The sequence below is a fragment of the Dipodomys merriami genome, unplaced genomic scaffold (genome assembly GCF_024711535.1).
Source record: "Dipodomys merriami isolate MVZ:Mamm:240054 unplaced genomic scaffold, mDipMer1.0.p SCAF_1, whole genome shotgun sequence".
NCBI lineage: Eukaryota > Metazoa > Chordata > Mammalia > Rodentia > Heteromyidae > Dipodomys > Dipodomys merriami.
The window spans coordinates 79,671,990-79,744,078 of record NW_027202270.1 but is presented as its reverse complement, the minus strand read 5'-3'; the positions used below and the strand labels follow the sequence as shown (position 1 = coordinate 79,744,078).

The 72,089-nt window shown below is 37.8% G+C and overlaps 1 protein-coding gene across 1 annotated transcript; it reads left to right on the top strand.

The window, feature by feature from the left end:
- Window positions 1–34,870: 34,870 nt before the first annotated feature.
- Window positions 34,871–64,344, top strand: Slc35f5 (solute carrier family 35 member F5). The gene is made up of 16 exons (XM_070024377.1): window positions 34,871–35,137; window positions 36,013–36,052; window positions 36,166–36,307; window positions 39,555–39,698; window positions 41,854–41,916; window positions 44,558–44,639; window positions 45,669–45,859; window positions 48,935–49,016; window positions 50,228–50,315; window positions 53,144–53,208; window positions 54,128–54,232; window positions 56,446–56,605; window positions 58,194–58,284; window positions 61,181–61,335; window positions 62,347–62,440; window positions 63,580–64,344. The coding sequence occupies exons 1-15, from the start codon at window positions 35,098–35,100 to the stop codon at window positions 62,420–62,422; spliced, it is 1,524 nt and encodes a 507-aa protein (XP_069880478.1). The 5' UTR covers window positions 34,871–35,097; the 3' UTR covers window positions 62,423–62,440; window positions 63,580–64,344.
- Window positions 64,345–72,089: the final 7,745 nt, after the last annotated feature.

The following is a 72,089-nucleotide window of genomic DNA, read 5'->3' as shown; positions in this document are numbered from 1 at the left end:
GACAGGTTTGTTTTGTTTGGCTCTGGAGCTTAAACTCAGGTCTAGGCACTGTCCCTGAGCTCCTTTTTGCTCAAAGCTAGTATTCTACCACTTTTAGGCACAGCTTCATTTCTGGTTTTCTGGTGGTTAATTGGAGATAAGAGTCACACAGACTTTATACCCAGACTGACTTTGAACCACCATTCTCAAATCTAAGCTTTCTGAGTAGCTGGCTTGTAATGAGGTTGGTTTTGGTCATTGTTGTTTGGTTTTTTGTTGTTTTTTTTTAACTCAGCAAGGCAAAGTTGACTTCTGTAGAATGGTTCGCTATTGGACAAAAACCTGGCAAGCAAGCACAAAAAGCTATCTGCTCCCTTTTTATCTCTAACCCAGCAGGGCTTTCCCCTGTGCTCAGATTGGCTGAGCTCAGGTTCACAATCTGCAAAAGTATGTGGCTTAATTAACAGGATGTGATTAAAAGCCAAGGAACTTCTAACAGTGCAACAGGAAAAAAATTTATTAACATGTAATTTAAAAGGGCCAAGCTGCGTGGCCAAAGCAGGAACCCTTAACAAAATTCTCTCAAGATTAATGGAAAGAAGCAAACTGCTTTGATAGAAAAGACACTTTACTCACAGTAGAGACCACCAATTAAAATAGGCTATCACTCCAAGATTCAAAGATACCATCCTATTTAACTATTTCCACGTGCCAGCTTAAATTAAGTGTGCAGTAATATGAATATTTGATAATTTTCCCTTTTTCTAACCTTCATATTAGGTTATACTGGTTACTTGTGAACCTTTGAATAATTTCACTCACTCATTTCTTTGGTACCCCCTACTATGGCCAGTTTAGACTGAAGTGGAGGGTAAGAACAGAAACATGATGTCTGCAAGCAAATCAGCCCTAAAGCCAACCCACAATGGCACTTTTGCCAGGTGCATTGTTTTTCCTTCTTGCTGTCACCCATATGTTTTTACCATGATGATCTTTTAGTTAGATGTTTTTGTTTTGGGATTTTTGTTGGGGGGTGGGGGGGTTGGACCTGGGGCTTGAGTTGCTCGCAATAATCTTGAGCTTCTTTTCTTCAAGACTAGTTCTCTAGCACTCGAGCTGGCTTTTTTTGGGTAGTTTATTGGAGATAAACGCTTCATGGAATTTCCTGCCTGGGCTGGCTGCAAACTATGATCCTCAGATCTCAGCCTCCGGAGTGGATAGGAATGCAAGCATGAGCCACCTGCTCCTGGCTTCTAAATAGTTTTGAACATTAAAAAACTAGTAGCCATTTATATTTTAATGTGAATAAACCCTTCCAGTTTCTCCACATTTGACAAACAGTTATGAGCACTTTGGTAAAAGTTCTGCATCAGCATACGCAGCCTAGCATAGAAACACACAGCTCCTGGTATAAGAGTGAGGAGAAATTGTGTTGATTTCTTTTTCTACTCTTATTTATTATTTTGGTGTTTGCTCAAAATCTCTGAATAATATGTTATAACCTTAGACTTAGAAACAAGACCATACTAGTAATAATAATGGGGAAAAGATATATAGTTTTTAATATGAGAACATTGTCATCATGAACAAAATTTTGGTTGCTTGAACTGCAAGGAGAAAATGCATCATAATGAGAGGTTGACCTCTATGTCCTTATCATTCAAAATATGATTTTCCTACTTTCAGCTGGGCAAGAGTGGCTCAAGCCTGTAATCTTAGCTTCTCAGGAGGCTGAGACCCAAAGGGTCATGTTTAGATGTCAGTCTAAAACAAAAGAGTCCACAAGACTCCATCTCCAATTAGTTAGCAAAATAAATTAGATGAGCAAATAAACAAATAAACAAATCTTTCCAACAAAGATGGTTGGAAGCATAGCCAAGTGAGACTCAAGAATTTGAGTGCTAGCCACGAGCAAGAGCAAAAGGCCCTGAGTCCAATCCTGGTATTGGGGGAAAAAATCTTACTTTAAAAAGTGAGAGCATCTGTTCATCTAAAGAAAAATGGTGGAAAATACTAGAAATTGAGAAGATTTTTTGTTTTGGTGCTAGGGATGGAACCTAGGGCGTCAAGCATACTAGATATATCTCCTCTACCACTGAGGTACACCCTTGGCCCTATACTTTTTTAATATATATATTTATAATAATATTTCTAATAACATAACCTTATAGAGGGATGCAAGGTATTTAAAGTTATTTTTAGGACATTATATAAGGTAGTGGTTATAGCGATCCTGTGTAATAGGAGGGTTAAATAATCTTTATTATATTGAGGATGGATGTATCAACACAGAAATAAGTACCTTCTTCAAAGTCACATAACTGTGAGTCCAATCCACTGTCGAATTTTCCTACTTGAAGACCAGGTAGAAGCACTATATGAAAGACAAAATTCCATGCAGGGCCTGGGTAGGGCTGGGATGGGGAGGAGACATCAAAACCATGTGCCTTTTCCCTAAGTTTGTCAAACAGGGCTGAAATCCCCCACCTACTATGTGGGATCCTCAGCCATTGCCATGGAGCGGTGCTTGTTTGCATTGGATGACTTTAAACAGGTACTGTGTAGACTCAGGTCACATGTAAGTGCCATGGTCCAAAGTTTCAATCAAGCCTGCCTTCTAGTCTTCCTCTCAAAGGGAACATATATGTAAGTAAAACTATTTAGAACTTTCTAGACCTGCCCTCTGCCAAGTGAATACCACTAAGTGACTTCCATTAGTGCAGCATGTTGCAGAATTTCCCAGCTGAGATCTGCTCCAAATCCTGGGCCTCAATTATGAGATTTAACTGAAGGGATCCTGTGTTATGAGGAGCTTAAAACTGCTATTTTGCAATAGAAACATTGAACAACTGCAAAATGCAAAACTACTATTATTCCTAAAACAGTTGGCAATAATTCTCTAAAATATCAAATATCTAATATTCAAGTAGCACACAATCTTCACTGTCTTGTTTTATTCTAAACATCTTCTTCTGATATCTCAGTACATTTCATGGATGGTAAGTAATTTTTACTGGGTTCCTTTTTTCTCACGTCTACCTTTCAAACAATTGAAGAAATTGGATTATTTGCTCTCAGAGTTTTCCATCATCTATAGTCTAGAATTATTTCATATATTTTTCTATCATCTGTGTTTATTGTAAATTATCAATTAGATCTAGATGCTTGATCTATGTCAACTTGATGTTATTTCCTTTTGGCAAGCCTCTTTTGTAGGTGCTGTTGCATAACTCTAGCAGTAGGCACATCATGTCGAGCTGTCTCTTCTTCTGTAATTTTGTCAGCCATTAATAATTATTGTCTAGGCCCCACACTTAATTTAAAATTGCAAAATGAAGATTGTATCAGTTAAACTGCTGCCGTATAAGAAAGGATCAAAGAATCTCAGCCAGCAGACAGTAGTAAACACGTACTTCATTTATTGTCAGTTTCACTTAATCTCATTAGCCAACAAAAGTCCAGTGGCCAAATCCAACACCAAGAAGTGACAAATTAATCCTGACATCAATGAGAAATGAGCAGTCAGCCTCAGGCCCAAATCCTCAGATTTTAAAGAACTGACACAGGCAATGGCAAAGCTTTACCTGATAGTTCTCATGGAGGTAGGCTGCCAGACCATTGCAATCTCTGCAGGGAAGTGTATTACATGACTCACAATATACAAGTCCACCATGTTCTTATGTCTAAGTCTAGGCATTTTTCTGCACTTGGATTCAACACGTTTGTATTCTAAGCCTTTCCTTCTTTCCTTCCTCCATAACTGGGACTGTAACAAAGGCAAGAGCCTTTCATTGAAGGATCCCTAGCAGTGAGATGTTTGTCCACCCACCAGGTGCCTCCACCTGGCTCTCACCTAGAGATTTTTCTTGGTAGAACTAGAACATGGGGAGCTGGTGCCTTATCTTTTGCTCCTCCTTGGCATCATCACATGCATAAGGCTTAGTTGATGCTTTCAGTTTAGCTTGAGTAGTAACTGACCCTCTTAATTTCTAGTGGCTCTGACAGGATGGAGCAGTGAAGTGCCTTAGAAAAGGAAGTGGATACCAGAAGGGGTAAAAAGGTTAGTCAAAACCACAGTCTTTCAAAGAGAGACTCCATTATTCCTCTTCTTTCATTAATTAGCTGGACTATTTCCATGAAAAGAAAATAACTAGTTTTTCTAAATAGCTGATATTTACAATCATAGAAAGATGACAAATGAGTTTCAAAGGATTTTAAAAGCCTAATTTGTGGAATTGAAATTGATTCAGTATATATTTGGATCTATTTTAATTTCTATGTTGATTGTTACTTAAGCTGTCCCAACCCACCTTTTTCAGTATCAGCTTATGAAGTTGCTCTTGAGTCATTTTTTAACATCACCCCAGTTATGTGTTTTTGCATCAGGGTAGAGGCATCCATTATAGGGATTAACCTCAGGCAGGCTCTGTTGAGACACAACCCTAGGCACATTCAGGCAGAGTCTAGTGATTTTTCTTTTCCCAGGGACTTTCCTGGACTGAAATCCTTCTATCTATTACCTGTAGTATAGCTAGATGAAACCACCATACCTGGCTTATCAGTTGGCTTATCAACTGATAGAGCTTGATAAGATTTTGCTCAGGATAGCCTGGAACTTCAGTATGATGTGAACCACCACAGCCAGCTATTGGTTCAAAAACTATCTTCCCATGTGTGCCCAGACTGGCCTCAAATTGTGATCTTCCTTATCTTAGCCACTCAACTGGCTAGGACTACAGACATGAGCCACTAGCACTTGGCTTCTCTTCAATCTTGATGTCAATCAGTGTGACATCCTGTGGTCAATAACAAAGATGAGAATTCACCATGGCTTTAGCAAAACTTTGTAATAATAACATCTTTCATGTAGTCAAATGCACTTAATTTATTATTCAACTTAATTCAACAAGATGAGCTCTGATGCTGAGTAAAAGCAATCAACTATGTAGGAAGTACAGAAGAAATAGATAAGAAAAATAAAATGTACTCCTTGCTTGTGGGAAGAAGTTAAATTCAGAAACAATTAGACAAGGACACAGGACAATTTATTTATTTGAACAAATGTTACTAATATCTTATTGGTGTAAGATTTTCAGAGGAGAAAGTGAAATGGATTAGTTGAGTATAGAGAGATGTTGACTTATTGGGGAATTCTTCCTTGCTCCAACTCCTAAAGAATATAAATTCCTGAATGAGGAACACATGACCCAACTTCAAAAGATATGGGTAAAGATGGCATGAGGACAGCAGTGAGGGCAGCCACAATGGAATGGATGGTTCTGGCTGAGAACACAGGGGCTGGAATCAGTTTCTTGGCAAGTTTAAACGTTAGGCTGGAGAGATTAGTTTTCAGAAAAGCACCTGTGCCCTTCATCTCAGCTGCCAAGGTCTTTGCTGTTAACTAGTAGTTAGAGTATTTCTTTCTGGAAACAATCCAGAGGTATGATTAGTGTTGGAAAAGAGCTATCCAGAGTTTGGAGTGCAAAAGGCAAAGCACGCAGAACAGGAATTTCAATGAACAGCAATGCAAAGGAAGTAGTAAACTTAGGGAGGGGAATCTATTCATTTTGTGAGCAAATATTGATTAGATACTCTGTTCAAAGCATGTACCAGGTACTAGGGGTAGTGAACAACCAACCCTATTTCCTAAGAGCCTGTTAATAATTTGAATAATTGAAGAAGAATCTATATCGATGGAGATGGGTTAATAATTTAATACTTAAGAGTAGAATTTCTGGTGAAGGAAAAGTCCAGGACAGAAGGTAGTTTGTGTGACAGTTGTCTTTTCAGCCATCTCCCCTGTCTCAGACACCTTAGCTACCAAGCTAATGCCAACGCTGAAATGTAAGTGGATCTCCTCCAAACTGCTAATCTCTCTCTCCTTGCTTCTCTCACATTCCTGGCCTTTAAAAGTTTCCAGGAGGACAAGGGAAAAGTAACAGCTTAGTTATTTCAGAACAGGAACTTTCTCTATGAAAAATTATTAGAGAGCTAGGTCCTATTCCACTCACAAATAAGTGGTATTGAGGTTCCTTCTATGTTGTGGTCACTGATTTAGATGTTGAAAAGGCAGAGAGAAGAGCTTTCTGTACCCATGAAGCTGATCCTCTGGTGGAAAAACAGACACACTGTGTTTTATGTGTCTGACCAATTTTATGGAAAAGGTACACAACAAGGTAGAAGAATGCAGAGTAATAGTATAGGTGTGTGCAGAAGGGGCAGTGATTTCAGATTATCTGGATTGAGAAGATATTTCTGAAGAAATCAAAACTTAAGCGCTTCAGAAATCATGGAGGAAAAATAGAATGGCAACTGCAAAGGCTCTCGGGCAGGAAGAACAAGGAATGGCAAGATGAGAAAGAAGCTGGGAAGGATGGCTGGAACACAGGAAAGCTCCAGCCCAACAAATGTGGGGCCTTAGAAAAATATGGCCACACTCTGACTCCTAGTTTTAGATCTTTCTAGATGCAGTTTAGAAAATAATAAGGAAGCAGTTTGGTAGTCAGTTGAGAGGTGATGAGAGAGATAAGTGTGGGAGGAGAGGTAGTGAAGGAAGCTGAACTCTGAAGATTGTGCAAGGTAGCTGGCTGAACGAAGGAGGAATGTTAAAGTTGGAGTGGTAGAACTTGTGGATGTGTTTGAGTGTGAAGAAAGGTGAATGAAGAGTGACCCTCCGTGACCACAGGGTGAATCACAGGCCCATTTACTGAGATAAGGCTGGCAGGGGAGACAGTTTAGTGCTCACTAAATATTTATTGACTAAGTGAAGTAATCGAATACATAAGAATATTAGAAATCAAATGATGGGGCGGATAGATGGTTTGCTACTTTACTATTATGAGACCCAAAGGAGTGTGTAAGTCTGAACTCATTTAAAATCATGCTAGAGTTCCTGAGGTTGGGAACATAGAAATGGTTGGAAAAATACATAGTCTACAGGACTGCTATAGCAGAAAAAAAGAAAATTAAACTAGTATTCAGCCCCAGACCTAAAGACAGGGGAAGGAAAAACGAATTAGGAATTTTTTCTCCAAAACACCTATTGCCTAGACCATATTCTTCCATTGACCTACTTTAGAAGTTCAAGGGAATTTACAGTTTAGGAATTACCAACTGGATAGTATCCCTCCAGCTGGGCCAGTGAACTGCTGTTATCCTAATTAATGTCACTCTGAAATATGTTGTCTGATAAGAAAATCACAGCTTTCTTCAATTGCCTTAATTCCATTTTACCCATGAGTCATGCTGTAGCCATATAAGGAAATTATGTTTATACTAGGAGGCAAAGTAGCAATTTCCATTCCAGGAAACTTCTACTCTTTGCTATAAAAGTTGAAATCTAGCAACTGCCAACTCTAAGTTAATTTTTCTCATAGTATTTTGAGTGCATTTGTAGTTTAAAATTTTTTTATCTTGAGCCGGGCGCTGGTGGCTCATGCTTGTAATCCTAGTTACTAAGGAGGCTGAGATCTTTGGATCACGGTTCAAAGTCAGCCCAGGGAAGGAAATCGGTGAGATTCATCTATAATAAACCACTTGAGAACTGGAAGTGGCTCAAGTGGTAGGGCACTAGCCTTGAGCTGAAGAGCTGAGGGACAGTGCCCAGGCCCAGAGTGCAAGCCCTACAATCCACCAAAAAAAAAATCTTTATATTATAAAATTTAAACTGACAGAATTATTTGCAAGACTAGTACAATAAACTTATTTACCTTTCCTCTAGATTATTTAATTGTTAGGATTCTTCCATATTTGCTTTATCACCATATCTTTATATCTGTTATTATACTTATATCTTATTATTTCTAGTATTAGTATTGTTGAATTATGGTGGAAGAATCCACTCTTTCCTGATGTCTCTCTATGAATAAGGATATTCTCTTATGGAATCCCAGAAATGAACAAATTCAGTAAAGTGAACTTGGTATAATATCAACATCCAATATACAGGCCTTAATAAAATTCTATTGTTTGTGTGATATTCTTTTTTTGTGTGTGTGAAAATACTGTACAAAGGAGTTACAATTATATGGGCAAGATAACGAGTACAATTCTTATCAAGCATTGTTGCTTCCTCCTTTGTTTCCCCTTCCCATCCCTTCCTATACGCCTCCTCCACCCCCCAACCGATCCTCCCCCCCCCCCTGCCCCAGCCAAAGTTGTAAAGTTCGTTTTTCGACATAACAACGAGTACATCTCATTGTTACAATGGGTCCACCTGTATTCCTATTTAAGCGATTTGTTTTTTCCCTTGCCCTCCACAAATTATATCAACATCAAATACAGTGAAAGCAGGGTTATACCGAGAGGGAGGGACATACAAAGCAACAAAGAAATTATCTTATAAATATGTTAGAAACAATCGCATGAAAGAAAAAAATTGAATACTTATCTTGGGGTTCATTTCCCTAACATCAACTTATCTGACCTTTTCTGCTAGTCTCAGACATATACTAGTTATTGCAAATAAGGGAAACCATGGGACCTATGTTTTGGGGGCTTGGCTTGCTTCACTTAATATAATTGTTTTCCAAGTCTTTCCATTTCCTAACAAATGGGGCAATGTCATTCTTTCTGATGGAGATATAGAATTCCATTGTGTATATATACCACATTTTCTTGATCCATTCACCTACTGAGGGGCATCTGGGTTGGTTCCATATCTTAGCTATGGTAAATAATGCTGCAATAAACATAGTTGTGTGGGTAGCTTTAGTGTGGTCTTGTTTGTGATCATTCTGATAAATGCCCAAAAGTGGGATTGCTGGGTCATAGGGGAGCTCTATGTGGAGTCTTTTGAGGAACCTCCATACTGCTTTCCAACGTGATTGAACAAGTTTACACTCGCACCGACAATGTAGTAGGGTTCCCTTCTGGCCACATCCCCTCCAGCATCTGTTGTTATTAGAGTTCTTGATTATTGACATTCTAACTGGGGTGAGGTGGTATCTCAATGTTGTTTTGATTTGCATTTCTTTTATGGCTAGAGAGGTTGAGGATTTCTTCATGTGTCTATTGGCCATCCTTCTTTCCTCTTCAGAGACGTTTCTCTTTAAATCTTTAGCCCATTTATTTATTGGACAGTTTCTTTGAAGATTTGTTGTTGGGGGGTTTAATTTTTTGAGTTCCAGGTATATTTTAGATTTAAGACCCTTGTCTGTTGTATGGCTAGTGAAGATCTTCTCCCAATCTGTGGGCTTTCTATTGATCTTGTTAACTATGTCCTTTGCCATGTCCTTTGTTTTGTGTAATATTTTTTTTTTTTGCCAGTGCTGGGACTTGAACTCAGGGTCTGCCTCTGAGCTTCTTTTTTTTAATTATTTATTTTTTTATTGTGAAAATACCGTACAGATGGGTTACAATTACATGGGCAAGGTAATGAGTACATTTCTTATCAATCATTGTTGCCTCCTCCTTTGTTTCCCCTTCCCATCCCTTCCCATCCCCCCCTCAATTTGTGTGCTATTCTTTAAAATATTTTATTTTGACAAAATATCTGCATTTATCATGTACATATCATCTTAAAATATATAAATATTATGGAGAGCACTTGAACTATGTCACATAACATTACTGCATACATATATTGTATGTGATAAGAAACTTCAAATCTACTCAGAATAAAAAGACATTGGGAATCATTTGTACAACAGATTTTTTAATTTATTCATCTTGCATAACTGAAATTTTGTACCTTTAACCAATATCTCCATAATCAGTCCCTACCTCCACCCACCCCTAGATAACTACCATCCACTGTCTATGAATTAAACTTTTTTAGATGCTACATTTAAGTGGAATCATGTGGCATTTGTCTATGGTTGTCTTATATCATTGAAAAAATGTTTCCCAATCAAGGATGTACACTCTCTCCACTTCTCTTCAATTTAGTATTAGAATGCCTAGCTACAGCAATAAGAAAAGATAAAGGGGATCCAAATACGGGAAGATAAAGTAAAACTCTCCCTATTTGCAAATGACATAATTTTGTATTTAAAGAATCCCATGGACTCCACTCCCAAATTACTCGAGCTGAATAGAAACTTGGGCAAAGTAGCAGGGTATAAAATTAACCATCCCCCCAAAAAAAATCAGTGGCTTTTCTGTATGCCAATAACCAGAAGAGTGCAGCTGAAATCAGGATAGCAACTTCTTTTGTAAGAGCCCCACAAAAAATAAAATACCTAGGAGTTAACTAAAGAAGTAAATGACCTCTACAATGAAACTTTAGAAACCTAAAAAAGGAAATTAAAGCAGAACATAGGAAGTTGAAAAACCTTCCTCCTGGATTGGGAGGATTAGAATCATGAAAATGGCAATACTTCCAAAGGCTATCTATAAATTCAATGCAATACCTATCAACATTACAGCTTCCTTCTTCAATGAAATAGAAGAAGCAACCCCAAAATTCATATGGACCAATAAAAAATCCCAAATAGCAAAAACAATCCTTAACAGAAAGAACAGTGCTGGAGGAATACCAATACCAAATTTCAAACTCTATCACAAAGCCACAGTAATCAAAACAGCTTGGTACTGACACAAGAACAGACCTGAGGACCAATGGAATAGAACTGAAGACCCAGAAATGAGCCCACACACCTATAGCCGTCTAATCTTTGATGAGGAAACTTTAAAAAAAAGAATGGGAGAAAAACAGCCTCTTCAGTAAACGGTACTGGCAAAATTAGTTAATCACCTGTAGAAAAATAAGTTAGATCCTTATATATCACCCTGTAGCAGAATCAAATCCAAATGGATCAAAGACCTTGAAGTCAAAGTAGACACCCTGAAAACATTACAGGAAGGAATAGGAGAAACTCTAGGGCTCTTTGGCACAGACTCAAATTTTCTTAAGTAAGACCCAGAAACACAACAAATCAAAGAAAAGTTAGACAAATGGTACTGCATGAAATTGCAGAGCTTCTGCATGGCAAAGGACACAGTTAGCAAGATCAATAGAAAGCCCAAGGATTGGGAGAAGATCTTCACTAGCCATACAATGGACAAGGGCCTCATATCTAAAATATACTTAGAACTCAAAAAATTAAATCCCCCAACAACAAATCCTCAAAGAAACAACCGCCCCATTACTAAGTGGACTAAAGACTTAAAAAGAAACTGCTCTGAAGAGGAAATAAGGATGGCCAATAGACACGTGAAGAAATGCTCAACCTCTCTAGCCATAAAAGAAATGCAAATCAAAACAACATTGAGATACCACCTCAGCCCAGTTAGAATGGCAATAATCAAGAACTCTAATAACAACAGATGCTGGAGGGGAGATGGACAGAAGGGAACCCTACTGCAATTTTGGTGGGAGTGTAAACTTGTTCAACCACTCTGGAAAGCACAAAGTTCCTCAAAAGACTCCACATAGCACTCCCCTATGACTCAGCAATCTCACTGTTGGGCATTTATCCAAATGATCACAAACAAGACCACACTAAAGCTACCCACACAACTATTTTTATTGCAGCATTATTTACCATAGCTAAGATATGGAACCAACCCAGATGCCCCTTAATAGCTGAATGGATCAAGAAAATGTGGTATATACACAAAATGGAATTCTATGCCTCCATCAGAAAGAATGACATTGCCCCATTTGTTAGGAAATGGAAAGACTTGGAAAAATTATATTTAGTGAAGTAAGCCAGGCCCAAAGAAACATAGGTCCCATGGTTTCCCTTTTTTGTAATAACTAGTATATGTCTAAGACAAGCAGAAAAGGTCAGATAAGTTAATGTTAGGTGAAATGAACCCAAGATAAGTACTCAAATGTTTTTTTCTTTCATGCGATTGTTTCTAACATATTTATAAGATAATTTCTTTGTTGCTTTGTATGTCTCTCCCCCACGGTATTACCCCTGCTTTCACTGTATTTGATGTTGATATATTTGTGAAGGGGAAGGGAAAAAACAAATCGTTTAAATAGGGATACAGGTGAACCCATTACAACAATGAGATATACAAGACGTTATGTCGAAAAACGAACTTTACATCTTTGGCCGAGGGGAGGAGGGGAGATGTGAAGGGATAGGAAGGGGAAACAAAGGAGGAGGCAACAATGCTTGATAACAAATGTACTCATTATCTTGCCCATGTAATTGTAACCCCTCTGTATGGTATTTTCACAATAAAAAAAAAGACTCCACATAGCGCTCCCCTATGACCCAGCAATCCCACTTTTGGGCATTTACCCAAATGTTCACAGACAAAACCACACTAAAGCTACCAGCACAACTATGTTTATTGCAGCATTATTTACCATAGCTAAGATATGGAACCAACCTAGATGCCCTTCAGTAGATGAATGGATCAAGAAAATGTGGTATGTATACACAATGGAATTCTATGCCTCTATTAGAAAGAATGACACTGACCCATTTGTTAGGAAATGGAAAGACTTGGAAAACAATTACATTAAGTGAAGTAAGCCAGGCCCAAAGACATGTAGGTCCTATGGTTTTCCTTATTTGCAATAACTAGTATAAGTTTAGGACAGGCAGAAAAGGGCAAAGCTATGTACATATGACCATATAAGATGATGTTAAGTAAAATGAAACCAAAGATAGGGACACAAGTTTTTTTCTTTCTTGACATTGTTGTTAATGTATTTAAAATGTACTATGTGATTTTTTTTTGCTTCTTTTGTATGTTCTTCCCCCATGGTATAACCCCTGTTTTCACTGTATTTTATTCCAGTGCTCAGCACCTTGTTTATACATTTTCATAATTTGGAGAGGGGAAGGGAAATAACAAAATGCTTAAATAGGGATACAGGTTGACCCATTGTAACAATGAAATGTTCAAGACACTATGTTGAAAATGAACTTTAAAACTTGGGGGGGGGGGTGCAAGGGAGGAGTTTGGGAGGTAGGGTGGGAAGGGATGATATAGGAAAAACAAAGGAGGGATGTAACAATGCTCAATAGGAAATGTACTCATTACCTTATGCATGTAACTGTTACTACTCTGTACAATATTTTTACAATTAAAAACACATAAAAATGTCTCTCATTCATTCAAGTTATCCCAAATGCCAAAACTGCTACCTTTCAAAGAATAATATTCTTGTTTCTTACTTTATCCAATTATCTATTGATAAACTTAGTTTGATTATATATCTTGGCTATTGTGAATAGTGCAGTGAACATGGGCAGATACACAGGTTTAATTAATTTCCTTTGGATACATTCCAAGTAGTGGGATTTATGGATCATAATATATTTCTATTTTCGTTGTGGAACTATTTAATACTGTTTTCTATAGTAGCAGCGACAACTTATATTACCTGCGAACAAGGGCTCTCTTTTTTTCTACATAATTTTCAATACTTATGTGTTTGTGGTAGCCTTCTGTAGCTGTGGCCACAATGTCTGAGAGCATGCCTTAAAAGAAGGAATTATTTGTCTCATATTGTCGGAGGTTTCAGTCAGTCATGGCCAGTGCTGTTGTTCCTGGGCCCATAGTGAGGCAGAGCATGATAGTGGGGTGGGTGGAGCAAAATTTGTCCCTTATAACAGCCCGGGTTGGGGGGGGGGGGCGGGAAAGGGTAGGGAGAGAAAGAGAGACAGACAGACAGACAGACAGAGTGAGAGAGACAGAGAGACACAGAGACAGAGAGACACAGAGAGACACAGAGAGGCAGAGAGAGAGACAGTGACAGAGACAAAGACAGAGACAAAGAGACCAAGGGGGACAAAGGGAGGGAAGGGAAGGAGAGAGCAAGGAGAGAGAAAGAGAGAAACTAGAGACCATGTATAACCTTCAAAATCAGTTCCCCCACCCCTAGTAATCAAGTTCTTGAAACTAGGCCCTTCTAAAGTTTCTACCACGTTTTAAAACAGCACCATCTGCTGGGGACCACATATTCACACAGGAGCCCGTGGGGACAGTTCACATGCAATCCATAATACCATTTGACATATGTGAAGACATATTTCATTGTGCTTTTAATTTTCATTTCCATAATGATATTGAATGTTTTTCTCATATTTTGTTGGATGTTTGTGTGTCTTGAAAAATGTCTATTATATCTATTGAGGTCCTTTTGAATGCTTTTTTTTGGCCGGGGTGGGTCTTGAATTTAAGGCCTTGGCACTGTCCTTGATCTTTTGCTCAAGACTAGCACTTTAAGGCTTTGAGCTACAGCAGCACTTCTGGTATTCTGGTGGTTAAATGAAGATAGGAGTCTCATAGACTTTCCTTCCCAGGCTGGCTTTGAATGGTGATCCTCAGATCTCAGCCTTCTGAGTAGCTAGGATTACAGTACTAGGACCTGCCTTGTCCACTTTTTTAATCTGGTCATTTTTTTGTTGTTGAGTTGTTGCTGTTCCTTATATATTTAGGACAGCAATTTCTTAGAGATGTGTGTTTTGTGAACGTTATTTTCCATCCTGTAGGTTGTCTCTTCACTTTGTTGATTGTTTGCTTTGATATACAAAATCCCTCGTTTCATATAATCTGATTGTTTCTGTTTTCCCTTCTGTTATTTGTGCTTTTAAGATCATATATGAAAATTCTTATTTAAAACAGAAGTATGAACTTTTTGCATATGTTTTCTCTACTAGTTTTAGAGTTTGGGTTTTACATTTAAGTTGTGATGATTTGGAGTTGATTTTTATACATGGTTTGAGGATAGATGGAGTTTCCTTTTTCTGCATTGGGATATCTAATTGTCTCAAAACTATTTTTAAAATTATTTTTCAATAATTGTACAGAGGGTTTTCAAAGTACTTATAAACTGACACATTGAACTCAACATCATGTTTCAGAGAAACGTTTTTTTTCTATTATGAATTCTTGTTACATTAGTTGAAAATCATGGGTTTTGTTTCTGGCCCTTTCTGAAAAGCATGGGTTTGTTTCTGGTCCTTGTATTTTATTCTGTTGGTTTGTGTATGGATTTTTCGGTCAGTGCTATGATGTTTTGACTATGTATATTTGCTGTACAATGTTGGAAAAATGGAGGAGAATGGAACAGGAATAGGCCATACTTGATCCTCAACAGGCAAGGATTGTTTATTAAGGAACAGCAAGTGGGCACAGATCTTCCTGTGAGTTTGGAGGTTGTGCAAGGGACTGAATTTTGGGATGGTCTTATATAGAGCTTAACAAGGAAGCAGAGAATAAAAAAAATGGGCTATGTTCTCCTTGGCTCTCAGGTGATGTCCTTGGCCAGGCCCACAATGGAAGCTGGGTGTGGGGACTATTGTCTCCTGAGGGCCAAGGTCCAAATGGCCTTCTTGTGGACAAGCATGTGAGCCCGCACACCTGGTGCTTTGCTTGACCATGGGGAATAAGGCAGGACTCAATCATTCATATTCCATCTTTAGATGCATAAAAAGATTGGGCCTAGAGGGGAGAGGCAAATCCTTTATATAGGGTCTTGTGGATACACAAAAAGGTTGGACTGAAGGGAGACAGGGGAAAGGGGTCAGCAGTTGTCTTTCTGGCTACTTCCTGCTGACATGGGGGCATTGAGGAGTCCTTGAGGCTGGAATCTTCAGGTTCCAGGTCTGTGCTGGGCAGGGCAGGGCGGTGTAAGAGAAACCTCTGGTTGCCTGCAGTAATAGGATGGCCTTGACTTACTCGTAGGTACTAAGTCAGGGTTGTAATCCTGTTAAAGAGAACCTTGAAAAAGATGAGATCAGGCAAAAGGCTGACAAGGTGGAAAGACCAGGTGATATGAATGGCACAGGCAAATACAAGCCAGAAAAGTTACATTTGGCATGTAAACCCAGTTTGTCCCATTACAGAGCAGGAAGAATTTCCATGAAACTGGACTATAGATGTCTGGATTATATAGTATGGATAGGATATAGAAAAAGCAGGTAACAAGGGAAAAATGTAAGTTCCTTTCCAGTTAGAAGGTATATAGAAATGGACATTAGATGGGCATTAATGGGTATTAATTAATTAGATGGGCATTAATTTTCTTTTGATCTCCTGGCTCTGGTTAATTTTGAAAGGGTAGTTCCATTTTGGATGAGACACTTTCCCCTCTTACTCCAGGTCTAGCATTTGTCCTAGGGGTCTAGGTGCTTGTTGATGGGATGGCTTTTCCCAGTTGGCATCTCTTTTGTCAATCACGGGATTTGAACTCAAGGTTTGAGCACTGTCCCTGAGCATTTCTGCTCAAGGCTTGTACTCTACCACTTTGAGCCATAGCACCATTTCCAGATTTCTACTGGTTATTTAGAGACGAGAGTCTCTTAAGCCATGCTTCCAGCCTTTGTTGGTTTTCCAGCTTCTTTGTTGGTTTAATTGGGAGATGGAGTCTCAGAGGGATTTTTCTGCCCAGGCTGGCTTTGAACTGCGATCTTTGTCACTAAAACCCTTTATTATTTCCATTTAAAGCAACAAGGAGAACAAATAGAAATACAGTTATTCTTAATTGCATATAACACTTTGGGATACTAATCAAGATTTAGAGATTGTAGGTATCACTAGGCCTTTGTGATTACAACAAAGAATGCAGGAGTTGGTGTCCTTTTAGCTCTATATTCAAAGCAGCTTACATATTAAATGGAAAAATGGCATTTGAGTTAAAAGTTGTTCATTTGAAGGACCTTGACATAAACAAACAATTTAAGTGAACTCAAGACATATTTATACTATCTTCTACAAACACAAACCTTTTGGGGTAAGACAATTTTTACTTTTTACCTTTTTATTGTGAATTAACTCTTTTTTTTGGGGGGGGGGTCCGTTGTTGGGCTTGAACTCTGGGACTGGGCACTATCCCTCAGCTCTTCCTCAAGGCTAATAGTCTACCACTTTGAGCTCTGGTTCAGTCCCAGGTTTTGGCACCATATGGGGAAAATGGAGGGGAATGGAAAAGGAATAGGCCAGACTCAATCATCAATAAGCAAGGACTGTTTATTGAGGAACAGCAAGGGGGTTTGGAGGTTGTACAAGGGACTGAATTTTGGGGTGGGCTTATATAGGGCTTAACAAGGATGCAGAGAATAAAAAATGGGCTATGGTTTCCTTGGGATCAAGGGCAATGGCCTTGGCCAGGCCCACAGTGGGATGCTGGGTGTGTGGGCTATTTATTGTCTCCTGGGGGCCAGGTCAGAATGACCTGCCTGTGGACAAGCATGTGAGCAAACACCTGCTGCTTTGTTTGACCCTGGGGAAAAAGGCAGGATTCAATCCTTCATACAATTGTGGAACTTTGTTTTTGCTAGAGATTTCATTGGCTACTCAGTCTTTTGTGGTCTCATACAAGTTTTAGGATTGCTTCTTCCTTTGAAAAAATGACATTGGATCAGAAAATGAGAGAGGAGGTAATACTGTTCAAATAGAAATGTGCCAGTTACCTTTCTTATATAACTATAGCCCCTCTTTACTTCACCTTTACAATAAAAAATGATATAGGAACTTTGATAGGTTTTTTTTCCAATGAATTTGTATCTTGGTTTTGTTAGATACTTTAATGACAATTCTTCCAATCTATAAACACGGGTTGCTTTTCCATATTTGTCTTCAATTTCTTTCCTCACTATTTTCAGCACACTTGTTTCTTTTTTTAAGTGATGGGCTTTAAACTTAAAATCTTGTGTGTGCTAGGCAGGCCCTTTACCACTTGAACCTTGGCCCCTTATAATTCTTTAGCTTTATTTTTCAAATAAGATGTCCAACTTCAAACTACAATCCACCTATTTATGCTTCTTGAGCAGTTGGGATTATAGGTGAGCACTACCACAGCCAGCTTTCAAATGGAGTCTTGCCTTTTGCTTTGGCTAGTCCCAAACCCCATTCTCCTAATCTCTATGCCCTAAATAGGGAATTACAGGCATGCATCATCATGCCCGGCCCATGTCGTGCAGGTCTTTTACCTTCATGGTTAAATTTATTCTTTTTTTAATTCTTATTTTTATATAGCTATTATAAAGAATTATTTTCTTGATATCATTTGAAGATTGTCATTAGAAAATAGAAACAGACTTTTCATGATTTGGTAGACAGATTTATTGACTTATTATTTCTAGCTATTTCTTTGGTGAAACTTATACTTAGGAATATTTTTCTTTTGATCTATTACATTTTTTAGTTGTCATCTTATATTTCATGCTCTCTCTCTCTCTGAGTTCTGATATCTTTTTTTTTTTTTTTGGTAGTAGGGCTTGAACTCTGGGCCTGGGCGCTGTCCCTCGCTCTTCAGCTCAAGGCTAGCGCTCTACCACTTGCGCCACAGTGCCACTTCCTTCATGCTCTCTCTCTATTTCTACATCTGTGTCTTTACGAGCTTTTATTTTAGATACAGGGTTTTCATTTCTGTATTTAAGTCAGTAAGCACCACCTATTTTAGCATGTGCTACATAGTTCATGCTATATTAAGCCAGAGGAAGACAAAAAGAAGAGATGAAATTTCCTATTGTGCTGTCTCTTGGAAAGAATTTTTTTTCCATTCATGAAATGACTAGGTTATAGCTCCAAGTTAAATATAGCTACGTGTAAAATGAGCAGTAAGTGCTCAAGAAATTGAGAAAAGAGAGAGAGAAAGGTGGGACAGGGGGAGAAGGAATGAAAGGAGAAGAGAAAAGAGAAAGAGCAAGCCTTTCGAGGTCAGACTTAGCTTCTAAGATTGAGCACTGCTTTTCTTATAGGGCTAGAGAATAGATGAAACCTGGTCTCTAGCCTTTTCGAGCTAGCTGATGGGTCATACCCATAATTCTAGTTAGTCAGGAGGTGGAAATCTGAGGATTGTAGTTCAAAGCCAGCCTGGATAAAAATAAAAGTCCGTGAGACTCTTACCTCCAATTAACGTCCCCAAAAGCCAGAAATGGAGCTGTGGCTCAAGTGGTAGAGTGCTAGTCTTGAACAAAGAAGTTCAAGGACAGCGCCCAGGCCTTGAGTTCAAGCCCCAAGAGCAACACCCTCCCCCCACACACATTTTTTCCAAGCACTTTGTGTATTGTGGTTATTAGGTGCAACCCATATGAGAATTTGAAAACATTACAGTAATCAAAAATAACTGTTTATTTTTATATTTTTTATATTGGCTGGCCTATTTCTGTTTGCAGTTTTCAGGCTCTTATGCTGAATGAAAAACTTCACTTTTATTTATTTGTGTGTGTGTGTTTCCATTATTTTTGTTGCAATTGTATCTCCCTCTCTACTCCAAGATGGCTTTCAGTCTTCTTGACTCAGCTTCTGAGAGATGGGATAAAATTATGCCCGAGCACTCCTGGTTCAACTCCATTTTAAATGAGGGTTTTTCAGCAGGTAGAATCCTCCAAGGAGAACCTTTAGATCCTGCATAGAAATCTGTGACTGACATACTTCCATTCATTGAGCAAGGTATCTCAATCTGAGCACTATTGGCCATCTAGCTGGATGACTGTTGTGGAGGATAGATCTGTGTATCATAGCTATTTAACAGTAACCCTTGTCTTGACTGGCTAAACAGTGGGGCCTTGCCCATTGTGGGAACCAAAATGCCTCCAGAAACCAAAACCATCACATGAGACTGAGCTCCTCAGGGACAAAAGTGACCTCTGATTTACTTACTATGATGAAACAAGCACCTTATCTGGCACAGAGTAGGTATGTAAGAGAAAAGTGCAGGTTCAGGTGTGGGGCTTGAACTCAGGCTCTATCCCTGAGCTTTTTCACTCAAGGCTAGCACTTTACCACTTGAGCCACAGTGCTACTTCCAGTTTTCTGGGAGTTAATTGGAGATAAGAATCTCACAGACTTTCCTGCCCACGCTGGCTTTGAGCCATGACACTCAGATCTCAGCCTCCTGAGTATCTAGGATTATTAGGTGTGTGCCCCTGGCACCTGGCTGGCCAAGCAATTTATGAAGAAAGTGCATTTCTGTTGAAGCTCATAGCTGCAAGGGACCAGTTATAAAGCATAGGTAAATAAATAGTGTTTGGACCTAACTTTAGAATGTTTATTCTATCTGTCTATCTACCTACCTATCTATCTATCTATGCTGCCAGTCTTGGAGCTTGGATCCCTGAGCTTTTCTGCTCAATGATAACACTCTGCCACTTGAGCTACAGCTCCACTACCAACTTTTTTGAGTAGTTAATTGGAAATAAGAATCTCACAAACTTTTCCTGCCAAGGCTGGCTTCCAAAGGCAATCTCAGCCTCTCAGTTCTTTTATTTATTTAAGGCAAAAGATCATTGACACTTCAGGAAATGGAGGGTAAATGCAGTTGACAAATCCCAGTTTGTGTGGAATGTGCCAGAGGACTGGTTTTGATGTACCTGACGTGGTGTTTGCTAGCTCTGTAAAGAAGAGTATTCACTTATACCCAGTGATTTGGAAACCTGCATTTGAGCGTAAAAAATCCAATGTAGAAAAAAAAATCTATTTCATTGCTTATTTCTGTCAGACAAGAGTCATAAAAGACCATATTTAAGACTCTGCTCTTACATGCCACAGGACCTTTATACAAGCAAGCTGTAGGGAATGGCAAGGACTCCAGTTTAAGTAAAACTATTCCAAAAATGAAGTATTTAAAAAAAGGTAGCACTTACTAAAATGTTAACGTTAAATCTAGTGAACTCTAATCACTTTTATCAGTTTTTCCTTTTTCTTTCCTTTTCCTTCCTTTCTTTCTTTCTTTTCCTTCCTTCCCTTCCTTCCCTTCCTTCCCTTCATTCCTTCCTTTCCTTCCTTTCCTTCCTTCCTTTCCTTCCTTCCTTCCCTCCTTCCTTCCCTCCTTCCTTCCTTCCTTCCTTCCTTCCTTCCTTCCTTCCTTCCTTCCTTTCTTTCCTTCTTTCCTTCCTTCCTTCTTTCTTTCTTTCTTTCTTTCTTTCTTTCTTTCTTTCTTTCTTTCTTTCTTTCTCTCTTTCTCTCTTTCTCTCTTTCTTTCGTCAGTAGTGGGGCTTGAACTCAGGTCCTGGGCACTGTCCCTGAGCTTCTTTTGCTCAAGGCTAGCACTCTGTCATTTGAGCTATGGCACCACTTCCAGTTTTCTGGTGGCTAATCGGAGATTAGAGTCTCACAGACTTTCCTGCCCTGGCTGGCTTTGAACCACGATCCTGATCTCAGCCTCCTGAGTAGCTAGGATTACAGGTGTGAGCTACTGGCGCCTGTTGTATTTTTTATGTTGCTTTCATACTTAATGACTTTAGAAATAATGATATCTCAGTGATAAGAGTTGTTTCAAGAAGTCATTAACAAGGCAAACTCCTGTCAAGGAAGCTGAAATTAAGATCATTCTAGGATGAGGACTGCCTGATCTCACCACCTACAAATTCCTGGTTTTGAAAGTAGCTATTTTATATCTTAATTCAAATAAACTAGAAAGCAGCTTAGATGGAAAACTAGAAGGGACCTTAGATGGAAAAGCAGAATCCAAGCTATTTTAGAATTTACAAAGTTTAAGATAGCCTACCAATATCCTAATATCCACACACATAATAGTTCACTGCTTTAAATGTAATGAAACCCAAAGATATTAAAGTACTCATTAGAGGACAAATTAAAGACATTTTCCATAGGATTTACTCTCTCTTACTTTTTGCTAAGCAGTCTTCTGATTAGTATTCCAAATCGTTATTTTCTTTCTCTCTCTCCCTCCCCCCTCCTTCCCTCCCTCCCTCTCTCCCTCCCTCTTTCCTTCCTTCCTTTCTTTCTTCCTTCCTTCCTTCCTTCCTTCCTTCCTTCCTTCCTTCCTTCCTTCCTTCCTTCCTTCCATCCTTCCCATCCTTCCCTTTTTGCTTTATTTTTTGGCTTTCTGAAATAGTGTCTTGCTATGTATGCCAGTTGGACTTCAACTCTTTTTATTTTTTAATATATTTTTATATTAAAGATACTGTACAGAGGGGTTACAGTTACATGAGTAAGGTAATGAGTACGTTTCCTATTGAGCATTGTTGCTCCCTCCTTTGTTTTTCCCCCACCATCCCTTCCTAGACTTCAACTCTTAATCCTTCTGCCTCATTTTACCACATGCTGGGCTTATAGATGTATGCTGTCATGTCTAGCTGGTTGGTTGGTTCTTGAATCATCCTATTTGTAAGCTTGGATTGGCCACCTATTATTCCTATTATTTTTGTACCCCTAACCTAGACTAATTGCCATGAGTTTTATTCTCCAATAGCTATTAAAAATAACTGAGTTGGATTTGATAACACTGCTCCATCAGCAGCATACTGCATATCAATCCTCTGTATATTGGCCCATTGCAGGCCAGACTCAGAGACTCTGCTTGCTATTCCACCTTGCACCAGCAGTACCACCCTGTCTGTCAGAAGTGTCTGTTTATACTCTCCTTGTGGCATGTGACTAAGTATAGCTTCAAGGTTACCTAAGATAGTGCATTTGTACACTAACTCAAGGTTACAGGAATATGTTGAAACTGCTGAATCACATAGAACTCAGGAAGTGCAGGCCTAAAGCTTGCAACATTTACAGTGAGAAAGTATAACTATCTCCATTCACCCTTCATCTTTTCATCCCTAAAGAAATGTAGATTGTTGGGTAGGATATTTAATACTCTTCATGTTATTTCACTTCCAGTTCATTAGCACCATGCCCAAAATCTATTTCAATCTATATATTTCTTCACATTTTCCTAATGCCTTAAAATCCAAGGTATCATCATCTCTCTTTGCCAAATAACCTTTAGATGTATCCTTTTCTTTTTTCTTTTCAAACATGACTTAAATAGGATATTGCCACTCCCTTGTATTACACTACACAGTGTGTGTGTTACACTAACAATAAAAGGTAGACTTGGGCTGGGAAAGTGGCTCAGTGGTAGAGCGCTTGCCTTGCATGCTTGAGGCCCTGGATTTGATTCTTCAGCACCACATAGGCAAAAAGAAAAAAGCCGCAAGTGGCGCTGTGGCTCAAGTGGTAGAGCGCTAGCCTTGAGCTGAAGAGCTGAGGGACAGCGCCCAGGCCCAGAGTTCAGGCCCCATGACCGGACCCCAAAAAAATTAAAAAATTAAAAATAAATAAAAAATAAAAGGTAGACTTTTTCCAAAGATACTCAGGACTGCATTATTTGCTGTCTTTCCAGTCCTTTCTTTTACCTCCTTGCCCGAAAGGCTTCATGGCTTCATCTACACCTGGTGTTCCCTGAATCCTTCACCTGGATCATTAGCCACACAGTGCTTTACTGAGTTTACTTTTTACTGCTTTACTGACTCAATCTTAACTTTTTACAAAGAGTCATTCCCCTTTTAGAGTCACCACCTAAGAGATAATTGATAATGGTCCTATCCTAGGTACTTTCTCATCTCCACGTTCTTCTGTCAGAACACTTACACTTTATGTACTTCCTTATGTACTTGCTTGCTTATTTTATTGTCTTTTTTGCCACCCTAAAAAAAAGAAGCTACAAAGACAGGACTTTGTTATGTTTATTGCCCTATCTCCAGTGTCGTGAAGTTAAGGCCATCCTAGGATAGGAGAGAGGGTGGCATATGAAGGCACTTTGTAAATATCTGTAGAGCCAGTAAATTTTTTTCCACATTGTCTAGCATGATGCTTGCTGGTTGTACAAGCAAGAAATTGAGCAGTTTATAATGCTGTTTTCAATAAAGTTATTGAAAGGATACATCTTGATTTGAGGTATCTTCACTATAGCAAACCCATTTGTATTCATTCAGGTATCTTTATTGGCTGTTGTGATTTTTAAAAAGTATTCTGGAATTTCAGTTTTCACTACAAATGGTGGAGCCTGACTTTCTTCCTGTCATATGTGTGCTACCCTTGGTGACTTGTTTCTAATAAACAGAATACAGTGTGAGGGATAGTGAGACTTCTAAAGCAAGGTCATGAAAAACACGATTGCTTCTTCCTTGCTGTCCCTCTTGTACTTCTTTTAGAAGCCAGTAAGCCACCTCGTCTTGAGGACATTCAAGAGGCCTGTGGAGGAAATGTGGTATAGATTAGTGGTAGGACACAGGCTGCTTAGCATGTGTGAGACCTGGGAGCTCTGGCATTAGAAAACAAAACAAAACAATAGCAACAATAAAAAGCCTGCGGAGGCCAACATGGGGACAAACTGGAGCTGTCTGTAGAAATCCATGTGGGCTATCTTAGAACTGGATCCTACATCCTCAGTTAAGCTTTCGCATCATGACAGTCTAACCAAAACTGTAACTATAACCTTGTCAAAATCTTTTTATGTACACCCTGAATTTCCGGTCCAGATTAAACTAGTATTTTTAAGAGCTGTAATGTTTCACATAACAATTTGTTAAAAGAGAAGCAAAAATTACAAATTTAAGGTTTTTTTCCCTCTTGAACCTGTATAGCCTAGGCAGACCTAGAACTTGTAATAATACTGCCTTTCCCTTCAGAGTGCTAGAATTACAGACACGAGCCACTACACCCCATGGGTGGTGCATGTTTCTGGAATAAATTGGGCTTTGTAGACTATAAACAGAAGGTGATATTATTTTCCTCAGTTTTCCACCTCTTTGCTTCCTATTTGCTTTACTTGTTCTTTGCTGGACTGTAATGAAAAAGTACACATTAAAAATGTATTGGTACTGTTATGTTAGGAAGCCCATTTTAGTCTAATGACATTATGATTCCTTATGTTAATGATTTCATTTAGTGCTCACCCCACTCTTACTTTTTTTTTTTTTTTTTGCTGGTCCTTAGGCTTGAACTCAGGGCCTGGGTGTTGTCCCTGAGCCTTTTTGTGCACAGGGCTAGTGCTCTACCACTTGAGCCACAGCCCCCACTTCTGGCCTTTTCTGAGTAGTTTATAGAAGACAAGAGTTTCACGGACTAGTTTCCCTGGGCTAGCTTTGATAGAATTGTAGGCATGAACCATCAGTGCCTGGCACCACTCTGTTACTTTTAGGCTTATTGAAGGCTTGAAAACCTATAGCTGAAAGGAAGACTCGGTTCTCTTCTTTATTCCATACCTGGCTCTTTTCCATATCTGGCTGTGTCTAATGCTACCATGAGTAGGCAGGCCAAGTGAGCGAAAGTAAAGGTCTTATGGTTTGATCTGGCTGCAGTCTAGACACTTTGTGCCTTCTGGAAATAGTATAGCAGTGTTGCTAGAACTGCATGGAATGAGTCACAATTTACTTGTTAAGTTATGGGGAATTTTGCAAGGGACTGTTAAATCTAGGCATCATTAAAAATTAAATTATGTGTGACCTTATAATTTAAAAAGTGAGCATGAAAGTAGTAACTACTTATTATCTCCTAATTATTTAATTCTGTTCTTGTCTTGAGGTTACTTGTATCTATTGTATCTGTGTGGTGGACATACTCTGTAATGGAACCTTACTTCATATATTGCTTCCTATTCTATGTTCAGGGATATCACAAGGGTAATCTGAAATGGACTGTTGTGAGAATTGGAACCTTGGAATCATACCACGAAGCTCTGAGCTCATCTCATGAAGATTTGGGTACTGCATGTTTACCCTAAAAACAGATGCAGTTCTGTGCTAGCATGGAATGCTTTTGCTGGGAAATATGGATCTTGTCTTCTTTACTTGGCCACACAGATTTTATGAATTGTGTGTACCACACCCCTTTTTGCAGCCCTAGTGGATAGAATGCCTATTTTTTAAAAAAAGACAATATGGCTCACACCTATAATCCTAGCTATTCAGGAAGCTGAGATCTGAGAATCATAGTTCAAAGCCAGCCTGGGAAGAAAAGTCTGTGAGACTCCTATCTCTAGTAAATTACTCAGAAAAAGCCAGAAGTGGAGCTGTGGCTCAAGTGGTAGAGCACTAGCTTTGAGCACAAAGAGGCTCAGGGATAGTGCTCAAGCCACGAGTTCAAGCCCCAGGACCTGCAAAAAAAAACCCTAAAAAACTAAAAAAAAACCAATATGGCTGAAACACTGTAGAATGGATGAAACTTATTTTGTTATCATAACTCTTTGTTGAACTATTTTTGCAGCATTCCTTATCATGAGAAACATGATTAAAGTTTAAAACTAGAAAGAGCAGAAAACTAGCCAGGCACCAGTGGCTTACTCCTATAATCCTAGCTATGGAGGCTGAAATCTGAGGATCACAGTTTGAAGCCAGCCTGGACAGAAAATTCCCCACGAGACTGTTTATACTGTTTATCTCTAATTAACTACTTGAAAAACCAGAAGTGGTGCTGTGGTCCAAGTGGTAGAGTATTAGCTTTGAGAAAAAAGAAACTCAGAGACAATGTTCAGGTCCCAAGTTCAAGCCCCATAACAAACTATAAAAATGAGCAGAAAACCTAAAACAGTTCCATGTAAACAGATATTCATACTGATGTTTGTAGGTACACACACACAGACCCCCCCACACACAAAGATGCTTATGAAACAAATATTTGTGAAAATATTTGTAGAAATATTTTTTACTCACTAGACACTATGTTGAAAATGAACTATCCTTATATTTGATGTCAGTATAACTTGTGGAGGAGATGGGGAAAAACCAGTTGTTTAAGGATACAGGTGGACCTGTTGCAACAATGAGAAGTACAAGTTGTCATGTCCAAAACGAGCTTTACAACGTCGGTGTGGGGGGTGGGGGGGGAGGGGGGGGAAGGAGAAGGATTGGGATTGGGGGGGAGGGGAGAGGCTGGGAAGGGATGTGAAGGGTAAACAAAGGAGGAGGCTGCAATGCTTGGTAAGAAATGTACGCATTATCCTGCCCATGTAATTGTAACTCCTCTGTACAGTATGTTCACAAATAAAATTAAATTAAATTAAAAAAAAAAAAAGAAAATGAACTATCCAGCTTGTCGGTGGGAAGGGAAAGGAAAACTGGGAGACTGGGTGTCTTATATGTTTTTTCCCTACTGTTATGAACATAGTTCTTATACAGCACAGAGATTTATTTTCTTTGTAATGGTTTCTTGGTATTCTATGGTCTAAATTGTTCACTGATTCCTCTCTTGATATACTTTTGTTGTCTACAATTTAACTACTACAAATTCTGTTTAAACTAATAAAAAAAGCCAGTTCTACTGAAAAAAAATGAGCAGAAAAATAGTGTGTAAAATTTATCCAAGTAGATTGCAGGCTAGGTTGTCTTGGAGAAATAAACAATAAAATTAAACTTAAAAACAAACAAAAACAATATGGCTCCTTCTTAATGGAAAGAGCATGACAGTCTATGAGAAACTGATCTTGATTTGCCCAGCCTGGAATAGGTTGTTCCCATCAGTTTCCTTATCTTACCATGAGGGCAGCATGCCTCCAGTAGGCTCCCAGATCCTCTCATCTCTAGCTTCAATTACCAGCTTCAATTACCAGTACTTAAACTCAAGGGAATAGATACCAACATGTTTGGATCTTTGCATTTTTCTTTCTTTCTCTTCTTTCCTCTTTCTTTCCCTTTTTCTTTTTTTCCTTGTTTCTTCCCTTGACTCTCCTCTCCCTTTTCTCCCCTTTCCTTCTCCCCCTTTCCTTTCAAGACAAAGAAAGACTCATTAGGATACCACTAAAGAAAAATGGCAGGTGGTTAGGCAAAAGAGCATAACACTGTTACAGGAGCTGCTACTTGGATATAGAGTTGGGGAGGAGCTTTTATGTGGTGACTCTAGATTTTTCTGATTACGGTTTCTTTTTCATGGGACTTGCTGATAGGTTATTTGTTTTCCCTAGGGGCATGGTTTGAATTCTGTGCTCATGGGAACATCCCACCAGCTTGGCATTTACTTCCACATTTCATCTGGCCCATTTCACATGCAAGGCTTTCTTCCACACTACACCTAGTCCTGGGTATTTTCCTGTCCAACGTGGCTCCTTGAGGGATTTTCCTCTACATCCTCCAGCGAAAACAAAACCAATCCAGATTTTAGTGGGGTTAATGTTTCATCCTATTGTAACTGCTTTGAGTAGGAGAGAGTTAAGAGATGTTGTATGCCTATTTGCCTGGCAGAGCACTGTGGTGTTATCTGTGGAAATACATGGGAGTCTAGTTGAAAACAGGAATAGAATTGTATGGAAGTCTGGTGCAGTGAACTAAGTGGCACTGAAGGGTCTGATGGAAGGGGATAAAACCCATGTTATGCCGGGCGCTGGCGGCTCACTCCTGTAATCCTATCTACTCAGGAGGCTGAGATCTGAGGATTGTGGTTCAAAGCCAGCCTGGGCAGGAAAGTCTGTGAGAATCTTACCTCGAATAAACCACTAGAAAATCGGAAGTGGGGCTGTGGCTCAAGCGGTAGTGTGCTGGCCGTGAGCTGAAAAGCACCTGGACAGCGCCCAAGCCCAGAGTTCAAGCCCCACAACCGACAAAAACAAAAACATAAAACATGTTATAACATCATCTGTAACTTTATGGCAACTTGTACTGAAGCTCTGTCCACTTGGCAGAAACAATCCTGTTGGCTAGAGATAATGTTCAAAGAGCTGGTAAGAGAATTTGAAAGTAAAAATGTGAGGAGAGAGGTAGAATATCCACATGTGTTGGAAGTGGAGGCTTACTGTTGAGAGGACAAACAGGCTTTTTACTCATGTGACTGCAGGTGGATAGAAACCCTTTCCCACAATCTTTGGGTTTTACCAGATAGTTGCACTGGTCAAAGACCCACAAATTTTAGGGGAAGTAAAATTTTCAGCCCAAGAGTCAGTGTAAATCTCCTGTACTTTACACCTGAAGTGATAGGTTTTAGACACCCAAGAGGAGCTCTGGCCAGAAACCCACAGTTACTTCCAAGCTTGGGGGCAGTACCAGCAAAGATCCTCGTATAGAAAAGAAGGAATTCCTTCAAGTCCTCCCAACCAAGAGACTATTTTGTCAGCTCTTTGTGAATCCCACATTAATAAAAGAATTTACTGAGACAGGAGAAACAGATTTATTAAGGCATTGCTAAAGAAAAATGGAAGCAGGCATCTAGGCAAAGGGGATAATGCTGTTGTTGCTGTTGATAATTCTGAACACTCCTTTGTCCTTGATTGGCTTGAGAAGGGGTGGGTGTGCATACCTTCTTGAACCCCTATTGGGATGTGATTGGCTATTTGGATTAAGATGATTCTTTACAAAATTGATATACTCTCGTCTTTTCAACTCTCTACATGGATTCTTCACTTACACATATAGCCTAGGTATGAATGTGATGGGAAAATTGGGTTGGAACACCCACTTGTAAGTTCCATATTAATATTATAATACTTCATCTTAGACTGCGACTGCTTTTGTTGCCTATTTTTTTTGTTTTGTTTTGAGGGCCTCTACTCAAAGCAAGAGACCACAGAGTCACGTATAACAACCTGTAACACATACCATTGCTAGTCTATTTTTTTTAATTTAATTTAATTTTATTTGTGAACATACTGTACAGAGGGGTTACAATTACATGGGCAGGATAATGCGTACATTTCTTACCAAGCATTGCAGCCTCCTCCTTTGTTTACCCTTCACATCCCTCCCCAGCCTCCCCCCTCCCCCCCAATCTCAATCCTTCTCCTCTCCCCCCCCCCCCCCCCCCCGCACCGACGTTGTAAAGCTCGTTTTGGACATGACAACTTGTACTTCTCATTGTTGCAACAGGTCCACCTGTATCCTTAAACAACTGGTTTTTCCCCATCTCCTCCACAAGTTATACTGACATCAAATATAGTGAAAGCAGGGGTTATACTGTGGGGGAGGGACATACAAAGCAACAAAGAGATAATCTTATAAATGCATTAGAAACACATGCATGAAAGAAAAAAAAACATTAAAATACATATCTAAGGGTTCATTTTCCTGACATCACATTATCTGACCTTTTCTGCTTTAGTCTATTTTTTTTAACCTTTAAATTTTCTCTTTTGGGGTAAGAGGCAATCCAGGCTATACACCAGCCACATGAGCTGAGAAGTGGTTCCAGAGACTTTCAGACTCAAGGTGGGTTCTTCTTAGTGACTTAAAGCATAGACAAAGTCAGGTGTTGATCCAATGAGGAGAGAGCCAGGGTTATAATGGGTGATATCAGGATCTGAGTACATGAAAATGAGAGGAGGAGGAGGTTAGGGTATGTTGAGAAATGGGAGCTCCTTGTTATTGTGCTCTAGTTTACTGGCATGGGCCACTCAGATGGCAGAGGCCTGGCCAAATGGCTTAAGGCACAGGTTGACAATGCACAATACTATTTCAAATTGCTCAAGAGCCAATCAGATGGGCCTTTTACGTTCATACCCAATTCCCTCTAAATTATGCCATCAAAGTAAGACAGAAAAGAAAGTGACACTCAAGCTCGAACATTTTCAAAACAAGCATGTATTTGGTCTCCACAGTGTTCCACTAAAGAAATACTAAAGAAATGCATGTAGATTCAGCATCTTCTAGCTTAGTAAATGTTTTCTCTAATTACTCATTTTTGTTTATAAAATTATTTCCCAGAGGGAAGGCCCTGTGGGTTCTCTGACAATACAACCACATTGGCAGACATGGAATAGATACCAAATAATATCAGGTTTGCTAAGTGTTTCTCCCAGCTGTGGATGTAGCTCAGTGGTATAGCATTTGTCTCATCACATAAATACTAAAAGGCCAGCCTCTCTTCCCTAGTTTCTATAGCATATTTAAATGATGAGAACTCACTTGATTTGTCTTATTCCCCATTGCTTCACTTCTCATACTATGCTCTGCCAAACCAGTTTTATCCCATAAATCTGGACACACCTGTTTTTCTTGGCCATACTTATAAACTTGCTTAGTGAAAAGTCCTTTCCTCCCTTATTAAGATCTGACCCATCATTAAAATCAGGCTTAGAGCTGGGGGTGTAGTTGGTGGTAAAGTTCTTGTCTAGCATGTATGAGGCCCCACCACATCAAAACATCAAGCTCATTTTCTACTTCTTTTCTGAAATCTTCCCTATCTATATATGCAAAAAGAAACTGAGTAATGAAAATTCTGATTCATAGCCAAAACATGGAAATGATGGGGTCAATCTTGCACTGCTTAAGCATACTTATTCTATAGATGTTTGGAACTTTTACTGGAAATTTCATTTAAACCTGTTGATATGTTGCTACTCCAACATGCCTATAAACACCATGAAACCCAGGATATAATTACGCCCAATAAGTCTTAGTATCTTAACTATCTCAGAATCTCCCAAGTTTATGATTTGTCCTATAGTATATGACCTACCCAATAAAATGCAGTAAGGTTCAAATACAAGAGAAGTCTTTGATCAATATATATATATATATATATATTGATCTATTTAACCATGTTTTAGAAGCAAATAAAATCAACAAATATTTGTCCAACAGATCATGTGTAATAACATCTTAGTAGGTATTCCAGAGAATATATATAAAATAGACATATGGTAGAGAACAACTATAAAAAGTCAATGTTCATTTGCAAAATAGAACATATGCAAAAAAAGAACTCTTACTACAGCCTCTAAATAAATCAGACTAAAAAGGTAACCACAATATTTACAGATATCAACACAGAACAATAGGACTAGACCAATAACTGCAATTTGGAAAAACCAAACATATACCCCGTAGCCAACCACTCAGAATGCTTTGCTTCCAGTTAGCTTGCCACCAGTTTAGCCATGCTAATAACCTCTAGTCACGGACATACCTGGAAAGCATACCTCAATCTTTTATCTTACTCCACTATAAAACTTTTACTCTTCTCTGCTTGCCTTTGAGTTACTGCCAAATACAAGTGATGGTGGCTGTTGGGCTTACTAGAGCAAGCTATGAATACACATATTCCTTGGTATTCCTGGGGCATTGGTTCTCATATCTCACCTCCATTGGATACCAAAATTTAATGACCACATACCTTATATCATCTGTATTAACTTATATATATCCTCTCATACACTATAAATTATCTGTAAATTATTTATAGTACCTAGTATAAAGTAAATGCTATTGAACAGTTGGACACTATATTGTTTAGGTGATAGAAGAAAAATCATTGTTATATTCAGAACATATTTGATGTTTTTCTTGAATATTTTCAATCTTCAGATGTTTGACTCCATAAATATGAAACCCATGGACATAGAGATTGACTATAAATATCTTTCTTCATATTTGGGTGTTCATTTATTTCCTTTTTTGAAATATAAAGAATTATTGTAGGTTGTTTCCATTACTAAAAATCCCCAAAGACTCATAATTAGTTGATTTACTAGGGCTTAGATTTAAACTTTAGTCTTTGAGACTGGAATAATGGAGAGTTACATAGTGATTGCCCTATAGACACACTAAAAGCTTTGCTTTTACATCCATATGGCAACATATGTATTTTTGAGTGAAATTAGAGTGTTTAGACTGTATAGGTGTTGGAGTTCATACCTGATGAAACTTGAGAGATTTTACAACTTTTATAATAGATTTCAAAAAGACGACTAACTTTGAAGAGAAGTGAAATCAGCAAAAATAAACGGTCATGCCTGTGAAACCAGGAAAACTACCTCCTACAGAAATAGCTTGGGAAAGGAATTAGGTATATTGAAAGGTCAAGAGACAGCAGGATGTTCAAGTTTATCTAACAGATATTGACTGACAACCCTGTAATAAGCACTATCCTACTGTGGATATATATACACATACAGTGAAAGCCAAGCAAAAATCTTCAATTATATGGAGTATTAGAAAATGTACAGCTGGGATTTGGTGGGAGGGAAAAAGTTAAAAAATAAAACATGTTACTAAGACTTACTGACATGGAGGTAAAAGTGGAAGTTGGCATTGGCCTTTAGCCTCAGGTACTCATGTTAAAGCAGAAGAATCACTTGAGACCAGGAGGTCAAGGTTACTTGTAGCCAGATAGTAGTATGCTTTCTTAATATGTGCAAGGCCCTTTGTTTTATCTCTATCTCTCTTGATAAAAATAAAACAAAAAATGACATTCAGAACTGATACTAGCAGATCAGACAGCAATTTTCTAAGACAGACACTGAAGTACCTGAGGATTTGGCCTTGGAAAGGTATATATATATGCAGGGGTGGTAGTGAAAGGAGTATCTGAGATGGTCAGGAGGTGCTAGAGGACAGAAACTATGCTAGGCTCTTCTTTAATTTTTTTTTTAAAAGTCACAAATACCTTTTAATCTGCACAGTGACAGTCATCATTATCTTAATCTACATTGCTTATGAACTGTATGATCTTTAACAATAAAACCAGTTTTTGCAAATTGGGTGATATGTACATTTCTTTCCTTTGGCTTAGTGTCAGCTGTTCCCTCTTTCTCTCTCATTCTCTCCCTCCCATCACCACCCTGAGTTACTTAATTTACTTTCATCAATGTCCAGTGCAGCTAATGGGCCCCTCTGAAGTATTTTTTCACCAGCTTTCCACTGATTCTGTACTTTGCTCCCACCTTCCCTAATATGTGCATGTGTATACACCATATATGAGGTAAGGAATACAGAGTCATCTAAAAACAATAGGACAAATTAAGATGGGGTTGTTTCCTTATCTTCAACGTTCTTTTTAGTAAGCCTATTATTTTATATACAAATGAAGGGGTGCTTGGGTATTGCAATTTGGTGTTTTTCTCCTGAAACTATCCTCTTTTGGTCTGTGTATGGTAAGTTGAGTCCTGTTTTATTTTGTCATATCTCATTGCAGTTTAATTTTAACATTCGCATATCAGCCAGGCTCTTCTTACAGAGCACTCTAGTAGACTTTTCCTTCAGAGTACTCAGGGAAAAAATGCTCATGTAAGAGTTTAAGCTAGGTTTCTTTTCATTTTCCCAAGATTAAATGATTATTTAAAAAGCACGCCACACTGTATAAAAATTAACATTCTGTCCCATAATTCTGTGCATCTGGGACTATAGAAACGTCACTGTCCCTGCCCCACATCTTCAAATTAACATTCTCAGGTCGTAACAATAAGTCTTCCCACAGGGGACCTTCTGGAAAAACGAGCTATTTCCTCGGCTCCTATTTCTCTCTTTTTTGCAGCATGTACCAGCAATCTATCCAAGAGGTATATAGTGAGGAGTAAGGAGGGAATCCACCAGCAAGATTAGATTAGATACAAGCACAAAAGGATAGGTCAACATACTGGCAAAGAATCCGGTGACAGCTTGGGAATAACTTTTCATTTCGTTCATGGTAGAAACCCCACTGTCGAGTGCATAGGTGTTGACGAGGTAGGCCAGGGAGTCACAGAGCCACAGAGAAATAATGTCACCTAGGAGGCGAGGAATGAGACCCGCAAAACATCCCAGGACGCCCTCTTCCCATAGATGGTTGACTTCTGATTCCTGACTCCTCAGGTTGTCCAGGTCCCCAGAGCGCTGTACAACTTGGCTATGAACCACTGTTCCAAGGACTCCTGAACACAGTCTGGGAGTGAAGCCTGTGAACGAGCCACGCTTCCCATCGATGCTGGCAAGGTGCTGAGCATAACAAGAGACCAGGAAGCTGACATCCTTGCCGCCCCAAACTATGTGGTCCCATTGTTGGAGGAAGAGGCTCAAACCCCACCTGGATGAGCACTTGCACCGTCCGTGAACGGCTGGGACAGGCTGGTGAGACCGGAGCCCAGGAGCACTTGACCGGCCAAGTCTGCCATGAGGGCACCCGCGGACGGACCTTTTTTTCTTTTGGTCGGTGGTGGGGCTCGAACCGGGGGCCTGGGGCGCTGTCCCTGCGCTCTGCAGCTGCAGGCGAGCGCTCTACCACTGGAGCCACAGCGCCACTTCCCGCTTTTGAGTGGCTAACTGGAGATCAGAGTCTCTCGGGGTCTGCCTGGGCTGGCTTCGAACCACGCTCCTCCGATCGAAGCCTCCGAGTCGTTCGGATGACAGGTGTGACCCACAGGCGCCCAGTCTCCCCACCGCCAGGCCAGGCCAGGCCTCCACGGCCCCCCCCCCATGCCGTCACCCTGGAAACGTGGCCCCGCCTCCACGGCCCGCCGTCGCGCCGGCGTGTCGTCACCAGCGCGCCGCCGGCTGCCGGCCAGGGAGGCGGGGTAGCGCGGCTGGCTGGCTGACCGGCCGGGGGCGGGGCCGGTGCCAGGGCCGAGCTCCGGGTCCGCGGCCATCGCTGCCCGCGCTGTCCCCGGCAGTGGCTCACTCGCTCCCCGCCCTCGCGGGCCGAGTGGAGTGGAGTGGAGAGGGGCACCGCGGCTTGCGAGGCTCAGCGCCTGGCGCAGCGTGATGTCGGGCGCCGTGACGGCTCAGTGAGTCCGAGGCGGCGGCCGCGGCGCGCGGGGCGGCGGCGGCGGCGGGGCCGGAGCCGCTCATGGTGCCGCCACGACGCCATCGCGGGGCAGGAAGGCCAGGTAGGCAGGCCGGCTGTCCTGGAAGGGCCTTGGAGTCACCCGGAGCCCACGCCGGAGCCGAGCGCCCGCCGGCGGCCCCACCTCCAGCCCCGGCTGGCTTCCGGGGCTCCCGAGCGCCCGGGCGGCCGTCCCGAAGGCATCCAAGCGGGGAGTCCCGTGGGGGGGGGGGGTGGTTCAGGACCGCCTCGCCCGGGCCGGGAGACGCCCCCCCCCCGGGGTTCGCCTGGCTCCCCGGGGAGCTGTCACCAGCTCAACTTTCTTTTTTTTTCCCCCCCTCCCAAAAGGAGGAAGATGGCTTTTAACAGCTGTTTTCGAAACCTTCTTAAGAGAGTTTCTGTTTCCATCTAAGATAACAGGATGCCATGACGGGGGGTGGGGGGGGGCGGATCCTTCTCCTTTAGCACGTGAAGCTTGCGGAAAGGGGTGCCCTCCAGAATCACCTCTCAAATGACTAACTCTCCTCCTCTCCCCCCACCCCCCCCCCCACCCCCGGCCCTCCCGAGATCGAGGACGTTCTCAGATGCAAGCTCGAGTCTAGACACTGCCTGTCCCCAGAGTACGTTCCCCCCGGAGGAGGGAGAAGCCAACGGAGTTTTGTGTTTCTCCAGCAATACGCCATATGTGGAGTGTTGCCTTTTCTCCCAGTACTTATACCTCTTGAGTATAATCTGAAACGGATAATGGATCCCACGAAAATCTAGACGAAAGGGTTGATGTTATATATCGAGCACAGTTTTACATTGCTTTGAGTTTGAAGGTAAAAAGTAAAAAAAAAAAAAAAAAGGATGCAATTAATCTGGAGCTGTTGATGTTTTCATAAGCTTCATTTGTGTATGAGTGTGTGTGTATATGTGTTTTTTTTTTTTTCCGGTCAGGCATTGTTTTGGAAGATCTCAAAGAGGCCCTTAAAACAAGGTAAATTCCAGTGTGCTTCTTTAATATTTCACATTAACAAATATCAGATGACTTATACTCCTTTGCTAAAATAATCTCTAATAAAAATTTCTGTTTTCTTGGAAAAACAACAGACTACAAATGGTGTGTGTGTTTATCATGAACCGAATGAATTCCCAGAACAGTGGATTCACACAGCGTCGGAGAATGGCTCTTGGCATTGTTATTCTCCTGCTTGTAGATGTGATCTGGGTGGCCTCTTCAGAACTTACTTCTGTAAGTACTTTCTCCCTAGGAGTAATGTTACATTATAGTAATAGTATTGGTGTTAGCCAATTGTATTCCTCACCATAACTATCTTTTACTTACTAAAAACTAAATACTGTTAAAATATATAGTAGCCTTTGATACTGGTTTCCTTTCAAGTTAAACCTTGATTCCTACAGTGTTCTTATATCTTATAAGGAGGATTACTTTGAAGGAGAATATTCCTGATTTCTTCTATTTTTTTTTTTTTAAATTTAGTTTCTTTCTTGATAAATGTTATTTTTTTTCCCACAAACAGCCATTTAGAAACAAGATAGTCTTTCAGCATTTAGTAGAAAGTAAGAATATTTTAAGACTGGGAGTGTGGCCCAGTGAGGAGAGCGCTTGGCTAGCATGCAGAAAGCTACAATAAAATAGAATGCTTTTGGAGAAATGAGTAAAAATGATGTTTTCCTGCATAGGTCACTGTTATACACATGTGTGAATATATCTACATTTGAGTTTGCTGACTCAAACATAAAATACAGAGTGTACAATGATTGGCTTCGGTTTTGTGTTTACTGATGACACATTGATAGTAAGGTGGCAATGTGAGTTCATGAGATAGTTTTTCCTTCTATTTGTATACTTAATGCTAATCCTGCTTGGTGTAAATGGTCCTTATGAAAAGGCAACTCTTTGGAATTAGCTTCATTTCAACCCCATGTTACAGAAGGAGACTAGTGTTTATAAAAGAGGTCTAAATGTCAAAAGAGGCAGTTTAGTAGCACTGACCTCCTCACATCATAGCCAAGAGCTGACACTGACATCATAGCATGAAAGAACAGTTTTTGGCCTTTCTGGAATTAGGCTTTGGAATACAACAATATTTGTTTTTTACTTTAAAACTTTTCTATAGTTGTTTAGATTAACATTCTATAATTTAATTTTATTCAATATAAATTACTTAACATCCACAGTACTAAATCTAGCTTTTAAGAGTTATAATTTTAAGTAAATTGCTTTACTTAACAGGTAATATAATTATTGACAAAAGAGCCTCTAATGAAACTGGTACTTAACATTCCGGTCCAAAGGTTAAAAAGAAAAACCCAACCAACTGGTTTATGGCAATCATTTCCTAATGTATACACCTGTCAAAACACTTTATTATAAATATATAGTTTTTATTTTAGCTACAATTTTCTGTTGTACCATGGTAAAACTGGAAAAAAATAACCAATTTAAAAATATCAAGTATTTTAGTTAGGATAGTTTTATAACTATGTTTCTGTTATCTAAGATAATATGTAATATGTTTGATTTTTCAGCCAGATAAATTCTCTAAACCTTTGAGATGAATTTGTGTATTTGAAAAAGAAAAAAAAATACCTTTTTATGTAGATATTCTCTAAGGGATACAAGATAGTAATTTATTAAAATAGCATAATCTTTATTTTCCTATCACTTTATCAGTTACCAGTTTTTCCAGACTTATCCTGGCTCACAACTTCTTCCTAGGATATTTTAAAGCAAGTTCTACATAATTTCTTTCCTATTAACCTCAAACAGAAAATAACTCTTCAGTTTTTTAAACCCAAATCAATACCCATTAACATATCTAAAAAATAAACTCTTCATTCCTTAAAAATCACTTGGTATCCACTTCATATTCAGATTTTCTCATTTATGTCAAGGACAACCTCTCCTCCTCTTTTTACTTAAATCACTGTTATTACTTAAGTTTATCTCCCTGCCTTCTTTTTCATGCTGTTGGTTTGTTGGAGAAACTAGGTCATTTTCCCTTTAAGACATATCACAGAACCTTGATTTTGCTGATTGCTTCTTTGGATGTCATTGAAGTCATTGTCTTACTTCCTGTAAAAGGGTGGTTAGATGTTAAGTGTAGAATTAGTTGAGTGTTTCAGCAGTACTGGGTACTTTCTGTGCCATCAGAGTATGAGCCTGTAATGCCTAAAATTGTGTTTTGGGTGATGTAAATTTAAGTACTATAAAATTCCTTGTTGTGATGAAACTCCTCTCACAGAACTCATGTATACAAATTTAAAAAAAAACTTGAAATATTCTTCATCAAATTTTATATAAAAGTTGAATACTCATATGATTATAGGTGATTTTTCAAACCTCCATACTGGGGTTTGAACTGAGGGTTTTGTGCTTGTCAGGCAAGTGTTTTGCCACTTCAGTCCTAAGTCTATCCTTTAAGGAGAACTTTTCCACAACTATGATTTACTACTTCTGAAACAGTTTATATACTAACAATTGGCTATATTTTAATTTTCTTCCATTGTTACTTTTAGAGTAGGATTGCCTAGCAACTTCCGGTTTTAGCCATTGAGAGTATTTTTAACATTATTTTATATTTTTATATGTTTAATATGTGTTTTAATACTGTTTGTTCTAAAGCCTGAATTGTCCTATCTTTGAGTAGTGAGAGTCCCTTCAGGTTGCTTGTGGGATCTTTTTAGTGTGATCCTAGCCTTAAATGTCTCTTTGCTTTCTGACACAAGATGCTTCAGGCTTATCTTGTAATGTTTGCCCTATTCCTGGATTTGGCCTTTGCCTCCTGGAGCCATGATTTCTTTTAGTGCAAAATAGTGCAGACTACCATTTGGGTCCTTTAGTTACCATCTTTCCTAAGCTTTCTCAATACATAGAATTATTATTTTCTAGGAGACAAAAAGAAGGTCCACACTAATGTTTCCATTTTAAATGGAATTTGTAGGTTTTTATATAACATACAAATAACATTAAACTTAATGGAATTTTCTTTACATGCTATTCAACGTCATTGCTTTTCTTTGTACTGTTTTCTCTGTTTTAGATGATTGTTCTTTGTCTCTGCATACCCAGCTCACGAGTAGCCTTTCAGGAAACTTCCCTGCCCTCTGGTTGGTCTTTTCTGCAATTCAGAGTGCTTCCATGGCACTTTGAACGCTTAACGTGGTACTTTGTGGGTTTTCTTCATCTCTATATCTCCTCTATTACTTTGTTCTTCAGGGCAGAAAAGCCTGTCTTAATTTACGGTAGTCCCTAGCACATAGCAGTTTTCCAGTGAACCAAACTTTTTTTAAATGTTGTTGCTATTTGTATGGCATTATTATCACTTATGTGTGAGGCAAATAGGGTATTCAGAAATGAATCAAGAAGATTATTATAATTTCTTTTGACTTTTTCCATCTAAATGGACTTATTTTATGATGAGTAATGACGTTTAAAGTCATCTCATAGCTACCTGTAACCTTTTCATCCACAGTATGTCTTTACACAGTACAACAAACCATTCTTCAGTACCTTTGCAAAAACCTCAATGTTTGTTCTGTACCTGTTGGGCTTTATTATTTGGAAGCCATGGAGGCAACAATGTACAAGAGGATTTCGAGGAAAACATGCTGCTTTTGTAAGTTTCTAACTTTCTTTGTTGGGGAAGGGCATACTCACAATGAAGATATAGTCATTTTTTAAGAACATTCAGATTTTAAGCTGTCCTTTAAAAGAGTGATGGTAGAATCAAAACTACAGTATTCTAATCAGCTTATCAGAATAGCTTGTGAAGAATCAAAAGCATGTATTTTCTTTCCTTTATTCTACCCCTTTGAACTGTTAACAGTTGTTAAAGCAGCCCAAATCAATTGCATGGAGATGAGGATGAAAATAAGTAAAAACAATGCCAACAGTCTCTGGACATTTAAAGATTGGATAGATACCTTTCTAGATAAATTCAAAATAGTACATTATTATTTCCTCTTTCATCTAACACTTGAAAGGTTGTTTCTACTTTTTTCTATAAACAGGTATATTTATACTAATCTACAGTTACTTTGTTTCTGAGAGCATAATGCTGGGTAAGAGTAATGGTGGTTTTAAAGGTTTTGATTCTTGTAAATTCCCATCTAGAGTGGTTGCATTAGTTCCTAACTCAGCAGAAGATGAGGTTGAACTCTTACCAAAATCCCAGCTTGTCATCAGTTCATTATGTCAAACTCTTGTGTTTGAATCATGTTCTTCATTTTCCAGTACTATGACTTTTTGTGCCAGTTATTTAACCTCTTTGGACTTTTCTTTTTTTAAATAAGTTTTTTATTGTAAAAGTACTGTACAGAGGGGTTACAGTTACATGAGCAAGGCAATGAGTACATTTCCTATCAAGCATTGTTGCCTCCTCCTTTGTTTTTCCCCTACCATCCCTTCCCTCCCACCTCCACAACTACACTCCCGCACCCCACACTAAATTGTAAAGTCTGTTTTTCAACATAGTGTCTTGTATGTCTCATTGATGCAACGGGTTAACCTGTATCCCTATTTAAACACTTTGTTTTTTCCCTTCCCCAAATTATACCAACATCAAATACAGTGAAAATGGGTTATACCATGGGGGAGGAACATACAAAGGAACAAAAAATGCACATGGTACATCATAAATACATTAGAAACGCCGAGCGCCAGTGGCTCATGCCTGTAATCCTAGCTACTCAGGAGGCTGAGATCTTAGGATCGTGGTTCAAAGCCAGCCCGGGCAGGAAACTCTGTGAGACTCTTATCTCCAATAAACCACTAGAAAACTGGAAGTGGCACTGTAGCTCAAGCGGTAGAGTGCTCTCCTTGAGCTGAAGAGCGCAGGGACAGTGCCCAGGCCCAGAGTTCAAGCCCTACAACCGACCAAAAAAAAAAAAAAGTTAAAAATACATTAGAAATAATAGCAAGAAAGAAAAAACCACTTGTGTATCTTGGGACTCATTTCGTTTAACATCATCTTATCTGGTCATATGTACATATCTTTTGACCTTTTCTGCTTGCCTTTTTGGACTTTCATCAGAGAGAATGAGTGAAAACAATGGGTGTGAAGTGAAATCATACTTAATGTGGCATTTGGTTTGCAAAGTATGGTCCAGTCCCTGAGATCCATTCAGGGGTTCTTAAGGTTAAAACTATTCTCATGACAATACTGAATTACCAACTTAATCTCCCAATTATCTGAGATATCAGTGTAGTGCTATGTGAAAGGAATAAGGCTTAGTGTTAAATGATTCATTTGGATTTTAATTCTGCCTCTGCTACTTTGATGAAATCTTTTAGCCTCGACTTCTTCATCAATAAAAACACGATATGATACCCTACTTTTCATTTTGAATACTTGTTTGGCATTAGGTGCTGTGCTCTTAGAAGTTTATCTTGAGGGCTGGGAAGGTGGCTCAGTGGTAGAGCGCTTGCCTTGAATGCCTGAGGCCCTGGGTTCAATTCCTCAGCACCACATAAGAAAAAAGCTGGAAGTGGCGCTGTGGCTCAAGTGGTAGAGCACTAGCCTTGAGCTGAAGAGCTGAAGGACAGCACCCAGGCCCAGAGTTCAGGCCCCACGACCGGACCCCCCCCCCAAAAAAAAAAAAAAAAAAAAGATAGCCTTGAGCAAAAGAGCTAAGGAACAGTGTAAAGGCCTCAAGTTCAAGTCCCACACCAAAAAAAAAAAGTTTATCTTGAATTTTGGATCAGTTATTTGAGCTGTGTCTAAATACTATGTAACAACTTGAATTTTATGGGTGGTTTTTTTCTGTATTTAGTTTGCAGATGCTGAAGGTTACTTTGCTGCTTGCACAACAGATACAACTATGAATAGTTCTTTGGTAAGTCACTTCTTGTTCAGCTATAGCTGGAAGACAGCTTTGATGGCACCATGACTCTTTTAGGGAGCCCACATGAGAACTATAATTTGGTACTTCCTTGGGGAGCTCTGGAGCCTAGCAGCAAGCAATAAAGCTACTTCTGAGGAATCCAGTTAAGGAGTAATAATAATGAAAGGGCAATATTCCCATTTTTAAATAACTTTTTAGCTTCATACTCATTCTTTTTATTGTTTGAAAAATATTTTCACTTGATTCTAAAAATATATAAGCAGATTGTGCATTCACTTATTCACAGTGTATTTATAGTGCCTAGTATGTGTTCAGTACTTGTTTTAGGCTCAGGAAATAGCAGCTTATGTTCTAGTATATTCGAATACAAGTGTTTGGTGAGGGAGAAGAGAAAATAGTCAAGCAAATTAAATGATTAACATACTTATTTCAAGTAGGTACTAGTTAGTAGTTAAGAGTATAGAAGTCAATTTTTAGGCCCAGTCACTAAGTTATCTATTTAAAATGCATTTTTTAAATTGGTTCTAGGGCTTGAACTCAGGGTCTGGGTGCTGTCCCTGAGGTTTTGCTCAAGGCTAGTGCTCTACCACTTTGAGCCCTAGTGCTATTCAACTTTCTGGAGGGTAATTGGAGATAAGATTCTCATGGACTTTCCTGCCTGGACTAGCTTTGAACCGTGATCCTTCTATCTCAGCCTCCTGGGTAGCTAGGATTACAAGCCTGAGGCACTGGCGCCTGGCTTTTAAAATGCATCTTTGACAAAACTTCTTTCATTTCCAGATGTGCTGTTCTGAAAAAAAGGCAACTCTATAATAATTTTAAAGTTTTCTAATTGGAAAAAGGACATTCATTTCTACAAATGGTATCAAGCAAAATAAGCATCTATATATGCATAAGACTGAAACTAAAGTTTTCTAATTGATATTGAAATTTATGGAAGTGGAGCTGTGGCTCAAGTGGTAGAGCATTACTTGTGCAAATGAAGCTCAAGGACAGTGCTCAGGACCTGAGTTCAAGCACCCAAGACTGGCACAAAAACAAAAACATGGTTTCTACTTTTGCCTGATGCTGGTGGCTCATGCCTGTAATCCTAGCCACTTAGGAGGCTGAGATCTGAAAATAGAGGTTCAGAACCACCCCAAGCAGGAGAGTCTGTAAGACTCTTATCTTCAGTTAACCACCAATAAACCAGAACTGGAGCTCTAACTTAAAAATGATAGAGCATTAGCCTTTAGCCAAAAAGCTCAGGGTGCCCATACCCTGAGTTCAAGCCTCAAGACTGACAACAAAAAAAAAAAAGAGAGAGAAAAAAATATACACACACCATTGTGTGAGCCTCTATTTTGGTGACTTTATTGAAAGTACAGTGTTTTATCTCTAGAACTACCACTGAGTTCTTGGCATATTAGAAGGTTCTGTGAAGAATTTGTAAAGCTTGGAAAAAATGCCATATATCTTCTCTGTTTGTTTTTCCAGACATAATTTTGCTATGTAGTCCAGGTTACAAGATCTTCTTTCCTCAGCCCCCTGAGTGCTAGGATTATAGGCATATGGCACCAAGCCTGGCCTTGACAAGATAACTTAATATTAATTGGGTCTCAGTGCAGAAGACAGAATTGAGATGGCAACCTATTTTTCTGACTATTCTAATAATTCTTGATTTTAGCTGTAAGATAGCTATGTTAAATTATTCTAGGCCAAATGCTGTAATGAAAATTTCATATAACAAAAAGACCACAGTAGGTTCCAGATCTCATTGTCTTTTCATTGCTGATTATTTTTCATTGCCACTGTTCTATACTAGGAATTAAAAGACAAAGGAATTTTTAGTGATTTCTTTAATTTTTAAGAAACAACCTATTTCAGGAATTGTGAAATATTGACCATCTGGAGAACATTTGTAAAACCAATTGAGTCATTTGGAATCACCAAAAATTTGGATCTTTGATAGCATGGTTAGAGAAAACTGGCTTTAGTTTTCTTATTTTCTACTTGGTGGAGGTCTATGTAATAAAATAATTTGGCAAATATATATTGAATTTGATTATGAGGCTATTGTCTGCCTTCCCCTTTGACTGCGTGGTCATTGAGGAAAATACTTCATTTGATTCACCCTTAATCACTGTACCTAGAACTCTGCCTGGATTGTATTTCATGAATGTGGTATTTTGTTTTGTTACTTTTTTTGTTTTTTGTTTTGGAAAACAGGTTTTGCTGTTTTTCCCAATCTGGACCCAAACTACCTTGTGCAAACTATCCATTTAGCACAGATCCCCTAATAGTTGGAAGTGCACATGTGAGCCTAGCATAACTAACACTCAATAAGTAGTTTTTAAATGCAGGAATAAAGAGGGATGGAAGACAGTCTGTCTGACATTAAAATATTAGCTGTTATTATTTGCCAGAGCTATTACATTTCTAACCTTTAAAATGATTTGAAAACTATTATTGTACCTGTGTGGATTAGTGAGGTTATTTTCTTAAGTCTTTTACTGCATTTGGATTATTAGCCTGATTATTAGCCTGCTGAATAGCTATGTTTTGAATCATATGTGTATATAGCAGGCATTTAAGTTCTAATCCATATATTGGCTTTTATTTATGTTGTATTTCTGTTTTGTTTGCATTTCAGAGTGAACCTCTCTATGTTCCTGTGAAATTTCATGATATTCCAAGTGAAAAACCAGAGAGCACAAGCATAAATACTGAAAAAAGTGAGTATAATTTATAATTTCATTGCAATGAGAAGTGGAGATTTTTACTTTGTTCATCATCTCCATCCACCCTTCTTAGTGACTGTGTGGCTTAACCAGCATCAAGTTGACTTAGCTTCCACTCTCCTGGAGGGCTGGCTGGATTGTAAATCTGATACAATTTTTATATTAACTCAACCATACAGTTTCATTATATGTGTTTGCATACACACATACATATATACATAACTATATATGTGTTTATATATATATATATATATATATATATATATATATATATCAAACATGTCCTCAAAGACTCTAATAACTTAATTATATGAATTGTACTGATCCTGTGAATTTTCCAAGTAATACCAGCTTCATTGTAAAGCATAACATTTATCAATAATTTCCTCTTCAAGGCACGAGCCTAGAGAAATATTCTGCATGCTTGTCTGGGAATATGATTCTTACTAATTGGGTATCCCTGAGGAGAAATCCATCATTTTACTATAAATGTTAAAAACCAATCTTAACTAAAATCCTGAACCAGGCAGTTAAATATGTACATAATAGCAGAATTTTTTTTAATGTTAGTCTCATTTTAAACTATTTAGGACATTTTATAGATAACACAAATTACCTGTGAACTCTTGAGTCAACAAAGCTACCATACAATAACAGTTTAACTTTGATTTTCTTCTACTTTCTTGCTTTGATCTTAAATGAATTAACATTAGTTTATTAGTGAATTAAAACTTGGGAGTTGAGTTGGATGGAGGAGTAAAAATTCACAGTTAGAGCTGGGAAGGTGGCTCAATGTTAGAGTGCTTGCCTTGCATGCATGAGGCCCTGGGTTCGATTCCTCAGTACCACATAAGCAGAAAAAGCTGGAAGTGGTGCTGTGGCTCAAGTGGTATAGTGCTAGCTTTGAGCTGAAGAGCTGAGGGACAGCGTTCAGACCCAGAGTTCAGGCCCCACAACTGACAAAAAAAAAAATAAATAAATAATCCACATTTAATAATTCTTGCATTATGTTTTCCTTCTAAGCTCCCAAAAAGTCTCGTGTGAGGTTCAGTAATATCATGGAGATTCGACAGCTTCCATCAAGTCATGCATTAGAAGCAAAGTTATCTCGAATGTCATACCCTACTGTGAAGGAACAAGAATCCATATTGAAAACTGTGGGGAAATTGACTGCAACTCAAGTGGCAAAAATTAGCTTTTTTTTTTGCTTTGTGGTAAGTTTATTATATTGGGAATTAATTTTATGATATATATTAACAATATAATAGAATGTAATATAATTAGGTGTTTGATTATGACTTTGAGCAGCTGTCTTGCATTTTGGGGAAGTTAAAGTATCAAAGTTAGGTGAGGCTTATCATACTTGGAAAAATTAGAAGTTAGTAAATCCTGTAACACCTAAGCTGTACACAAACACAGACACACGCACACGCACACACACGCGCGCGCACACACAATTGAGAAAGTTTTTCTGAGATTATCATTTGCCTCCAGGTTACTTACTTTAGTATACGATATATATATAAGGACTAGTAAGAGTCTACTGTTAGTATTGATTTCTTCATATATTTTTTTGGAGTTTTCCTATAAGGTGTTATTTTAGCAAGTATTCATTGATTATTTCTATAGTTTTTTGAAAAGAAAAACTGGGATTACAGGCATGAGCCATCCCTCTTGGCTTTCAGTGATCTGAATTTTAGTACTGTATTTTTATTTAACAAGCATTATGTTAGTCATTATTTAGTATATTATCAATGTGAAAGTATTGTGAGATAGATTACATTTTTATAGTAAAGACTTCTAAGGTCACATATCACTTCAAGCAAGCTGTATTTTAGTTACTCAGTAGTCAGATATAGTCATATGTATGTGTTGTTTAATGAATTAGATGATATATATCAAAAGAAGTTAGTGTTTATTTGCCACTCTTTGAGTATCTTTTGTCTTTTTAGGGTTAGGATGGTTTATTATTAATTTTTTTGTAAAATACGATTTTGTCAATACTGACTTTTTCAAAAATACCTCTTGTATATCTAAAGGGAATGGAATCAGTATACTAGTTCGTCAGCTATAAGCAGATTGTAGCTTTTTTGTCATGTATTTTTGAGACTATCACACCAAATTCGACCTCATTTTCTTATCTAAATAGGCAAATGAAATGATATAGGATATCAGAGTTCTCTAGCTTGGAATCAATTTACTAAAATTTTTACTCTGGCTTTACCCCTGATATCAAATGAAGACTGTTCTATTCTTAACCATCTGCTGCCTTTTAGTGATGTATCAAAGCACACCTACACCAATGTAGGTGTTTGTTTTGTTTTGGGGAAGAAAATACTGATAATCTGACCAATTTAACTAAGTTCTGAGATAGATCAAGAAAGTCTCTTAATAGAAACAAGTCTTTCTTCAGAGGAATAACTTCTTCAGGCAAACTGAATAAGTATCAGAGATACTTATAGTTAGATTAGCAGTTATTTTAGTTGATCCAGCAATGGACTTCTTAGAATATAATTTAGTGATGTTCATGTATTTATATGATCAGATAGCATGAATTAGAATATTTATAGTAACATTGTTTGAAATAGTTTTTTAAAAAGTGTTTACAGAAATGGATGACTTATCAGTAAAAGTAAATGAACTTTGGGAACATACATCCATACCACACTTTATCAAAGGGAGCTATTTCTCATTCTCCCAATTCAAAATAGCCACACAATTGAGAATATGGGAATGTTCTAGTGTGGATCAGCAGAAGAAAAAAAGTCCTTATAGTTAGAAAACTACCTTTCACCATATCCAAAGTTACAAGATCTGTTTAGGTTGTATGGCCAGATGGGGTGCCAGAAAAATAGTCACAATTAGTCAATACATTCAGCTTTCAAAGTAAGTACCTAAATTTCCAAAGTGAATATATGACTATTTTTACTGGGGTATTTGGTTATTTTGAGGCAGAGTTTCCCATCCAGACTGCTAGGCTGGCTTCAATTTTCAATCTCTCTGATTTTGTCTCCTGAGTTCTAGGATTATAGGTGTTCACCACCACCTGACATCTATATAGTTTTTTATGTGGCACTGTAGTTGTTTAGCTTATTCCATCAATCTCCATGAACATCATCTAGCTTGAGTTCTTATTATGTTATTTATCTGTATATATTTTAATGTTAAAGAATTTAACTGAATTTAAATTTGACTTAGATAAGATTAATAGATTCCTAGCAGTGATTATACAAAACAATTCAAATTGATTTAATATTCAATTCTACTCTCACTTAAAAATGCTAATTTTAACCTCCCTCCCTCTTATCTTTCTCTCTCTCCCTCTCCTTTTTTTTTCTTCTTTCCTCCCTCCCTGTCTCCCTTCTTTTCTTCTTTCTTTACTGTTGTTGATGATGCTGGAGATCAAATCTAGGCTCTTATGCTTGCTACACAGGTGCTCTACCCTTGGGCTGTACTCCCAGCCCTTATTAGTATTGTTTCTTTATTTTCTTTTTTTTGAGGGGGGTGGTCTGGTTGTGGGGCCTGAACTCTGGGCCTGGGCACTGTCCCTTAGCTCTTCAGCTCTTCAGCTCAAAGCTAGCACTCTACCACTTGAGCCACAGCGCTACTTCCGGCTTTTTTTTCTTTTTGGTTATGTGGTGCTGAGGAATCGAACCCAGGGCCTCATGCATGCAAGGCAAGTGCTCTACAACTGAGCCACATTCCCAGCCCATGTTTCTTTAATTTTTTGAGGCAGGGACTCATTTTGTAGCCCAGAATGGCTTGGAACTCACTAGCTCAGGGAAACTTGTGATCTTCTGGCTGAAGCATCTGGAGTACTGAGATCACAGGTGTGCACCACCACGTCCAGCCTTGTTTGTTTTTTTCTTTTTGGTCAGACCTGGGGCTTGACGTCTAGGCCTGGGCACTGTCCTTGAGGTTTTGTGTTTAAGGCTAATGCTTTACTACTTGAGCCACAGCTCCATTTCCAGCTTTTTGAGGTTAATTGGAGATAAGCGTCTCAAGGATTTTTCCCATCTGAGATGGCTTCAAATAACATTCCTTAGATTTCACCCTCCTGAGTACAGATGGTGCCCAGTTAACATGTTTGTTTCTTAAGGGAAATTGGATAGCAAGATCTACTTATAAACATTTTCCTCTATGGGGAAGGTGATATTTTAATATAAAGCAACTTTTAAGGTCTCTTGTGATAGTGCTATTTAAGAGAAGAAAGATAAAAGAGGGAACTGTAAATTGCAATAACAGATATGAACATGTCTTTCATTAGGCTTCCTTTTGTTTTTCTTCAGTGGTTTTTGGCAAATCTGTCATATCAAGAAGCACTTTCAGACACACAAGTTGCTATAGTTAATATTTTGTCTTCAACTTCTGGTAAGAAATTTGACTTCAAAAGAAATCTGAATTGTAAATTGATGTATTTCTTGTATATGTTTGTGCACACGTGCACGTGTATATGTGTATGTATATATACGTGTGCATACATGTATCCACTATTTTGTCATGTTATCACAGTAATTAATGTAATTTGTATATTATATCTGCTTCTTAATGTAATTTCCAGCCTTAACTTTGTGCTATTTATGTGCAAGTGTTTTGCAGTGGTTTCCTTTTTATATTGTAGTTGTTTTACTCTGTACATCTTTTTATTGTTTTGAGATAAAGTCACTCTGTATACCAAGCTGGTCTTGAATTTATGAGCTTCCTGCTTTCACTTCTCTAGTGCTGAGATTACAGGCATGTGTTACCAGGCTGTCTTGGAAATATTTTATTTATTTATTTATTTTTTGTGGATTAGATTAGCCCTGATGATAAAACTCGGGGCTTCACTTATATCCACATTCTTTTGCTTTTTTGTTGTTGTTGTTTATTTTTCAGGTTCTCATGCTTTTTCTGGAGCTTTTCTCAGACAGTGGTCTTTTCACCTCTACCTCCTGAATAATTGGGATTATGGGTGTTTGAACTACCATGCTTGGTTTGTTTTTGAGATAGTCTTTACTATTTACATGGGTTGCCTTCAGACCATGATTCTCCCTCCCCCCTCTTTATCTTTCCATTAATAGAAATTGAACGCAATTTATACTTACTATGTAAGCATTCTGTTTTGACATGTGTCCTTAACTGCACATTATTCTCTTCAAAGATCTTTTCTTAGACCTTTTGGCTAAATTTAATTGCTTATTTCAGAACTATAATTTGCCCTGTGATAGGTGTTTCTTATTTTTAAAATTGAATCACCATCCAAATCTGGAAGATTAAAGGAAGTGTTTTTGAAGCAGTAAAAATAATGATAGCATGCAGGCTTGATTATGATGAGGTCATGGTATTACTTTGAATGCTTAGTTTATTAGTTTAAAAATAAATAGGACTACATTTGTTCTCTATTGTTAAAATAAATGTGGTTTAGTTTAGAGGCTCTTTAAGTATGCTCTTTGAACATTTTAGCCTATATAACTATAGTCTTAGTTGTTTGAAAGTAACTAAAATATTAATTAAAAGTTAAGTATATAATTAGTATTCACAGTAGAGTTGGGAGTTAAGTTGTGTGGGCAGTATTTAAGCTTTATTTCCTTTTTTCTTCATAGGTCTTTTTACATTAATCCTTGCTGCAGTTTTTCCAAGTAACAGTGGAGATAGGTTTACTCTCTCTAAACTCTTAGCTGTGATTTTAAGGTAAGCGTAAACTAGATACTCCGTTTAAAATATAATAATGAAAATAATTTTGGTCCTGATGCAGGATAGTTTATTTTGTAATGTAATAAGCTCCTTCCAAATAAAGGGGAGAGGAGAAAGGGAAGGAAGGAAAAGAAGGAAGGAAGAAAGGAAGGAAAGAAAGGGAAAAGTAAGGGAAAAGAAAAGAGAAGAGGCTACTAAACTTTTCCGGGCAGGGGAACTGGAAAGAAGGACCCAGTGTAGCACTGTTCCCATTCCTGTGATTGTAGGCTTCCTAAGTGTGCACTTATAATCACATTTAACTTAACGTGCCTACTTAATCACCTATTTAATCCCAAAGATCTGCTTCCTTTTCCAAGACAAGTTCCCCTTTTTGTTTAGGTTTGGAATTGTCCTTTTCCTTGTGGAATTGTCCTTTTCCTTGTCCGGTGGTGGGGCCTGAACTCTGGGCCTGGGCGCTGTCCCTCAGTTTTTCAGCTCAAGGCTAGCGCTCTACCACTTGAGCCACAGCACCACTTCCTGGCTTTTTCTTTTTGCTTATGTGGTGCTGAGGAATCGAACCCAGGGCCTCTTGCATGCAAGGCAAGCGCTCTACCACTGAGCCACCTTCCCAGCCCTTAACCTACTCTTTAGACTTTTTATAACCACCAAAATTTATTCTTTTCTACATTTGGCTAATGTCTTAACCGTGCACAAAAATAAAATGTATTTGTTTTAGAGAAACAAGCAAGGCTTAGTTCAACTTTATTCAAAATATATGCTGATTTTCTTTAGCACTGTTTAATAAAGATTTGAAAAAAGAATGGATATAAAATGTTGAACTTGGGCTGGGAAGGTGGCTCAGTGGTAGAGTGCTTGCCTTGCATGCATGAGGCCCTGGGTTCAATTCCTCAGCACCACATAAGCAGAAAAAGGCAGAAGTGGTGGTATGGCTCAAGTGGTAGAGTGCTAGCCTTGAACTGAAGAGCGGAGGGACAGTGCTCAGGCCCAGAGTTCAGGCCCCATGACAGACAAAAAAATGTTGAACTTACAGCATTTTATTCCTCATTAAAGAAGTTCTAGAACAGGGACTGGGAAAACTAAGGTGGACCTTCTGCAACTTTCTGTAAATAAAATTTTATTGGAAGACAGCCATTTGTTTCCATATTCCTTATGGCCATAGTAACAGAGTTGAATTGCTACAGAGACCATTCCTGTTCTGTTGTGTAGAATAAATGATGGATTAACATTTTTGGTATATGTTCTTAATAATACTATTTAAGGGCTGGGAAGGTGGCTCAGTGGTAGAGCGCTTGCCTTGCATGCATGAGGCCCTGGATTTGAGTCCTTAGCACCACATAAGCAGAAAAAGCCGAAGTGCATTATGGCTGAAGTGGTAGAACACTAGCCTTGAACTGAAGAGCTGAGGGACAGTGCCCAGGCCCAAAGTTCAGGCCCCACGACCAACCAGAAAACAAAAAAAAGAATATTAATTATTGTTTAATACATGTTTTGAACTGGCTTTAAACAATGAGATTGAATTTCTGAGGTTGTCAAAGTATATAACATAGTAGTGGGGTGAAGGAAATCTGATGAGCTAAATCTCATTTCATCACCTATAAGTCAATTCCAATCCCCCCTTCTATTTGTAGTTTGAGAGCATGGGCAAGTTTTTTTTTAACTCTGCCTATTTTGTATGTGAAGTTAAGGATAATAATTAATAGCACTATCATACCCTTGTAATTTCAAAAGAGAATATGTGTGTGTGTGTGTGTGTGTGTGTGTGTGTGTATACACACACACACACACACACATATGTTTCTCTACTCCTCTCCTACTGCCATTCTGGTCTTTTGATTAGTAGGTGAAAGAATTAGACTAAAATTTTAAAAATATTTAAAATGAGCAGTATTTCATTTGATTGACAAAATATATACATAATTTATAAGATGCATAAAATGCATAAAAATGAATTCTTTGAAGACAAGATCCACATCCATCTTCTTTACTGCTGTAGTAGTACTTGACTTATACTAGATGCTCAATAAGTAACAGTTGAATGAACAAATGGTCTTTGACTTCTTAATATTCTTAATCCAGCCTTATTTTTAATTTACTAAAATCATGGGATTAGTGGATCTCCATAAATATTTCAGGATACTTCTAATGTTGATTTAGGTTTTTTTTAAATCAATAAACAGTAACAGTGTCATTTCCAGGTTTATGTGGGAATAATTTATTTATACTTCCAAAATAAATATTGACAAAGGAATGACAATTGAAAATAGCTTTGCCATAATTGAAAGACAGTATAGTGCTTAGAAGGGTTGGACTGTGCAGCTAGGTTGCTTATGTTCCAGTCCCAGATGGTTGAGTTATTTCACCTTATTGCACATTAGTTTTCTCTTATAAAGTAGAACTACCAATAGTAATACTTTCCTTGTAGGGGAATGCTGTGCTTGAACTCAGGACCTAGGCAATGTCCCTGAGCTTCTTTTGCTCAAGGCTAGCACTCTACCATTTGAGCCACAGTGTCACTTCTGGCTTTTTCTGTTTATGTGGTACTGAAGAATCAAACCCAGGGCTTCATGCATACTAGGTTAAACACTCTACCACTTTAGCCACATTCCCAGCCCAGGGCTGCTCATCTTATGAGAACTAAATGCACTAGCTAGGACAAATTTATTACTATACTATGTTTATAATTTCATTCGCTGTTGTTAATAGAATCATAAATTGATTTTCAGTTTTACCCGAAGTTGAGATTACTTCTTGGTCACTTGTAATTTTTATGATTAGTCTTTTAGGAGTTTAGTGTTTTGCTCATCAGTAATGACTTATTCTTGTAGCATTGGTGGTATTGTGCTGGTAAACCTGTCAGGATCTGAAAAATCTGCTGGAAGAAATACAATAGGTCAGTAACTAACTCACAGAGCAGTTTTGTATTTATAAAACAATATGTGTATTTGTTTTATGTGAGTAAAATTGTGTTGACAGGCTTTTCCTTTGTTTTAAGTTTTTTTTGAAAATACTTAAAAATAGGTATAGTGACACATTCCCTCTTGAATAATTGATGAGTACAGTCACTTGGCAGAATAACATTTCTTAGTTGTTTTTGAAAGCTAACCTAAATGTTAAAAGTGAGATAATGGAGAGAACTGGTATTAATATTAGGTTATACATTTTGGAACATTTGTAAATATAAATTATAATTGAAACAGAATATGATACTTGCCAAAATAAAGCCACTAGAGAATGAAGTAATAATATATTTAACCATAGTTAGTGCAAATCATCTAAAACAGAAGACAGGAGGTTGAACACTCAGCAGAAAAGAAAGAAGGAAGTTACTTAATGGGAGACAGGGGACCTACACAGCCTTGGAGTGTCAGTGGGGGAGGAATGTGGATCCAAAATGATACATGGGGATGGGAAAACAAGCTTAGAGATAGAAAGCAGTTTTTATTTAATCACCAGCTTAGAGATGCAAAGCAGTTTTTGTTAAATTGGGCAATGTCCAGTGTCAGAATTGTTTGTGGGGAGAAAAATAAGAAATAAGCATTTTAAAATTAAAATCAAAGCATTACTTATCTGTGTTTTATTGTTACAACATATATAGGTGTTTTGTTATTTAATAAATGCTTTTTATTTGTTTGTTTACATGTTATATTCCTCTCCATATTACTGGAGGGCCCAGATGGGATGGGTTATTCCTCATCTTTTCATCTTCATGTACTTGTATTTGGAATTAGTATCTGATACATGATTAGATTTTCAGTAAGTACATTTCAAATTATTTAATAAATGGATACTTTATATCATTATATCATTAGGTTCCATTTGGTCCCTGGCTGGAGCCATGTTGTATGCTGTTTATATTGTTATGATTAAGAGAAAAGTAGACAGAGAAGATAAATTGGATATTCCAATGTTTTTTGGTAAGAATATGTTTTAACTTGAGGCTGTTTCCTTTCAAGTCATAGTTTTGTTTTTGTGGTTTGGAGGCATTAGGAAAGCTTTTCTTCCATGTGTATGATTTTCTCAAAAACAGAAACTTCTTTTGAAGGTTATGAAGTTCATTCTCAATGCTTTTGTCTTACGTTGTCCTGTATTAATGTGTGTGTGTGTGTGTGTGTGTGTGCGTGCACACACATATTACCTTAAGACAAGGTCAAGAAAGGAGCTTCTCTTAACACCATTTTTTGAATCAGTGTCTTCATCTGGTGAGCCAGAGAGATTCTGTAATTGTTAGAATTATGCTACTCCAAGCATGAGAGTTTGCTGTGTTACACATTTTGCCTCTGTTGCATCATTGAAAGCATGGGATTGAGAAAACTGTCTTCCCCCCTCCCCCCCCCCCCCCCCCCCGCAACATGATACGTATTTATTTTCACTAAAATTTGTGGGCCATGTAAAGGCTTTCCATTGGTACATTATCATTTTAAGTCTCATTCTTTTATAACATAGATTTTCAAATTACCCAAATACGTTTTTCTGGCATCAGTTCTTAGGACTAAGCAAATAAAACATATGATTTGATTTTTCAAACTTTTTTTTTTTTGCCTAAAATCAACTTAGTCAGGAACTTGGAATAGATGTAGAATAGCAAACAACTGGCTTATTGACAAGGTATTCAACATCTGTCCGAACATAAATAAAAAAGGCTGTGAAGGGAGTGCAGAGAGCAGCTGGCAGAGCCTCGCCAGACCTGAAATCTCTGTTCTGGCATCTTTTGTCACGTATTCATCTGGTAAATGAGATATTAACTGAGCTAAGTGGCTTCCAAAGTCTGACTTAGGGATTGTGGAGAGTCACAGGAAGGCTAGAGGAGGTAGAGTTGCAGGAGGTCTTAGAATCCTTTGTTGTTTCCACCAGAATGTTCTTTGGTGGGCTTTTTATATTACATTTAAATCATTTAAAGTCAGTGTAAATACTTAAACCTAGTGGATTAACAAAAATAAGATATTTGAAAAGCAATCGCTTAAGCTCCCTTTAAATATAGTATTCAAGAAATAAATATTTGAAAAAAGACAATTCTAATGCTATCTTTTAGGGTCATAGAACATTCCATTTGGAGTATCTTTTCCATTTTTACGTAAACCGCTATTTTGGTTTCCCTCTTAAGACCTAATGAGGCACCCTAAATACTGGCTTACTGTTTAGATGATGTATTTAGGTGAAATAGAATACACACACACACACACGCACGCACGCACGCACGCACGCACGCACGCACGCACGCGCGCGCGCGCACGCACACTCAAATTTGTTTAAAGAAGAGCTCTATAGTTACTTACATGGATCTTCTAGCAGATTTGTGACATTTAACTATATAGAAATGCAGTAAAATTAACACTATAATATTATCTTTTTTGTTATATCTTTACCTTAACTGTTTATAACCATATGTAACTTATTATCTATAAGAATAATAGCCAACTTTACTAAGTACCTTGTATGTTCTAGTCACTGTTTTCATAAATATTTAGTTTAATCTTACCTGTAACCTAATTAGGTACTATTTTATATTTATAGAATGGAGAACTGAGACTTCCAAGAGGTTCTGTATTTTACATAATGTTCACAGTACCTGTAAAGCAGCACTGGGGTTGGAACCCAAGGCAGATTGCAGAGCACAGTATAGTCTCTTACAAGTTATCAGTCTGTACTTAGTGCCTGTGTTGAATAGATGTTTGTGTATATGTTCTCTCTCCAACTGCCTTAGGCACTCTGAAGAATTTGATCTTTAGAACTTTCCTACAGTATTCCTATTCCTAGTATAGCACAGCCACTTTCTCTGGGATCAGAGAACAAACCATCTAATTCCTCCTAAGTAATTTAGGCTGAGTCCATAATTACATACCTACCAGTTAATTCTTTAAATTACTGACTTTGTTTTAAGTGATTTATTCCATAGTAGTTTGCCCCCATACAGTGTGGATAATGGAACCTAAAAGTCAAAGATTCCATTTTTGATGCTGTGTTTTTCTATTGTTGAACTGTTGGTAAGAGTAACTTCAAACAATGGAAGTTCCAGTGAAGGAAACCTGGTAACTTTGTACGAAATGTAATGTTTCTAGTTATAGAGTTAGAACTGAGAAAGATTTGAAATAAGCCACAATTTTAACTTTGATGTCTTGTACATTATTAGGTTTTGTGGGCCTGTTTAATCTGCTGCTGTTATGGCCGGGTTTCTTTTTACTTCATTATACTGGATTTGAGGACTTTGAGTTTCCCAATAAAGTAGTATTAATGTGCATAATCATTAATGGCCTTATTGGAACAGTTCTCTCAGAGTTCCTGTGGTTGTGGTATGTACTATTTATTCTCTTATGATTTATTGATTATTGATATTTGGATAGTTTGTATTTCTCTTTCTCATGTCTTTTCATGGCCCATCCTGTACCTCTCACTTCCACATGTACACACACATAACAAATATATTAACTACCTTAAGTAAGCACTTTGTTTTTTTAACTCCTGAGTACCCAGTGTAAAGGTAGAAATCACAAGACCCTATCTGAAGACCAAACTAAGCAAAAGAACTGAGAGTATGTCTCAAGTAGAGGGAGCTCAAAAATGCCTGTTGAATAAATGAATGAACACACATACATGTATGTCTGAATTTCAGTATTCTAAATTTGTGAACATCTTTTAATATATTAATCTTTATAAAGGGCTTTCTGTATTTTTCTATAATTCTTTATTTTTATTTTATTTTATTTTTATCAGTCGTGGGGCCTATACTCTAGGCCTGGGCACTGCCCCTCAGCTCTTCAGCTCAAGGCTAGTGCTCTACCACTTGAGCCACAGTGCCACTTCTGGATTTTTCTGCTTAAGTGGTGCTGAGGAATCAAACCCAGGGCCTCATGCATGCAAGGCAAGCACTCTACTACTGAGCCACCATCCCAGCTCTTTACTATAATGTTTTCCTTCAACTAAAAAATATTACCTTTGGAGTCATATACAAAGTTATAGCAACACTGATAGTGTTAAAAATAAAATGAGCAGGGCACTAGTGGCTCACACCTGTAATCCTAGCAACTCAGAAGGCTGAGGTCTGAGTATCATGGTTCAAAGCCAGCCTGGGCAGGAAAGTCTGTTATCTCTAATTAACCACCAGAAAACTAAAGTAACACTGTCGAAGTGGTAGAGCGCTAGGCTTGAGCAAAAAAGAGCTCAGGGACAGCACCCAGGCCTCGAGTTCAAGCCCTATGATTGACATAAACAAACAAATAAAATGAAGTGCTTAAACTTGGTTAGGATAGATATTAAAAAATGGAAATAAATAAGGAAATATTCTTCAAAATATTTAGTTCTGTCTTTACTATGCTAAGCTAAATGAAAACAAAAATGTACTATTTTCATGATGATGAGGTGCTAAGTGACATTATGTTAACTTATCACTTAAAGTTTGTGTGTAAGATATTAACCTACAGTTTTATTGATGCTTTTTCTTTGTTAGCCAAGTAGCACTTTGAAACCTTAATACTTCTGCTCAACTTTTATTATGGCCTGGGCGCTGTCCCTGAGCTCTTCAGTTCAAGGCTAGCACTTTACAACTTGAGCTACTGCACCACTTCCTGTTTTCTTAGTGGTTAATTAGAGATAAGAGTCTCATGAACTTTCCTGCCTGGCTGGCTTTGAACTGTGATCCTCAGATCTCAGCCTCCTGAATAGCTAGAATTACCACCTTACTTCAAACTTTTTTATACTTATATACTTGTATTTTGACATTTGAAGCTAAACTTTGGAATCATCTTAATAACTATTGTTTTTGTGTCTTGGCCCATCTTTTTTTTTATATTTGGTTTTCTTGAGTTTTTAATATAGAATTGGAACTCAGTATTGAATAATATAGAAAATTATGCTTCCTTTCTCCTTTCTCTCTCTTTTTAGGGGCTGCTTTCTTACCTCCTCATTGATAGGCACACTTGCACTAAGCCTCACAATACCTCTGTCTATAATAGCAGACATGTGTATGCAAAAGGTAAGGCAAACTATTTGTTAGATACTTCAGGTATAGCATTAAAACAGACATAATGAAGATTATACAAATAATTTACAAATAAATAATCCTTCATGCCTCATTTCCAGATCTCTAGAGTACAGAAATGTTAAAAGTACCAAAAAGGTACATAATCTGCACTTGTAGGTTAAGGGAAGTATCTTCTATGTTGTTCTTGATAGTGTTTGCTTGTTTTCCATATGTCTGATGTGGGTCATTGTGTGGAACATGTGATATATTTTGCCACAAAATGGTAATATTTTCACATCTCTGATAAGTTCAGACATTCCTTATCATTATGCTAATACTACTGTATTGGCCTAATTATCTGTAAATCTAGTGATAAATGCTGGCACTGAAAACACTGCAAAAAAGAGAATCTGAAGTTCTCCTGAAGCAGTCCAGAAGAGAGCAGTTTCTTTATCCTAGAGGCAGTAAAAAGTGGTTCCTTTGCCTAATGCTGAAGATGGAGTAGAGCACTTGCCATGCAGTCAGTATTTGTAAGCTTTATACTTGTTAGAATTAGGCAGTAAAGTATATATGTGTATATGGTCTGAAAATTGGAAGAGGAAAATACTTGAAAACTCAAAGGTTTATAATAGATACAACTAATAGTCTTACTTTTTAAAGCAGGTTTAGGTCTTTGTTCAGTTTTAAGGAAAAAGGCAAAATATGCTCCATAGGGTGCATCCTATTTATTTAAAAACAATTCTTGGCCAAGCACTTGTGGTTCATGCTTGTAATCCTAGCTTCTCAGGAGGCGTAGTCTCGGGATTTTGGATCAAAGCCAACCTGTGCAGAAAAGTCCACAAGACTTCATCTCTACTTAACCAGCAAAAAGCTAGGTTGGAGAAGGGCTCAAAGTGATAGAGCTCTACCTGAGCAAACAGAGCAAGTTCAGAGCCCCTAAAGTTAAACCTGGTACTGGAAAAAATATGTGCTGCTGTGTCTCGACTATTAAATTAAATATACTGACTGGTAAGCATTTCAAGAGGAAAAAAATTATGATTTGTCATTAATTTGATACCTCATTTCATCTTTTTTCTTTTCCTTTTTGTTTTGGTGTTATTTTTGAGCTTGAACTCAGGGTTTTGTTGGATGCATTGAGTTTTTTTGCACAAAGATAAAGCTTTTTTGCTTTACCATTTGTGCCACAGCTCCATGTCCAGCCTTTTGGTGGTTAATTGAAGATAAGAGTACCACAGATTTTCCTGCCCGGGCTAGCTTTGAATCTCGATCCTTAGATCTCAGCTTTCTTAATAGGTAGGATCACAGGTGTGAGTCACTGACAATCAGCAGACCCATTCTCCTGACTAAAACAATCACTAATAGGATAATATGTTTTCAGTCTTGCCCATGACTCTAAGATTTTTTTGCCTCTCTTTTTAACTCTCAAAGAGGGAAAAAACTTTTTCTTTCCTTTAAAAGATAGATGTATACTATACTATACTATTTCATCCTTTTTTTTCTTCCTCTGCCTGTTCTAGGGCTTGCACTCTAGATACTGGGCACTGTCCCTAAGCTTCTTTTGCTCAAGACTAGAGCTCTATCACTTGAGCCACAGCACCACTTTCTGCTTTTTTTTTAATTTATTTATACTTATTTAGAATTTTAAAATATAACAATGAAATCCCCCTCCATATAACTCACATAAGCTAATATACTTTTTTTCAAATTCTTTATTGTGATTAAGTGATTACATAATTTCCCAAATTTCACAGTATTGTGGGATAGTGATGCTTAGTTAAAGTCACAAACACATTCTGACTTTCATGGGCAAATTGTCTACCGCGGTCTATAACAGTTATGAGTTCTATGCGCTTTGCAATACAGTTATTTCTTCCACATTGGGTGATATGTACATTTTTTTCCAGCTTTTTTTTTGAGTAGTTTATTGGAGATAATCTCTCGGACTTTCTGGCCTGGGCTGGCTTTGAACCACAATCCTCAGATCTGAGCCTTCTGAATAGCTAGGATTACAGGCATGAGCCACTGACACCCAGCTCATCCTTTTTTTATGTATGTGTGCTTGGTGGTCTCAGGGCCTGGGCACTGTCTCTGAGCTTTTTTGTTCAAGGTTAGTGCTCTATCACTTGAACCACAGCTCCACTTCTGACTTTTTGGTGGAGATAAGAGTCTCAGAGACTTTCCTGCTTGAGCTGGCTTTGAACCACAATCCTTAGATCTCAGGCTCCTGAGTATTTAGAATTACAGATATGAATCACCAGTACCTGGCACATTTAAAAGTTTTGGTAGATGAATGCACCAGAATCAAGAAATCCACTTGAGAATAGTTAATAACCACAAAGGAGGAAATTTTTGGCAATGCAGTGTGCACAACAAGACTTCATTGTAGATATCACTACTTTTAATGTGCTAGACCTAATAAATGCTAAATATGCCTTTTTGACTTCTCTTTAGCACATTTTCCAAGCAAAAAGTATTGTTGTTGATATTTAGGCAAATGGAATTTTAAGATAAAATTGTATCTCCTTGTGTTTAATAATAATACACATTGGGCTGGGAAGGTGGCTCAGTGGTAGAGCACTTGCCTTGCATGCCTGAGGCCCTGGGTTCAATTCCTCAGCACCACATAAGCAAAAAGAAAAAAGCCCGAAGTGGCGCTGTGGCTCAAGTGGTAGAATGCTAGCCTTGAGCTGAAGAGCTGAGGGACAGTGCCCAGGCCCAGAGTTCAGGCCCCAGGACTGGACTCCTCCCCCCACAAAAAAATAATAATACACATAATAATGTCAGTGTTTAGTGTTAACATCTTGGTATTTTAACATATTCCTGCTAGTTTTGATAGTTATAAAACTTATATTAAAGGGGAAAATTGCTTTAATAATTGTTTTGAGAATTTTTATTTTTTTGTTTTTAGGTGCAGTTTTCTTGGTTATTTTTTGCAGGAGCTATCCCTGTATTTTTTTCATTTTTTATTGTAACTCTCCTATGTCATTATAATAATTGGGACCCTGTGATGGTAGGAATCAGAAGAGTTTTTGCCTTTATATGCAGGAAACATCGAATTCAGAGGTAAGCTTAGTTTTTTTTTAATGATGTTTGTCAAGTAAACAGAGAATCATATGCGTTTAGGGATTTCTGTGAGGATTTATAGAACCAATTATGATTTATTTGTGTTGGTACAGAGAAAAATAATATGTTTAGATTCTTTGAGTGATACTCTTCATTGCTAATACTAGAAAAAAGGGTCATGATTCACAGGTAAAAGAAAAGGCTTACTGTTTTTCTATAATGAATTTCAATATAAAAGCCTTCACTGGTTTGAATACATTTAATAATAAATATCCTAGTGTTGCATCAGATTTTCTCTTTTAAGTGTCTTTTTCTAGGGTATGTTAATTGTATAAAATGTTTTCATTATGACATCTACATACATGAATATAATGTACTTTGCTGTAAGTCACCACATCTATATTACTCTTCTTTTCATCAGTTTTTAGTGGATTTTATTTAGCTATTTATGTGTGTGTATATACTTCTATCATAGTTACTATCTATCAGCCTCTCCTATCCTCCTGCTGGTTCTTCTCCCAAGCAGTCCTCTTTTTGCAATCATGGCATATTATTATTATTATATCCAGATTATGAGCAAAAACGTGGTATTTGTCTTTCTGATTGTGGCTTCTTGATGAATCCCAGTAACAACGATTTTCCTACAAATGATATATTTTTCTCTTCTTTATTGATGAATTGTGCCTTTGTTTTTTTGTTCCACTTTTTAAAATCCATCATTGATTTAATTATTGTGTACTTAAAATTATTCTATAGCTTGATTTTTTTTAAGTTTCTTTCTTTTTTTTTTTGCTGGTTGTGGGTCCTGAACTCTGGGCCTGGACCCTGTCCCTCAGCGCTTAAGCTCCAGGCTAGAGAGCTCTACCATTTGAGGCACAGCGCCACTTCTGACTTTTTCTGCTTATGAGGTGCTGAGAAATCGAACCTAGGACCTCATGCATGCAAGGCAAGCTGAGCCACCTTCCCAGCCCTAAAGCTTTTTTTAAACTGTTACTTTTTTTCCCCCTCAAGAGTTCCAGAAGACAGTGAACAGTGTGAGAGTCTCATTCCTATGCATGGAGTTTCACAGGAGGATGGAGCCAGTTAGCTGTTGTCCATAGTCCAGGTTTGTATGTGAGCCTGCATCAGTGTTGTATAGCATTCTTATTCTTGTAAAATTCAAACACTGAATTGATTTTCCATAAGTGGTTGTTCAAGAGCTGTATATCCAAAAGGCCATGTAGCCTCTGGAGTCAGACCTCCCTGGGTTACAATTCTCTGGTTTCATCTGTGCTGGTTGGGAGAGCCTTGATTCTTAACCTATTTATTTCTCAGTTTTCTTATTTGTGAAATGTCATTGCCATAGAACTAAACTCATAATTTATTAGAAGTATTAAACATTTCAAAATATGTACTGTAGTGCCTGACTCTGAAAGTATTATCTCTTATTTTTGTTCATGCTACAGCTCATCATTTTACTTAATGATATACTGTAGAAATTTTTTTCCTCTGGTTGTAATGTTTTAGCATATCCAGTCTTCTCTGTCTCTGTCTCTGTCTCTGTCTGTCTCTGTCTCTCTCTCTCTCTCTCTCTCTCTCTCTCTCTCTTTCACTGATTGTATATTGATTGCTGGGGGGGTTAGTTTTTTTTATACTCCTTGTATATTCTGATTTTAGTTCCTTGTCAGCTGTATAACTGACAAAGATCTTTTCCTATTCTGTTGACTGTCCTTTAGCTTTGTGACAGTGTCCCTTCTTGTGCAGAAGCTTTTTAGCATAATATGATCCTATTTATCAATTCTTTATCCTATTTTTGGAGCTTCTTAAATTCTATAAGGGTATGAACTTCCCATGCCATTAAGTTGTAATGTTTTCCCTGCTTCTTCCTGTAATATTTTCAAGGTTTCAAGTTTTATGTTAAGGCTTTTCATCCATTTTGAGTTGATGTTGGTGAGAGATAGGGGTCCAAGTTCAGTCTTTTTTCTGTGGACATTGCTTCTCCAATACCATTTGTTGAAGAGGTGATCCTTTCTCAATATTGATGAACAATTTTTAAGTGGTATTGGTGTCAGCCTTTGACATTGCTGTGGAACCTCTATCCTGAGTTCTTAACACCTCAATTTCATGAATATAGTTATTAATAATATACAATGTCATATGTGTTCAATATTGGCATAATTAGCTGTTTGAAAACATAAGCTCTAGAAAATTAAAATGATAAAAATTATAATGAATATTCTGTTCTTTTGCCTTTTATTTTTTTAGCCTGATGATGGAACATTATACAGCGAAGAGACAATCTGGCAAGATTTTATAGAAAAATGTTTCAGTGCCTAGTCTGAAAAATAACAGTTTCAGTTCTTTGAAACTCTAAAATATATTTTCCTCATGTCTGTTTTCTTCATTTTCATAATGAAGTACTTTGCTATGTAGCTATGAACATATCACTACAGTTATGGGAAGTTCTAGTCCACAGTCCATTGAAATGACCAACCTGCCTTACATATCTCAAGGAATTCAGTTGATGAAATGATTTAAACTAATCAAGGAATAAAATCCTAATGTTTGAAAGACTTTATTTTCACATACTTGTTAAATGTTGGACTATATTATGTCTCAAGGAAATCATGTAAGTGTGTAGATCAGTATTTCTGACAGGCAAAAAAATACTCAAATAAGCTGCCTGTATTAGGTACGGATTACAGTTTATGTTTTGTAGAATATTGCAAAATAACTACACAGAAAAAAATGTTTTAACTTGAGTAATACTGTCTTCATGGAGATTTGCTGGAATTTTAAAGAAAATAAATATTTGAGAAAAGATGTGGTACCTTACACTACATATACTGTATTATCCTTTAATAGCATTAGGTGCCTTGTATTTTAAAAATGTAATAAACCATGACAAATTTTTAAAGTAGATGTATGAAAAATGATGTATTTCTAAAGACTGTATTGCTGTAAGTTTAATTGATAAAGCTCTGTTTAACTTAGAGTTTTAAAGAAATATTCTCTTCAATTAAGAAATTTTCATAATGGAATGATTTAAATTGAAGTGAAAAAGAGTATTATTAAAATAAAATGTTTATATATGTATTTGTGTATTAAACATATATCAAGTAATTTTGTATTTTTTCCACATATAAATGTGTCAAATTACTGTTGAATGCTTCGTCTTTAAATAATTTTAGTTTTCTCAAGTAATTTTTTAATAGTTAGAGTATCATAAAACCAAAGAAGGGATTCTATTAAAAAATGCATTTGAGCCAGGTTCTGGTGGCTTACACCTACAATCTTAGCTATTCAGGAGGCTGAGATCTGATGATCGCAGCTTGAAGCCAGCCCAGACTGGAAAGGCCATGGGACTTCATCTCCAATAAACTACTCAAAAAAGGCAGTGCTGTGGTTTAAATGGTAGCGTGCTACTCAAGGTTAGCAGGAACAGCGCCCAGGCCCTGAGTTCAAGCCCCAGGACCAGACTGGCACTAAAAGAATATTTTTTAAATTTTTCCTGTACCAAGATTAAATTCGGTATTAAATATTTGTAATGTGACTCCTAAATTTGGTCTTGTGTGTATCTGGTGGTACCGGTGCCCCTGGACTTGTGCTTTCAGTGAGCCTACATCACAGGACCCACTGGCTTTGAATTAATCATGATCCATCCCCTTTTCAAGTTTGGTGAGAATTGTCTCACAGAGTTATTAGTGAATCTGAGTTTTAAATTTTTTCTCTGTGGGGCTCTGCTTCAGTTTATTTTGTTCACATTCTTCAAGTTGCTTTGGTGTTAACTATAAGTCTAAAATGAAGTTTAGCCATCTTTATATTATATTGATTTAAAAGACTGCTTAATGACATTAAAATTTTAAAACATTCTCATTTGGTGCCACCAATAGTGTGTATATGTATGTGTGCACACACGTGTGCACAGATCTTGGACCTTGAACTCAGAACTTGGCACTGTCCCCAAGTTTTTTTGCTCAAAGCTGGAACTCTACCACTTGAACCACAGCTTCACTTCTGGCTTTTTGCTGGTTAATTGGAGATAAGAGTCTCATGGACTTTCTTGCCCAAGCTGGCTTTGAACCACAATCTTCTGATCTCAGTCTCCTGAGTAGGATTACAGGTATAAGCCACCAACACTCAGCTCACCAGTATTTTTTTTCTTTTTATTATTTATAAAGGTGATATACAGAGAGATTATTGTTTCATAAGACAGGTAATGAGGACATTTCTCTTTGGACAATGTCTTTATTCTCTCCCAATTTTCCCTTCCAAGTTGTGTAGTCCATTTTCAACATCACCAGTAATTTTCAAGCTATTATACTTTTGACCTGGTCACCTTGGCAGTGTAAAGTCAATAAAGAAGAGAACTCCTCAGGAAAGGACTTAGATAGCATTTCAATTACTCGGAGATTAGTTTTGGTTGAAGTTTATTACCTCAATGTTTCTAGTTTTCTGTGTTTGCTGTTTGACAGTTCACAAAGATCTTTCACAATTTACAGAGTAAAATGATTGAAGCAGTAGACATGAAACACAAATTTTAAATTACTCTCTAAATATGGTAGGAAGGAAGGTTGAACTTGGTGTAGTGTTGGTTGCTGACATCATACAGGAAATGTGCTGCACTCGGGACTGGAACTGATTAGTTAGGGGGACTGATTAGTTAGGGGGCCACAGTTAGCTGCTGGCAGGACTTCTTTCCCCAGGCTGCTGGGTCTTTGATCAGACCTTCCTTAGGAAGAAGCACTGTAACATTGGTTAACTAGTGTTCTGCTCATCCTCGTGTTATCGTCTCAAGTTTTTGCATGCTGATGATTGCATAGCCTTGCACAGTGAGCAACTAAGGACCTCTGTACGTTGTAGTTGAACATTCATCCTCTTAAGAAGTAAAAAGTCCTAGAAGTCAATCTCTGTCATGCACACCTGTTATCCCGGCTACTGGGGAGAATGGGGCAACAGGATTACTGAGCCCAGGAGTTTGGAACCAAGAAAATTAAAGAGAGACAGTGTCTTCAGAAAAGAAAAAAAGTACAGGATCAATTCCTTTCTGCAAATTATCCCAAACTAAATAACAGGGCCTTAGTAAGAAGGCCTTTGGAGATTTGAGGAGATGACATATTCACATACCTGCTAATGCCTTTTGTGTTTTCAAATAAGATTGACTCAATTCTATTTTGCTGAATCTGAAGTCACACATAGGGATTCTGATACTTAGTTTTTATTATTCTCCTTTTCTTCCACCACATAACTCCATTCCCATTAATGCACAGTGTTCCAAATTATGACTGATTGAAGGAAGTCTGTTTTGTTGCAAAGATTTTTCTGTTAGAAGAGCACCAGAATCTCAAGGGCAACAAAAGTGAATAATGGGTCAGCTTTAAAAGTGCTTAGAAATGTAACAATGAAAGCCCCTTCCTCCCAAATAATTAAGCCAATAAAAAAAATGCTTAGAGGATTGCTTTTTTGTTTCCAGCATAGAAATGCCTCTAGGTGTGTGCAATGTTCTTATAAACTCCTTAAAATATTTTAATTGAGATGTGGCTTCTGTCAGACTTAATTCCTTACATGTAACTAATTTTTCTTCTGGCAGTTGTAAATAAAAGTCTATTGTCTCTGTAAGTTCTCAAAAGTAGACAGCCCTCATTTAGGGAAGAATCCTAATATCCACTTAGAAATCCGTGCACAGACAGGTTTCTCCTTAGGCCTTAGCACTAATTCTCATTGCTAGTCATTAAAAATGTCTTTAAAAGGGAATAAGGGAAGAATTTTAAAAATAATTTTCTTCCACCGTCTTATTAGGAAATAGATAAAATGATATTTTTAAACAGTATATTTGTTATAATCACACTTTATTTCTCTGCAGTTTCCTTTAAAATTTCTTTATTATGAAATAATACTTTGAAAAGGTTTATAGACATAAGAAATGAATATTACCTGGCATTTGCACACTTAGCTAAAATATTAAATTGCTGATTTTTAAAATGGTAACATAGCATTTATGAGATGTACAGTTTACAGAATTTGTTTAGTAATTGTTTTTTGTGTCCTCAGAACTTCATTTAGATAAAGTATATTTTTATGCAAACTTGAAAATTTTAGATACCACTTTTTTAAAATAGTATTGCCTTATTTTCCTAAGAACTAATAAATATTCTTAGGAGAGGAACACAATACCTATGTGTATCTGATCATATAAAATAACATTTATTGAAATGAACTCCAGGAAATGGAAATGAGTTTTTCTTCCATTTATTGCTGTTTTTCTTTTCTTTTTGTCTTGTTTAACCTGTCTTTGGAAGAGGAAGTGGGGAAAAGAAATTGAGGGACAAAGGGTGAATATATGCAGCAGTGGTACTCACTAGATACTGTTAAAAATGACATACATTTGTGGAGGAGGGGATCAGGAGGGAAAAACTGGGAGAGAGGGAGGAAAGGGGTGACATTGTTCAAAAAAAATGTGCTTAACCTGACTTATGTAACTATAACCCCTCTGTATATCACCTTGATAGTAATGATAAATACCATGCTTCATAAGTATATCGGATATACACTGAAGATTTTCCTGTAACTCTCAAGAGCATTTAAAAAGTGGAATAGAAGAGAAATTCATTATCAATTAGAAGTAAATAATGACCATTGGAAATTTGCAGTTATTTTAATCTGAAACTTTTGTCTTTATTTTGCTACCAGAGTTGAAGATTGCCTAATAATTGGAAGTCTTTATTTTACCTTTTACTTGTAAATTATTACTATATTCAATCAGGCTTTTTGGTTATATAAAAATTTAGTTTGTGTATACTAAAATCTGGGCATCATTTTCATGTCACTATGTTCAGAGAAGCAGTGCTTTAAAAAAAAACACAACAACGGTCCTATGTTCAATACACATTAACTGTTAGCATGCCAAAGGACATTGGATGCATTTATTTAAGAAAAACTTACATATGAGAAGTAATTAGTACTCACTGGTTAGATGTATTTGCCAAAATGTTAATATGAAATGGCAACCATCTCCAATGAGAGCATTTCAATACTGTGATTTTACTTTTCATGTTTGAAGTAGTGGAGTTTGAACTTGGGACCTAAGTGCTGTTCCCTGAGCTCCTTTTGCTCAAGGCTAGCATTCTACCACTTTAAGCCACAGTGCCACTTCTGGTTTTCTGGTGGTTAATTGGAGATAAGAGTCTCATGGGGACTTTCCTGCCCGGGCTGGCTTTGAACCGCTGTCCTTAGATCTCAGCCTCCCAAGTAGCTAGGATTACAGGCATGAGCCGCTGGTTATTTATTTATTTTTAACATAGTCTTACTTTTTGCTCAGGCCAGCTTGGACTGTGATTCTTATTTATGCTTCTTAAATAGCAGGGATGATATGCTTACCATTTTATGAGATGAAATCTTTAAAATATTTTTTCCTGTCTGACCTTCAATCATAATCCTGCCATTTTCAGCCTCTTGAGTAGCTTGGATTATGGGGATGAACTCTGATTTTGGTTTTAATTTTGAGATTTGAGGCAGAAAACCATTGAGTTGAAGATATTTCCTTCATGGACAAGTAAAAGGTCCAAAGTGGAGCTCCTACAAATTAACTCATTTCATACAATTTTTAGTTTATAAGTACATTGTATTTGTGAGTCTTAAGAGCTAGCTGCTTTTATTAATTTATGCTAAGCAGTTTGTGTTTTGCTACTTGGCTTTTTCTGTGCCTAGTTTTAATTATAGTTAGTAATAAAGTCAGCCATGTGAGAGAATCCATTAATTTCAGGGGGTCTTGGCAAGGCAGGTAGAGAATTTCTGCTCTCAAGACTCTTATTTTGGTGGTAGGAAAAAGGTAAAAAGTGTTAGGTTCTTGCTACATTTGTTAACTTGGGAAAGCTTACATTTATTTTCCCTATGACAAGATGCACTGCCAATCAGACCATGTACCATTCAAAGCAAAACTTTACTGAGGGCCATCATTGTTGGAATAAATCTAGGATAAAGCATAATGCACTGATTTGGTTTAACTAAGCCAGGAAAAGACCAGAATTCAAAATGGGAAGTACTTGTGTATTTCTCTCCTACCATTTTGAAGTTGAAGCATTGTTCAGGGGAGCCTCTGTTAGGTGGCTTTGTGCATATGTTGTGGCATGCATGTGTAATGTAACATGCATGCTTCAGGAAAACAACGGAGGCACATGCTCAGAGCAATGGCTTTCAAAATTGAGTTTACAACAGCATGCCATTCACGGGGCTTAATAGATTACTGAGCTCCACCTTAGAGTTTCTAATTCAGTTTCTGGGAGAAGGCCTGGAGTTATTATATCCAGGGAATGCTGCTACTGGCTCAGAAATCACACTGAGTTATTACTCTTGAGGAATAACATGCATGTGTGTATGTGTGTATACGTATATATGCATGTTTTGTGCAAGTACTGGGGCTTGAATTCAAATTCTGGGTCCACATCTGGCTTTTTGGTGGTTAATTAGAAATAAGAATCTGTCAAGTTTGTCTGCCCAGGCTGGCTCTTGACCATGACCTCAGATCTTCAACTCCTGGGTTAGCTTTGATTATAAGTGTGAGCCGCCTGCTCCTGACTAGAGCTTTTTTTTTTTTTGGTAGGTCCTGGGGCTTGAAACTCTGGGCTTTGGCGCTGTCCATCAGCTCTTCAGCTCAAGGATAGCGCTCTACCACTTGAGCCACAGCGGCACTTTCAGTTTTCTGGTGGTTTATTGGAGAGAAGAGTCTCATGGACTTTGCTGCCTGGGCTGGCTTTGAATGGCGATCCTCAGATCTCAGCCTCCTGAGTAGCTAGGATTACAGGCATGAGCCACCCGCGCCTGGCTTTGAGCATTTATTTCTGAAGCTGAGATTTCTCTGCTCTCAAGTGGCACATTTACTTGAGTGAAATTATTTAAGCAGCATTTTTCTGGTGGTGAAATAACAGGTTAATGCTACTTGTTTGGGACTGGGAGAAATTAGAACTTGAATTGCCTAGCCAGGTGCACCTGAGTGTTTGAACAAAGCCGATCCTCTTTATTGGCTCTCCTTTATTCTTACCTGCAAAATGGACAGCTACACGCATTTTTTTAAAAGTTCCTCCCAGATGTAACAGTATGCAATTCCAAAAGATCTATAATTTGAGATAGTGTCAAACCCCTTAATGAATACTTAGTGCTTTCTATAGAGTGGGGATAATTGATCTGGCATAGACCACAGTTTTGTTTTTACTTAAAACAGTTGGATGTCAAATTTATTAAACAGCATTTAAGAAGTTAGACTTCAGCACAGTTTGTCGGAGACTATATGTATCAGATAGGCTCTTTTAAAAATGTTTTATTATATTTAACTGATTATACAAAGGAGTTGCTATTTAACAAAGCAGTTTATGAATACAGTGCATCCTGATTCGTTACCCCTGTCAACATTCTCACCCATCCCATCCAACCCTTTCATCCCACCCTTTCATCATTTTTCTTAAATTGTAGGTTATGTATTAGATTTGTTTCATCATTTAAGGAGCTGGTTTATGTATATAATACATCTTAATCTGTGTCATCTCTTCAACATCTTCACTTCCCCTTTAACTCACCCCTTTCCTTATTTTTCTCAGTTCTGTGGTAAGTACAATGAATCGTTGAGATAAACTCTTTTTTAAAGATTCCTCTTCTTTATTTTTTAAATTTTTAATTTTTAAGTTCTTTTTAAATGTTTTTTTTTATTGTAAAAATAGTGTACAGAGGGATTACAGTAACGTGAGTAAGGTAATCGCATTGTTACCTCCTCCTTTGTTTATCCCCAACCATCCCTTCCCACCCCACCTCCACAACTCTTCCCTCCACCCTACCCCCCCCCAAGTTGTAAAGCTCATTTTCAACATAGGGTCTATACATCTCATTGTTACAATGGGTCAACCTGTATCCTTACTTAAGCATTTTGTTATTTCCCTTCCCCTCCCTGAATTATGAAAATGTATATACAAGATGCAGGGCACCAACATCAAATACAGTGAAAACAGGGATTACACGGTGGGGGAAAAACATTTTAAAAATCACATAGTACATTATAAGTATGGTAAAAACAATAACAAGCAAGAAAATAAAACAGTGTGTCCCTATCTTGGGGTTCATTTTGCTTAGCATCATCTTATATGGTACATATGTACCATATAAGATGTACATATGTACATAGCTTTTGACTTTTTCTGCTTGACCTAGACTTATACTAGTTATTGCAAATAAGGGAAACCATGGGGAAAAAAAGGGAGACCATGGGACCTATGTTTCTTTGGGCCTGGCTTACTTCACTTAATATAATTTTTTCCAAGTCTTTCCATTTCCTAACAAATGGGGCAATGCCATTCTTTCTGGTGGAGGTGTAGAATTCCATGTGTCTATATACCACGTTTTCTTGATCCATTCATCAAGAAAAGGCATCTGTGTTGGTTCCATATCTTAGCTATGGTAAATAATGCTGCAATAAATATAGTCGTGCTGGTAGCTTTAGTGTGGTCTTGTTTGTGATCATTTGGGTAAATGCTCAAAAGTGCGATTGCTGGGTCATAGGGGAGCTCTATGTGGATTCTTTTGAGGAACCTCCATACTGCTTTCCAAAGTGGTTGAACAAGTTTACACTCCCACCAACAATGTAGTAGGGTTCCCTTCTGTCCACATCCCCTCCAGCATCTGTTGGCCAAAATTTTCTTAATAGAGACCCAGAAACACAACAAATCAAAGAAAGGTTGGACAAATGGGATTGCATAAAATTGCAGAGCTTCTACATGGCAAAGGACATAGCT

Coding starts and splice junctions, on each gene's coding strand:
- Slc35f5 (XM_070024377.1), top strand. CDS start 35,098: ATGGTGCCGCCACGACGCCATCGCGGGGCAGGAAGGCCAG. Junction 44,640..45,668: donor AAGCATAAATACTGAAAAAA/GTGAGTATAATT, acceptor TTTCCTTCTAAG/CTCCCAAAAAGTCTCGTGTG. Junction 53,209..54,127: donor TGCTGGAAGAAATACAATAG/GTCAGTAACTAA, acceptor TTATATCATTAG/GTTCCATTTGGTCCCTGGCT.